Source organism: Anomalospiza imberbis, chromosome 29 (assembly GCF_031753505.1).
Source record: "Anomalospiza imberbis isolate Cuckoo-Finch-1a 21T00152 chromosome 29, ASM3175350v1, whole genome shotgun sequence".
NCBI lineage: Eukaryota > Metazoa > Chordata > Aves > Passeriformes > Viduidae > Anomalospiza > Anomalospiza imberbis.
The window spans coordinates 1-66,966 of record NC_089709.1 but is presented as its reverse complement, the minus strand read 5'-3'; the positions used below and the strand labels follow the sequence as shown (position 1 = coordinate 66,966).

At 51.9% G+C, this 66,966-nt stretch overlaps 6 protein-coding genes and 1 long non-coding RNA gene across 10 annotated transcripts; 5 read left to right on the top strand and 2 right to left on the bottom strand.

Annotated features, from left to right (window-relative positions):
• Positions 1–1,440: 1,440 nt before the first annotated feature.
• Positions 1,441–5,100, top strand: LOC137463542 (methanethiol oxidase-like). Its single transcript, XM_068174782.1, is given in 10 exon segments — positions 1,441–1,643; positions 1,815–1,935; positions 2,069–2,151; positions 2,153–2,252; positions 2,707–2,892; positions 3,124–3,198; positions 3,427–3,548; positions 3,637–3,729; positions 4,401–4,519; positions 4,918–5,100. Coding segments are annotated over 10 exon segments (1,233 nt in total). The 5' UTR covers positions 1,441–1,472; the 3' UTR covers positions 5,081–5,100.
• Positions 5,101–7,140: 2,040 nt separating this feature from the next.
• LOC137463722 (methanethiol oxidase-like) lies at positions 7,141–15,450 on the bottom strand. The gene is given in 18 exon segments (XM_068175053.1): positions 7,141–7,349; positions 9,096–9,214; positions 9,827–9,846; positions 9,849–9,918; positions 10,011–10,033; positions 10,036–10,131; positions 10,652–10,734; positions 11,064–11,115; positions 11,118–11,237; positions 11,552–11,580; positions 11,582–11,681; positions 11,684–11,719; positions 11,722–11,730; positions 12,201–12,321; positions 13,447–13,632; positions 13,791–13,903; positions 14,024–14,080; positions 15,375–15,450. Coding segments are annotated over 18 exon segments (1,401 nt in total). The 5' UTR covers positions 15,379–15,450; the 3' UTR covers positions 7,141–7,186.
• A 2,542-nt stretch (positions 15,451–17,992) lies between these two features.
• POGZ (pogo transposable element derived with ZNF domain) lies at positions 17,993–34,258 on the top strand. Its single transcript, XM_068175050.1, is given in 19 exon segments — positions 17,993–18,684; positions 20,752–20,876; positions 21,325–21,500; positions 22,174–22,282; positions 22,817–22,996; positions 23,403–23,621; positions 23,889–23,998; positions 24,512–24,585; positions 24,587–24,823; positions 25,258–25,412; positions 26,064–26,164; positions 26,398–26,544; positions 27,149–27,283; positions 27,676–27,830; positions 28,505–28,645; positions 29,989–30,048; positions 30,617–30,729; positions 31,027–31,051; positions 31,469–34,258. Coding segments are annotated over 18 exon segments (3,780 nt in total). The 5' UTR covers positions 17,993–18,684; position 20,752; the 3' UTR covers positions 32,988–34,258.
• A 1,242-nt stretch (positions 34,259–35,500) lies between these two features.
• Positions 35,501–38,350, bottom strand: PSMB4 (proteasome 20S subunit beta 4). Its single transcript, XM_068174793.1, has 7 exons — positions 38,180–38,350; positions 37,494–37,700; positions 37,026–37,172; positions 36,712–36,793; positions 36,395–36,517; positions 35,856–35,944; positions 35,501–35,619 (listed from the first exon to the last, which is right to left on the bottom strand). The coding sequence occupies exons 1-7, from the start codon at positions 38,323–38,325 to the stop codon at positions 35,607–35,609; spliced, it is 807 nt and encodes a 268-aa protein (XP_068030894.1). The 5' UTR covers positions 38,326–38,350; the 3' UTR covers positions 35,501–35,606.
• Positions 38,351–43,802: 5,452 nt separating this feature from the next.
• Positions 43,803–54,040, top strand: CGN (cingulin). Of its 2 annotated transcripts, XM_068174694.1 has the most exons (19): positions 43,804–44,776; positions 45,154–45,245; positions 45,805–45,874; positions 46,243–46,334; positions 46,929–47,043; positions 47,699–47,878; positions 48,095–48,243; positions 48,577–48,709; positions 48,892–48,954; positions 49,193–49,324; positions 49,601–49,774; positions 50,492–50,662; positions 50,760–50,921; positions 51,152–51,241; positions 51,812–51,895; positions 52,463–52,584; positions 52,956–53,064; positions 53,479–53,642; positions 53,880–54,040. In XM_068174694.1, the coding sequence occupies exons 1-19, from the start codon at positions 43,841–43,843 to the stop codon at positions 53,995–53,997; spliced, it is 3,156 nt and encodes a 1,051-aa protein (XP_068030795.1). In that variant the 5' UTR covers positions 43,804–43,840; the 3' UTR covers positions 53,998–54,040. The 2 variants fall into 2 exon arrangements, with proteins under 2 accessions (XP_068030796.1, XP_068030795.1); XM_068174695.1 differs by lacking the exons at positions 52,463–52,584; positions 53,880–54,040 and having other exon boundaries at positions 43,803–44,776; positions 53,479–53,615.
• Positions 46,361–46,788, top strand: LOC137463479 (uncharacterized). The gene is made up of 2 exons (XR_010993931.1): positions 46,361–46,439; positions 46,682–46,788. It is a non-coding gene; the product is annotated as an uncharacterized lncRNA (long non-coding RNA).
• A 2,359-nt stretch (positions 54,041–56,399) lies between the features above and the next one.
• TUFT1 (tuftelin 1) lies at positions 56,400–66,322 on the top strand. Of its 3 annotated transcripts, none has more exons than XM_068175145.1 (14): positions 56,400–56,505; positions 57,941–58,051; positions 58,368–58,436; positions 59,255–59,356; positions 60,453–60,527; positions 61,273–61,380; positions 62,062–62,121; positions 62,538–62,618; positions 62,846–62,953; positions 63,212–63,306; positions 63,858–63,963; positions 64,423–64,506; positions 65,009–65,109; positions 65,582–66,322. In XM_068175145.1, the coding sequence occupies exons 1-14, from the start codon at positions 56,464–56,466 to the stop codon at positions 65,634–65,636; spliced, it is 1,197 nt and encodes a 398-aa protein (XP_068031246.1). In that variant the 5' UTR covers positions 56,400–56,463; the 3' UTR covers positions 65,637–66,322. The 3 variants fall into 3 exon arrangements, with proteins under 3 accessions (XP_068031246.1, XP_068031245.1, XP_068031247.1); XM_068175144.1 differs by having other exon boundaries at positions 56,404–56,505; positions 57,938–58,051; XM_068175146.1 differs by having other exon boundaries at positions 56,420–56,505; positions 57,922–58,051.
• The last annotated feature ends 644 nt before the right edge of the window (positions 66,323–66,966 follow it).

Below are 66,966 nucleotides of genomic sequence, written 5' to 3'. Positions count from 1 at the left end.
CGTCTCAGGGTGACAGCTCTGTCCCCATTCCAGTTCAGGGTGACAGCTCTGACCCCATTCCAGTTCAGGGTGACAGCTCTGTCCCCATCCCGGTTCGAGTGACAGCTCTATCACCATCCCGGCTCAGGGTGACAGCTCTGTCCCCATTCCAGTTCAGGGTAACAAACTCTGTCCCCGTCCCGGCTCAGGGCGACAGCTCTGTCCCCATCCCGGCTTCAGGGTGACAGCTCTGTCCCCATCCCGGCTCGGGTGACAGCTCTGTTCCCGTCCTGTCCCGTCTCAGGGTGACAGCTCTGTCCCGATCCCGTCTCAGGGTGACAGCTCTGTCCCCATCCCGGCTCAGGGTGACAGCTCTGTCCCCATCCCGGTTCGGGTGACAGCTCTGTCCCCGTGTCGCGATGGGGAGGGGTCCCCGCGGGCTCGGGTGTCCCCAGCAAGGCTCGGCCCCGCGCTGTGCCCAGGGTCCCTCATCCGCAGCCGGGAGGTGGCAGCGCCACCCCGAGAGCTCGCCCCGGGTCGCCAGGGAGGGCCGGGGTGGCCCCGGGGGTGGCCCCGGGGGTCCCTGGGGTGGGAGGGACCCTCTGGAACGGGATCGGGGGGTGCGGGGCCCGGGCCGGGCTCACGGTGTCCCCTCTGCTCCCCAGACAGGTGCAGAGCTCCGTGCTACGAGTACCCCGCGTGTCCCGACGTGCTGAAAGGCGAGTGCTGGCCACGGGGCTGGGCTGAACGGGGGGATTTGAGGTCTTTTTGGGGGCCCCCTGAGCTCAGTGTCTGTGCCTGAGCTCCTTTCCCAGAACTGCCGGGGATTCCTCCTGGTTGTTCCCGGCTCAGGAGCGGCCACCAGGGCTGCCCGGGGGGAGCTGGAGGGAATCGCAGCACCCCGAAAATGCCGGCGGTCACTTGTGAGAGCTGCCCGGAGCTTTGCCCGTCCCGTTCGGGGCTTCCCGGGGTGGTCTGAACGCGCTTTTGTGTCCCCCAGCCCCGAGGGAGGAGGTCGCCTACGTGACCTGCACCTACAGGTCCACCTGCATCGACCAGCCCGATTTCCTGGCCACCGTGGACCTCAACCCGCGCTCCCTGCCACTACGGCCAGGTACCGGCCCCCGCTGGGCCCTGGGGGCGGGATCGGTGCCGGGGCTGCGCTCCCCCGAGCCCTCCGGGGCCGCCCAGGGAGCTCTTTTTGCCCGGGAAAAAAGCCGAGGGAAAGCTTTTCCACGTCCCCACCGCACCCGGGGCCGCTCCCAGCCCCTCTCCAGAGCCCCCCAAAGCCCGGGGCCGCTCCCAGCCCCTCTCCAGAGCCCCCCAAAGCCCGGGGCCGCTCCCAGCCCCTCTCCAGAGCCCCCCAAAGCCCGGGGCCGCTCCCAGCCCCTCTCCAGAGCCCCCCAAAGCCCGGGGCCGCTCCCCGCGGGGCAGTCCCGGCTCGGCCCGGGCTGAGCTGCCTTGGCCGTGCCCAGGTGATCCACCGGCTGCCCATGCCCAACCTCAAGGACGAGCTGCACTGCGCGGGCTGGGGCCCCGCCTGCGGCTGCTTCGACAGCGGCGCCGCGGCCAAAAAGACCAAGCTGGTCCTGCCCTGCCTCATCTCCTCCCGCATCTACGTGGTGGATGTGGGCTCCCAGTGCCGGGCGCCTCGGATCTGCAAGGTACGGCCGGGACGAGCCCGGGGCGGCAGCGAGGGAGGGAGGGAGGGAGGGGGGGACGGCGGAGGGCACCGCGAGGGAGCGAGAGAGGGAGGGAGGGAGCGAGGAAGGATTCTGTGATGCCGAGAAAGGAGCCGAGCAGGCGGAGGTTGAAATTCGCGCTGATCTTTGCAGATGATCGAGCCCGTGGATGTGTTCTGGAAGTGCAACAAGGGCTACCTGTCTGTCACCCACCCCCTGCCCAACGGCGACATCCTGATCGCAAACATGGGCGACCCCGCTGGCAACGGCAAAGGTGAATTTTCCCTGCCCGAATTCCCTTTTCCCTGCCCGAATTCCCTTTTCCCTGCCCGAATCCCCATGCCGGGAGTCCCGCTGGGAACGCGGGAGCCTGGCTTTGTCACCGCCGCGTCCCTCGTGCGTGCCAGGTGGCTTCCTGGTGGTGGACGGAGAGACCTACGAGCTGAAGGGCAACTGGGAGAACGAGTGTGAGGCTCCCCCGACCGGGCAACGACTTCTGGTACAAGGCCCAGCACAACGTCCTGGTCAGCTCGGCCGGGATGGTCCCCAAAGTGGCCGGGCGCGGCTTCAACCCCGATGACCTCAAGAAAGGTGGGGACACGCGGGTGGCACCGATGGCAGGGCTGAGCGCGGGGCTGGCAGGGCTCGGTGCCCCCGAGAGGCCGATCTGTGCCCCAGAGCCGTTGCCAGGCTCGGGCTGAGGATGGGCAGGGGTGGAACCCAGGGCGGGCTGGGCCGGGCTGCTCCCAAATCCTGCAATTCTCTGTGCTCTCCCCAGACCCTGCAATTCTCTCTGTTCTCCCCAGATCCTGCAATTCTCTCTGTTCCTCCCAGATCCTGCATTTCTCTCTGTTCTCCCCAAATCCTCCAATTCTCTCTGTTCTCCCCAGCTCCTGCATTTCCCAGTTTCTCCTCCCCAGCTGCTGCATTTCCCACTTTCTCCTCCCCAGCTGCTGCCCTTTCCGTGCCGATGCCCACCAGGAGCCCTCCGGGGAGCGCTCCCTGTCCCCGGCCGCCCCCGAGCCTTTCCCCCCGTGTCCCGCAGGGGTCTTCGGCCGCCGCCTGAACGTGTGGAACTTGTCGTGCCGCAGCCTCACGCAGTGCTTCGACCTGGGCGAGGATTCTCTGCCGCTGAACGTGCGCTTCCTGCACAGCCCCGAGGCCGCCGAGGGCTACGTGGGCTGCGCCCTGAGCGGGGCCATCTTCCGCCTCTACAAATCCTGCGAGGCGAGTGCGAGCGCCGGCAGCGGCCCCGGGGCTGCGGGGGAGCCGGCCGGGACGGGGCCGGCGAGGAGGAGGAGGAGGAGGAGGAGGAGGAGGAGCGGGGACAGGGAGGGTCCGGATCCGGGGCTTGCGGGGGAGCGGGGGGATGAGCCCGCTGTGCCCCGCTCGGCTCGGCTCGGCTCGGGCCGGGCCGGGGGCAGCGCGGGCTCAGCCGGGCTCGGTGTCCCTGTGCAGAGAGACAACTGGGCCGTGGAGGAGGTGATCCGGATCCCGGCCAAGGACGTGTCGGGCTGGATCATGCCCAAGATGCCAGGTTGGTGTGCCCTCGGGGGTGGCATTCCTGTTCCCTCGGCGAGTTCTGCAGCCGGGCACAGCCGGCTGGGTGGCCCCAGCGCCCGGCTGGGCGACCCCGAATCGTGACCGAGCCCAAAGGCTGGCCGAGCCCCAGGTGCCGATCCCTGCCCCAAAGGCCGGCGCACGCCAGGCCCGTGTGCCCTCCCCCGGTGCTGCCCGTGCCCCTGAGCCCCCGCTCTGCCCGCAGCCTTCATCGCCGACCTCGTCATCAGCCCGGACGACCGGTTCCTGTACGTGAGCAATTGGCTGCACGGGGACATCAGGCAGTACGAGCTGGCCAGGAACTGCAAGCCCCGGCTGGTGGGGCAGGTGAGGGGCAGCGCCCGGCCCGGGGGGCTGAGCGGGGCCGGCGGGGCCACGGCCGGGGAACGCTCGTGTGCCAGCGCGGCCCTTGCAGGTGTTCGTGGGGGGCAGCATCCTGCGCGGGGGCCCCGTGACCGTGTGCAGGGACGAGGAGCTCAAGTGCCAGCCCGAGCCGCTGGTGGTCAAGGTGAGCGGCCGGCAGGGCTGGCAGCAGCCGGGCGGGACTGGGGGGAGCGTGCCTGGGGGTGAGCCTGAGCGTGAGGGTGAGTGTGTGCTCACCGGAGCGTGGGTGGGTGAGTGTGTGCTCACCTGAGCGTGGGTGGGTGAGTGTGTGCCCACCGGAGCGTGAGGGTGAGTGTGTGCTCACTGGAGCGTGAGGGTGAGTGTGTGCCCACCGGAGCGTGGGTGGGTGAGTGTGTGCCCACCGGAGCGTGAGGGTGTGTGTGCCCACCGGAGCGTGGGTGGGTGAGTGTGTGCCCACCGGAGCGTGAGGGTGAGTGTGTGCTCACCTGAGCGTGGGTGGGTGTGAGCCTGCTCTCAATGCCCCTGCTGGCATCCCACCCCAATGCCCCCACTGCTCCCAGCGCCCCCAGTAAGCCCAGTCCGTGTGTCCCAGCGCCCCCAGTAAGCCCAGTCCGTGTGTCCCAGTGCCCCCAGCGCTCCCAGTATCCCCAGTCCGTGTGTCCCAGCGCCCCCAGTAAGCCCAGTCCGTGTGTCCCAGTACGCCCAGTAAGCCCAGTCCGTGTGTCCCAGTGCCCCCAGTGCTCCCAGTACCCCCAGTCCGTGTGTCCCAGCGCCCCCAGTACCCCCAGTCCGTGTGTCCCAGCGCCCCCAGTAAGCCCAGTCCGTGTGTCCCAGTGCAAGCGCGTGTACGGCGGCCCCGCCTCGCTGCAGCTGAGCCTGGACGGGAAGCGGCTCTACGTGACCAACTCCTTCTACAGCACCTGGGACCGGCAGTTCTACCCCAGCCTGATCAAGTGAGCCACTGCCGGCTGCCAAAGGCTGCCCGGGCCCGGGCGGGCGTGGGGAAGGGGCCGCGACCCGCTCGGGGCTGCCCCGGCGCCGCTCCCGGCCGAGCCCCGGCCGGGTCGGGATGGAGCAGAGCCCGGGCTGAGCTCAGCCCAAGGGGGTCCGGCCTGGCCGGGCGCGGCCTGAGCCGACCCAGGGGGAAGTGGGGAGGGGAGAGTGGCCCTGAGCCCCTCGTGCCCATGGGTTTGTCCCCGTGCTTTGGGAACCGGGGAGCCAAAGGCGGCCCCGAGCCCATCCCGCTGGCCCCGGGGCCGGGCGCTCCCCCGCGCCGTCCGCAGCAGCTCCGGCGGGCTCCGGGCGGCACCGGGGGTCGCTGTCGCCACGAGCCGCCGCTGTCCCCGCGCAGGGAGGGCTCGGTGATGCTGCAGCTCGACGTGGACACGGACAAGGGCGGCCTGGCCGTGAACAAGAACTTCCTGGTGGATTTCGGCAAGGAGCCGAACGGGCCGTGCCTGGCGCACGCGATTCGCTTCCCCGGCGGCGATTCCAAATCCGTGACCCTGCCCTGAGGGACCCCGGCAGCGCCGCTGTCCCCCCCGGCAGCGCCGCCCTGGGCAAAGGCCGCCGGCGGCGGGACTTGGGCTCCCGGGGGGATTCGGCCTTTGGGGTGCCCTGGCTGATGGGTTTGGGGGGATTCGCCCTTTGGGGGTGCCCTGGCTGATGGGTTTGGGGGGGATTCGGGCTTTGGGGTGCCCTGGCTGATGGGTTTGGGGGGGATTCGCCCTTTGGGGTGCCCTGGCTGATGGGTTTGGTGTCCCCTGGGTGGTTCCGGGCTTTAGGATCCCAGGGGGGATTCCGGCTTTGGGGTCTCCTGGGTGATTTCAGGGTTTGGGATCCCCCGGGCCACTCCCGGCCGTCCCTGTCCCTGTCCCCGGGCTGCTCTGCCCGGCTCTGCTTCTCCTGCAATCAATAAAGTTGTTCCCTGCATCAGCCGCAGCTTCCCGAGGCTCATTCCCGGAGCGATCCCGGGACAAACAAATCCCGGCGGGGGCTGAGGGCGGCAGCGGGGCCGGAAACCCCCGGGCCGGGCCGGGCCGGGCCGGGCCGTGCGGGGACTGTGGAAGTGTCGGGGGGAAATTCCCGGCGCTGGTTCTTCTCCCGGGGGTTTGCTTCCAGGTGTGGATTTTATCCCCATTTCACCCCCATTTCATCCCTATTTTTTCTCTGTTTTATGATAATTCTTCTCTGTTTCCCCTTCTATTTTAGCCATATTTTACTGTCATTTCATCCCTATTTAATATAAATTTTATTTCTATTCTGTCCCCTTTCCCCCCCATCTTATCTCCATACAACAAGAGAAGATGGAAATTGTTGGAAAATGACATGATTTTTTAAACCAAAAAGTGCCAAAAATGCCCAATAACCCTAAAAAATGAATTTCAGCTGCTGGAAGGAGAATTTTATTGAGATTTTTGATTAGAAATACCAGAGGTGATTTTTAGGAGAGGCTGATGCGGAACGGGAATTTTGTGAGCAGATGAAACCCCAGGCACCCCAAATTCCCTGGGAAAAGGGATGGAAAGAGGAAATGACAGGGAAAAATTGGGATAAGTCCTGAATTTCCTGGAATCAGAGGCAGATGTTGGAGGTGCAGTCCCTGAATTCCCAAATTCCCGAGATCACAGTCAGGTGTTGGAGGTGCAGTCCCCCATTCCCACATTCCCAAATATTCCTGAACATTCCCGGATTTCCAGGATCACAGCCAGGTGTCGGAGATGCAGTCCCCATTCCTGAACATTCCCGGATTTCCAGGATCACAGCCAGATGTCGGAGGTGCAGTCCCCATTCCCACAATCCCAAATATTCCCAAACATTCCCGGATTTCCAGGATCACAGCCAGATGTCGGAGGTGCAGTCCCCATTCCCACATTCCCAAATATTCCTGAACATTCCCGGATTTCCAGGATCACAGCCAGATGTCGGAGGTGCAGTCCCCATTCCCACATTCCCAAATATTCCCAAACATTCCCGGATTTCCAGGATCACAGCCAGGTGTCGGAGATGCAGTCCCCATTCCTGAACATTCCCGGATTTCCAGGATCACAGCCAGATGTCGGAGGTGCAGTCCCATTCCCACATTCCCAAATATTCCCAAACATTCCCGGATTTCCAGGATCACAGCCAGGTGTCGGAGGTGCAGTCCCCATTCCCAAACATTCCCGGATTTTCAGGATCACAGCCAGGTGTCGGAGGTGCAGTCCCCATTCCCAAACATTCCCGGATTTCCAGGATCACAGCCAGATGTCGGAGGTGCAGTTCCCATTCCCACAATCCCAAATATTCCCAAACATTCCCAGATTTCCAGGATCACAGCCAGGTGTCAGAGGTGCAGTCCCCATTCCCAAACATTCCCAGATTTCCAGGATCACAGCCAGGTGTCGGAGGTGCAGTCCCCATTCCCAAACATTCCCGGATTTCCAGGATCACAGCCAGATGTCGGAGGTGCAGTCCCCATTCCCACATTCCCAAATATTCCCAAACATTCCCGGATTTCCAGGATCACAGCCAGGTGTCAGAGGTGCAGTCCCCATTCCCAAACATTCCCGGATTTCCAGGATCACAGCCAGGTGTCGGAGGTGCAGGCCCCATTCCCAAACATTCCCGGATTTCCAGGATCACAGCCAGATGTCGGAGGTGCAGTCCCCCCCCGGGTAGCGCACCTCGTGCGCCAGGCAGGGCCCGCCCGGCTCCTTCCCGAAATCCAGCAGGAATTCGGGGTTCACGGCCAGCCCGCCCCGCTCCGTGTCCACGTCCAGCTGCAGCAGCACCGAGCCCTCCCTGGGAGCAGGGGGGAAAAAGGGAAAAAGGGAAAAAATGGGATTGGGAAAAAGACAAAGGGGCTGGGAAAAGGCTTGGCTGATGCGATTGAAATGGAATTAATCATCAATTAAGAACCAATTAGCACCAATTAATAAAAAATGTAATTAGCAATATTGCAATAACTAGCAATATTGCAATAGTCAGCAATCAATTAATTACCATTTAACAATCAACTAATAACCACTGAATTACTGATTAATCATGGACTAAAGACCAATTAATAATGAATAACCAATAATAACCACTAATAAGCAATGATAACCAACGGCCCATTACTGACTGCTGAGTCGATCAGCAATCAATGCCCGATCGGTAATCCGTAATCAGAGCAGTAATCAATAATCAGATTGGTGATCAGTAATCAATAACCAGATCGGCAATCAATAATCAATAACCAGCTCGGCGATCAGTACTCACTCCATCAGACTGCGGTAGAACTGCCGGTCAATAATCAATATAATCAGATCAATACCCAATACCCAGCTGGGTGATCAATTACCAATAACTGATACCCAGCTGGGTGATCAATACCCAATAACCGGTGATCAATAACCAATAATCAGATTGGTGATCAATACTCACGCAATGAGGCCGGAGTAGAAGTGCCGGTCAATAATCAATATAACCAGATCAATACCCAATACCCAGCTGGGTGATCAATTACCAATAACCAATACCCAGCTGGGCGATCAATACCCAATAACCGGTGATCAATACCCGATACCCAGCTGGGCGATCAATACTCACATGATCAGGCCGGGGTAGAAGTGCCAGTCTATAATCAATATAATCAGATCAATATTGATACCCAGCTGGGCGATCAATACCCAATAACCGGTGATCAATACTCACGTGATCAGGCTGGGGTAGAAGTGCCAGTCAATAATCAATATAATCAGATCAATAACCGATATCCAGCTGGGTGATCAATACCCAATAACCGGTGATCAATACCCAATAACCGGCGATCAATACCCAATAATCAGCTGGGCGATCAATACTCACGCAATCAGGCCGGGGTAGAACTGCCGGTCCCAGGCGCTGAACAGCGACGTGCTCACGTAGAGCCGCCGCCCGTCCAGGCTCAGCTGCGATCAATACCCAATACCCAGCTGGGTGATCAATACCCAATACCCGATAACCGGTGATCAATACTCACGCAATCAGGCCGGGGTAGAACTGCCGGTCCCAGGCGCTGAACAGCGACGTGCTCACGTAGAGCCGCCGCCCGTCCAGGCTCAGCTGCGATCAATACCCAATACCCAGCTGGGTGATCAATACCCAATACCCGATAACCGGTGATCAATACCCAATAACCAATAACCGGTGATCAATACTCACGCAATCAGGCCGGGGTAGAACTGCCGGTCCCAGGCGCTGAACAGCGACGTGCTCACGTAGAGCCGCCGCCCGTCCAGCTCAGCTGCGATCAATACCCAATACCCAGCTGGGTGATCAATACCCAATACCCGATAACCGGTGATCAATACCCAATAACCAATAACCGGTGATCAATACTCACGCAATCAGGCCGGGGTAGAACTGCGCGTCCCAGGCGCTGAACAGCGACGTGCTCACGTAGAGCCGCCGCCCGTCCAGGCTCAGCTGCGATCAATACCCAATACCCAGCTGGGTGATCAATACCCAATACCCGATAACCGGTGATCAATACCCAATAACCAATAACCGGTGATCAATACTCACGCAATCAGGCCGGGGTAGAACTGCCGGTCCCAGGCGCTGAACAGCGACGTGCTCACGTAGAGCCGCCGCCCGTCCAGCAGCTCACGCAGCATCTGCGGCCCCCCCGGGATGCGCTTCCCCTGGATCCCGGAGAAACGCGGAGTCGGGAGCGGCCCGCGCCCGGCTTTGGGCGGAAAACGCGCGTTTCTGGGAGCCCTGGAGCGCTTGGAGACGAGCCGGGGAATAAAGGATGGAGGGTTTGGGGTTCCCTGGGATTTCTTCAGAGGATTCCGGAGTCACTAAGGCTGGGAAAGCCCCGTGGGAATCATTCGATCGGTTTTCCCGATAACCGGGAATTAATAATCATGGTTTGCCCCAGTTTCTGGCAGGAATTCCCTTTTCTGGTTCTTTTTGTCCCATCCTCACCTCCCCAAAAGATTTTCCAAGAATTCCAGGGGTGAAAATTCCAGAATTTCCTTGCCCTGGGGGGGTCCAAGAGATTTTTTTAATTCCCCGTCCCAGAATTTTCCACGGAAAAAACATCAATTAATAGTTGAAGTGGGAAATCTGGAATAGTTTCCAAAATTTCTTAATTCCACTATTTTTTTTCTGAGGGAAAAACTGGGATTTCAGGGATGAAACCCATCCCTAAGGAAGGAAAATCCAGGTGGGAACAACCTCAGGAGGGATTTTGGATGTGGGAATTTCCAAAAATCTGGGAAGAATCAGGAAAAAAGTTTGGGAATCTTCACCTGGATCACACATGGCTCCGCTGATCCTGCAATTCCCGATCTTCCACCACGGGTCACAGCCCCCCTTTGGAGATGCTGCCTCCCAGAAAAACCTGGAAAGCCACGGGGAAAAAAATCCATGGAAAATCTGAAGGAATCCCTTCAAAACCGCAGGAATTGGGTTTTTTGGGAATTTTCCCCTCACCTGCCCCACCAGTTTGGGATTTTTGGATCGGAGATGTCGTACTGCCGCACGTCCCCGTGGATCCAGTTGCTGAAATACAGGAATCTGTCGTCCAGGGAAATCAGGATATCGTGATCAGCCCTTCCCAGGAATTCCAAAGGAAAATCAGGGAATGGGAGCAGAGAGAATCCCAAAAGTCCCCTAGTTCCCACGTGGAAACGCCAAAAAATGGGGTTGGGAAGGAGCTGGAGAAACAACATCAACCTCGGGAATTATTCCAGAATCCCTGAGGGAATTCCTAGAATTCCTGAGGAAATCCAGACCCAAATTCCAGGGATGTTAGAGAGAAAAAAATGGATGGAGCCAATTCAGAAGCGAATTCCAAGGATTTTCGTGGAACATCAACCTTGGGAATTGTTCCAAGGCTCTCCAGCATTCCCAGGATCATTCCTGAGCAAACCGAGGCTCAAATTCCAAGATTTTCCTGAAAAATCCCACCCAAGCATGGAGCAGATCCCACACCAGGGTTCCTTTGCCCATCCCAAAATTCTGCCTCAAAAACCCAACATTTGGAATTTTTTGCCATTTAAGGATAGAATTCCGCCAAAATCCGCTCTGGATCCGTAGAAAATTCCCAATTCTTCCCAAATTTCTCCCACTGACCTGGCATTTCGGGAGGAGCCATCCTTGGACTTTCTTGCTGGGCACCTCAATCACCTTCTCCGCTTCCCATTTTCCTTCTGAGGGACGGAAAGCATGGAATCGTTCTCCCAAAATTCCCAAAACACATGGAATATCCTCCTCCCCACCCCACAACCCCACGGCGATAAAACCCCGGAGATTCCCCTAAAACCCCAGCAATCCCACAGAAAAAGCCCCAGTTCCTGCAGGCTTTGCCCGAATTCCCGGGAATTCACTGAATTTTTGTGGCACCCGTGGATGTCCTTGCTCAGGGCAACGAAACCACGGAAAAATCCCAGAAAACGCCTGGAGCTCCGTGGGAAACCCCAGGAATTCCACGGGAAAAGGCCCAGCTCCGTGAGGCTTGCCCCCAAATCCCGGGAATTCACCGAGTTCCTGTGGAAGCGCTGGATCTGCCCGCTCAGGGCGCAGCCCACGAAGCCTGGGCGGCGCCGGGGTCGTGCAGGAAGCGGATTTCCAGCGGGATGGATCCCGAGCCCAGATCCAGCTCCTGGACCAGGCGCCGCTCGCTCCAGTCCCACACGTTGATGCGGCGCCCGTAGTGCCCTGGGAGAGGGGAGGTGTTCCAAAATCCCGAGTTTTTAAGGAATGTTCAGCGGGTCGGGGTGAAACGGGGGTCAAAGCAGGATTGGGGAAAAAAAAAAGAATTGGATTTTTTCGGGGTTTTAGAGGTTGGAAATTGAATTCTTGAGGCGTTTCTAAGGTCAAAGTTTGGATTTTTTTGTTTAGGAATTGTCACGCTAATGTGGATTTTTTTTTTTTTTTTTTTTAGGAGTTTTGGCTCTCAAAAAGTGGATTTTTAAATGAGTTTCTGCTCTCAAAAATGGAATTTTCCAGGGTTTCCCAGATTTCCCACTGACCTTTCTCCACATCCCTGGGATCGAATCCTGCGCCAGGATTTGGGAACGCCCCACTCGGTGCTGAGCAGGACATTGTGCCGGGGCTGGTACCAGAAGTCGTAGCCCAAATTCGGGATTTTTCCTCCTTTTCCCAATTTCCTTTCACTTCAAAGGTTTCTCCATCCAGAGGATGAAAGTGCCTGGAAAAAATTCCCAAAAAGAGTTTGGAGACATTTATAGAGCTTGAAATGAAGCAAATAATTTATTATTATTATTTATTTTTTTTTATATATTTACCAATAATAATAACAGTTCCTAAAATTATTTCACATTATTTTATTATTGGTAATAAAAATACTTTCCTAGGATTTTATATTTTAATTTATTACTACTACAATAATAATAATAATAATAATAATAATAATAATAATAATAATAATAATTATGCTTTAATATTATTATAATAATAATTTCTAAAATTATTTTGCCCTAAATAAAGCAAATTCTTTATTAAACAAAACATAAAAACAGCCTGGAAAATCAATAAAAAAAACCACAGGAATGTGCTGAAAAATCCAGGAAAATTCCAAATATTCAATGGGTTTTGCAGGATTTTGCAGGGAAACGAATCCCCGGGGATGTTTTTATGGAATTTGGAGGAATTCCAAACCTTTTCCGTTGCCATCAGGATCCCCCAGGCAGCTGATGAGGATTTCCCCGGAGCCCAGGCAGTGGGAAGTGTGCGGGAACGCGGCATTCCCCTTCCGGGCCAGCTCCTCAGCTTCCACCACCTGGAATGGGGAAAATGGGAAAAATGGGGAAAATCACTCAGCTTCCACCATCTGGAATGGGGAAAATGGGAAAAATTGGGAAAATCACTCAGCTTCCACTTCCTGGAACGGGGGAAAATGGGAAAAATGGGGAAAATTCCTCAGCTTCCACCACCTGGAATGGGGGAAAATGGGAAAAATGGGGAAAATCACTCAGCTTCCACACCTGGAATGGGGAAAATGGGAAAAATGGGGAAAATTCCTCAGCTTCCACCACCTGGAATGGGGGAAAATGGGAAAAATGGGGAAAATCACTCAGCTTCCAACACCTGGAATGGGGAAAATGGGAAAAATGGGGAAAATTCCTCAGCTTCCACCACCTGGAATGGGGAAAATGGGAAAAATGGGGAAAATCACTCAGCTTCCACCATCTGGAATGGGGAAAATGGGAAAAATGGGGAAAATAATTCCTCAGCTTCCACCACCTGGAATGGGCAAAAATGGGAAAAATGGGGAAAATCACTCAGCTTCCACCACCTGGAATGGGGGAAAATGGGAAAAATGGGGAAAATTCCTCAGCTTCCACCACCTGGAATGGGGGAAAATGGGAAAAATGGGGAAAATCACTCAGCTTCCAACACCTGGAATGGGGAAAATGGGAAAAATGGGGAAAATTCCTCAGCTTCCACCACCTGGAATGGGGGAAAATGGGAAAAATGGGGAAAATAATTCCTCAGCTTCCACCACCTGGAATAGGCAAAAATGGGAAAAATGGGGAAAATCACTCAGCTTCCACCACCTGGAATGGGGGAAAATGGGAAAAATGGGGAAAATTCCTCAGCTTCCAACACCTGGAATGGGGAAAATGGGAAAAATGGGGAAAATTCCTCAGCTTCCACCTCCTGGAATGGGGAAAAATGGGAAAAATTCCTGGAAATCAGGTGGGGGGGAAATGGGGATTTGCGGGCAAAGATTTGTGGGAATGTTTGAAGGGAAAAGGGGGAAAAACGTGGAAAAAGAGAAAAAATGGAAAAATCGGGGAATAAACCAGGAAATAAAGAGGGGGAAATGGAAGAAATTGGGATAAAATGATGAAAAAAAGGGGAGAATAAGTGGGAAAACAGGAAAAAGGGGGAAATCCCAAACCTTGTGGAGTTTGGGAGCCCTGGGATCGGTTCCCACGTCCACGACGTAGATGCGGGAGGAGATGAGGCTGGGCAGGATCAGGAAATTCCGGGATTTGCTGGGATCGCCGTGGCAGCTGCTGCAGGCGTTCCAGCCCGAGTGGTGCAGCTCGTCCCCCACGTTGGGCATGGGCAGGCGATGGATTACCTGGAAAAACAGGGATCCAGCTCCCAGCTCCTGGATTTTCCTGGAATGTTGGGGATTTCGGTCCCTGCCAGTGCTGGGGGAGGATTTGGGATCCCGGGTTCTCCCGGGTTTTCCAGATTCTGGATCCCAGATTCCCCCGGGCTCTCCCGGCCCCGTACCTGGCAGTACCGAGGGGATTTGGGATCCACATCCACGGTGGCCAGGAAGTCGGGAATGCCGATCCCGGTGTTCCGGTAGATGCAGGGCAGGTAGAGCAGCTGCTCCCGGGGCCCTGCGGGCACACTTCGGGATCAGCCCCCCGGAATTCCAGCTTTTCCCGCTTTTCATCCATTCCCTCTCTCCCCGATCCCAAAGCAATTCCAGCATTTGGGAATGCTGGCCCAGCACTTGCCTTTCATGGCCTCCAGAGGGCTGGGGTAGCCCGGCCCGCACGCTCCGCACTTTCCTGCTGGAAAAGGGCAGAATTCCATCATTGCCACATCCCAATCCTCCCGAACGGCGCCGAAAGTCCTGGGAATGTGGGGACTTCCACTGGTTCCTCATTGCCAATCCCTCATCCCCATTTCCCAGCCTTAAATCCATGGAATTCCCCATTCCCAATCCCTCATTCCTCATTCCCAATTTTTGTGCCTTGGATTTGTTCATTCCAGGGGGGAAAACCCATTGGAATTTATGCCAGTTTTTGGCTCCCTGAGTTGTCCCAAAGGGTCAGATCAGGAGGGATAAATTCGGGATTTTAGCAAGGGCTGGAAAAAATGGGAATACCTTTGGAATTCCAGGATTAAATATCAAAATATTCCAAGTTCTAGGGAGGCAAATCCAGATTAAATTTGGGAAAAAATCAAATTGAAATTCAAATGAAAACAACAGAGAAGCCACTGGAAAAAATCCAGGAATTTCAGGAATCTTCTCCCAAAAAAACAAATTCCCAAGGAAATTTAGAGAGTTCATTTTTCAGAGCATTCCAGGATTTATTTCCTTCCATCATTCCTGAGTTTTTGGAGCTCCCAGGTCCTGCCAGGTGTGTCAATCATTCCCAAAGTTTTTTATTGACTTCCAGGAACACGGGGCCAAAAAAAAATACACTTGGAAATGAAAAAAATACAGGAAATTCAGGATATTTTTGATTAGAATATTGATATTTTTTGGTTACACATTCCTGCAAAAAATTCCGCATTTTTGGCTGGGTTTGATCACAAAATTCCTGATATTTTCCCTCTGTTTTGAACTTCCAATAATTCCCATGGAAACTGTCTCCAAGTTTTTGGCCCCTCCCACTTTTTCCTCAGAGCCAAGTCAAAGTTCCTGGAAATCCGAGGTTTTATCCTCACACAAACAAACAAACAAACAAACAAAAAACAAGGAAAAATATCCTGGAAATGAAGGATTTATTAAAAAATTAAAAAAAGGAATATGTCAGGGAAAGGCTCAAATCTGATCTCTAAGGATTTTTCCAATGGTTTTTCCTGCTCCCAAGCAGGAAATCCAGGAGTTTCTCCCCGTTTTTAGAAGTTTAGGGATGAAAAATTCCCGATTAATTCGAGGGGAAAATGGATTTTAGTGAAGGAATTCAAGCTCTTAATTAAAACCCAAGGGATTTTTAGGGAAGATTTAAATATTTAAATCAAGGGAAAAGCTGGACTTTCACACACCCCCCCCCCCCAACCCCGGAAGCCAAAAGCAGCAAATCCCGGGATTTTGGGGTTTTTTTGGGGATTGCTGGGGATTTGGGGATCTCTTACCCATCCTGGATCTGTCTGGCAATGGGAACTCCGGGAATTTCGTGGGATTTTTATGGATAAACAGCCGGGAAAGGGTCGGAAATCCCGGGGCAAAGGGAGGGGTTTGGGAGAGGAGGAGCCAAGGGGAGGATCCAGGGCCCGGAAAAAACGGAATTCCACCTTAAAATTCCAGAAGGAAACGTCCAAACTTCCCGCACCGTGGGAATCCCGCTTTCCCCCCCCGATTTTCTCCTTTTTAATTCCAAACTTTCCTGTTGTTTTTTTTTTTTTTTTTTTCCAGACTGGAGAAGGAATTTGGGAATAGCAAAGGAGGGAGGAGTTTTGGCTGAAAAAATCGGGATTTTGGGAATGTTTTCAGGAGGAGCTTTGGTTCAAAACCTCGGGATTTTGGGAATGTTTCCAGGGAATTCTCTCCCAAGGGATTGCAGCAACTTTTAAAATATTTTGTGGCTTTTCTGTGTGGAAAAAAAATTAAAAAAAAAATCCAAATAAATAAGGTTTTTTTTCCCCTCTGGAAAATCAGGATTTCACTCCTAATTCCTGCTGGGGTTATCCCTAATGAGAATTAATTTATTAATTAACGATTATTCGTTTCTTTAATATGGAATTTTTAAGTAAACTGCCTTTTTTTCCTCCTTCCAGGGAATGTTTATTTCGGAATTTCCAAAATAGTCCCATTTTTATACATCTGTTCTTTTTCCATGAACCCCCAGGAAAAGCAGGGGGGAAAAAGGGATTTTTCTGCTACGAAGAAAGACATTTTAATGATTATTTTCGGATTGTTTCTTTATTATTGAAGATATTTAAATTCTTATTTATTTTTCCAATTTTTGCCGTTTTTCACTCCTTTTTTTGGGCTGCTTGACCTCGTTTTTGGGTCTGTTTCCGCCCTTTTTGGGCTGTTTTACCTCGTTTTGGGGCTGGCTCAGGGTGGGCAGTTTTTGGCCTCAAGTGAGAGATTCTGGCCCGGGAGCAGCTTGGGACCAACCTTGTGCTCACCTGGGGCTGTCCGGGAGGGCTGACCCCAACGCTCATCCAGGTCTTATAAACGCCAATCGCTTGGTTTTGAACATTTTAAAAAATTTAATAATAATAAAATAGCTATAAAAATAGTAATACAATTAGAGTAATGAAAATTTAGAGGTAGGACAATTACAAGACAATAAAAAGCAAAGAATTACGGACGTCCGGATGCTCTCGGGCACTTAAACCCAATAAGCATGCCTTGTGAACAAAGGAATAACCTTTAAAAGCAGTAGCCTGTTGCATATTCATACATCTCATACATGATGCATAAATTCCTTGCAAATTAAGAACTTTTCTGGTTCTTGTCAACTTCTTCCCCTTAATCCTGGTGGTTCCATAAAGACGGAGAGAAGGTGGAAGAATGTTTGTCTTTTCCGATAAGGAGGCAGTAATTCTTTATGGGCCCCCATCATTGTCATCTCTGTGTGAAGAGTTTCTTCATTATCTCATCTCTTGCTTGAGCTAGTAAAAAAAAACCCCACATACATAGGCTCTATTTTAACTACAAAACTACATATAGTATTAAAATGTTAATACAGCACTTCTAATCAATATAACATAATACATATAGTATTCAATTTCATATTTGCGAAAAGCCAATCATAAAACATGCATTTTTCACACGGGCAAAGCCAACACCCGCCCCAGGTGCGAGATTTTGCCCTCAGCTGGAGAATTCTTGCCCTCAGCTGGACAACTTTGGCCTCAGGTAGGAAACTGTGGCCAGGGAGCAGCGGGCACCCCTCAGCTGTGCGGGCTGACCGCTCCTCACAGCCCGCCCGGCCCTGAGGCGCTCCCGGGCCCGGGAGCATCCCCTCAGCCCGGGAGGCCGCTTCTCCCGCCGCTCCCCAAGGCCTCGCCGCTCGGAGCCCCCTCGGAGCCGCAGCAGCGGCGGCGGAGCCGTGAGGGCAGGAGCCGTGAGGAGCGGGCGGGGGTCGCGACCCAGCGGCGCCATTTTCCCGCCCTTCCCCTTCCCTTCCTCAGCCGCCTCAGGGTCCGGCCCCCGTGACGTCACCGCGCGAAGGCGGAAGTGACGTCAGCGGTATCCCTCCGCCGGCCAGGTCCCCTTTTTGTGTGTGTGGTGTGTGTGTTGTGTGTGGTGCGGCTGCGGGCGCCGCGCGCCTGTATCAGCCCGCCGGGCCCGACGACCTTTTTTTCCTTATCCCCCCCCTTTTCCGTGAGGGGTGAAGTAGAGGGGGGGGGGGGAACCCACACGCACGCCAAGCACGGAGCCGCCCCCCGGCAGAACGTACAGAGGGCGAGCATAGCCAGGCATAATTCCTCCTCCTTCTTCATCACCGTCTTCATCCTCCTCCTCAGCATCCCGCCAAGTGTGGGGGGGGGGGGCTCATGCCACCTGCCCCCGCGCCCTGCGGGTCGCCTCGCCCGGAGAGCGGCGGAGCCCGTAGGAGCGAGCGGCGGCAGCGCTGAGGAAGGTGAGGCGGGGGGCGCGGGGAAGGGATGAAGGCGGCGGGGCTCCCCGGGAGTGGCGGCGGCGGCGTGGGGAAGATGAAGGGGGTGGGGGTGGGGGGGGGGGGGGGATCGGTGACGGCGGAACCGGCTCGAGCCGCCCGGGAATGGGGGAGAAGGAGGGAATGAAGGAGGGGGGGCGGCAGGGCCGTAGCGCGCCGTACACAAAGCGGTGGCGGGAGGAGGAGGAGGAGGAGGAGGCGAAGAGCAGGAGGAGGAGAAGGAGGAGGGAGGGCTCGGGGTGCCGAGGAGGGGCCGGGGAGGAGCCGCGGCGGCTCCGGCGGCCGCTCCCGCCGGGCCCCGGGCGGGCGCTGAGGGACGCGGAGGGATCCGCGCGCAGCGCTCGCGGCCCGGGGGGCGCGGTGAAGCGGCCGGCCTCAGGGGAGGGGGGCGGCGGTGATGCGGTCCCGCCGCCGCCGCTCCCTCCGCGCACCCCCTCCCGCCGCACCGGCGGTCCCCTCACGGTTCCCTCACGGTCGCCCCCCGGTTGCCACCGCCGGGGCGAGGAAGGGGCGGTCGTGTCCGTCCTTTCCCCCCCTTTCCCGGTGCTGCCGCCCCCTCCTCTCTTTGGCGGCGCTGCTTCGCTGGTGGGCGGCCATGTTGGGCACGGGGATTATTTTTCGCTCTCTTTCTTAGCCGCCACAATACGCTGAGGGTGTGTGTGTGGGGGCTTTTCCCGGAGTTCTCGGGAGCAACGGCCTTTTCCCCGGTTTTTAGGGGAGGTTAAGGACAAGGGGAGGGTCTGGGCTCAGCGGTTTGCAGGGTGAGACCACCCCCCATCATCCTTGGCCTGCTGGTGCTTCACCTTCGCTGAGTGAGTGCCCCTGTCCAGCGCCGCGGGCGGGGGGAGCCCTCGGCCGCAGGGATTTGGGATTGGGGTCCCAGTCTTCTTCCTCGGGCTTTGGGATCCCAGTCTTCTTAGGGATTTGGGATTGGGATTCCACCTGCATTCCTCGGGGATTTGGGATTGGTGTTCCAGCCTTTTCCTGAGAGATCCAGGATTGCCATCCCACCGATCTTCCTCAGGGATCTCACCTATCTCTTCAGGGATTTGGGATTGGGATCCCAGCCCTTTCCTCAGGGATTTGGGATTGGGATCCCACTGCTCTTCCTCAGGGATCTCACCTATCTCTTCAGGGATTTGGGATTGGGATCCCAGCCCTTTCCTCAGGGATTTGGGATTGGGATCCCACTGCTCTTCCTCAGGGATTTGGGATTGGTATTCCAACCTTCTCCTCAGGGTTCTGGGATTTCCATCCCATCCCTTTCCTCAGGGATCTGGGGTTGGGATCCCAACCTTCTCCTCAGGGATTTGGGCTCACCATCCCACCCCTCTTCCCAGTTTTTCCTGTCCCTGTCCTGTCCTGTCCCTCCAGTGTCACCCTCAGGAGCGGCTCCATCCCCTCATCCTGCCCGGATCCAAGCAGGAAAAAATGGGAAAACTCATTTTCTCCCCTGCCCAAGCCGGGATCCCAAAACTCCTGGGAGAGGCTCAGGAGCGCAGGAATTCCCTCCCTCCAGCAGGGTTTGGGATTCCATCCCAAAAATCCCCCGAGGCTGCTGCTGCTGCTCTGATAATTCCCAGTGTTTGGGGTTCTCCTGGAATTCCCTGCGGCTGGGATGTGCCAGAGAGGTGGGGAGGGATGGGATCCTGCTTCCCAAAAACCCAATTTTATTGGGATTCACCTGATCCCAGCGTGGGCAGAAGACGGGAAGAATGCCACCGGAACAATTCCCAAATGTGCTGGAAAAAAAAATAATAATAAAAAAAAATAAAGATAGAAATAAAGCATTTTAGAGGCTTTTAATGATTAATTAGCACAAATTAAATCTGATTAATTAATGGGATGAGGTTTTCCCTGTTTTTTTTTTATGGATGGCAAGGTGAAGGGGGAAGTCCCAAAGGAAATTTGCTTTTTGTTTCCCAAATTTCTCCAAATTCCCAGAATTTTCCAAATTCCTGGGTGTTTTAGGGTTGTTGATTAAACATAATTAGTAATCATTATTAACATTTAATTTGGGTGTTGTATCGACCGCAAAGCCAAGGAAAACCATCCATGCCTGATATTTTTGGGATGATTTTTCCAGCTTCTTGAGGCCTGGATATGAGGAGTTTTTTGGGAAGAGGCAGGAGAGCATTCCAAGGTTCTGCCTGTGCGATGGGAGACAACAAAATCCCATTTTTTTCCCCCTATTCCAGGAAAATTTTCCACAATTCCCCCCATCCCTGGCTGAAGCAATGGAGAGAATTCCTGGGGTGGGAAGCTCTGGTTAATTTTTGGTTTTATCCCTGCAATTTTCTACTTTCATCACAAAATTCTTGGAATTCTCCTCCAAGCGCTTTGTGTTTTTATTTTTAGTTCTAATTTTAATTAAAAGCCTCTGTACCGAAACTCCTGCTGCTCATTCCAAGCTGGGAATATCGGGATAACCAAAAATCCTTTAGATTTTTTTTAAATCTAAAATTTTTTAGATTTAAAAATTTTAAACCCATGAAATTACCTGAAATTCCTCAGTGGGAGAGGCAAAATATTCCAATTTTGAGTCAATTCTGGGGATTTTAATCCCAAATTCCACGGATTCCCTTGGAAAGAGAGATTTTAAACCAGAGAAATAACCTGGAATTCCTTAGTGGGAGAGGAGGGAAAAACCAGTTTTGAGTCAAATCCAGGAATTTTTTCACAGATTTCCCTGGGGAAAAAAAAAAAAAAAAGAAACAAAACAGAAATAACTTGAAAATTTCCAGCTCCTTTTGTTTTTCCTTTGAATTTTGGGATCTAAAACCAACCCAAACCCAATATTCCCATTCCTCCCCTTGGAAAAAAAAAAATCCCTGCGAGTTTTTTAGTGCCAAATTCCCTTTTCCCCCCCATTTTTCCAGGATGGCAGACACGGATCTTTTCATGGAATGCGAGGAGGAGGAGCTGGAGCCATGGCAGAAAATCAGCGACGTCATCGAGGACTCCGTGGTGGAGGATTACAATTCCATGGAAAAAACCCCCACAGGTCATTTCCCCCCTTTTCCTGCCTCATTGTCCCCCTTTCCCCACTGATGTTTCCCATTTTCTCACTGGTTTTTCCATATTTCCCACCAACTTTCCTCTTTCCCCACTTACATTTCCCCTTTCCCCATGTTTTTTTTTTTCCCCATATTCCCATGGATTTTCTCCCCATATTCCCATGGATTCTCCCCCCATATTCCCATGGATTCTCCCCCCATATTCCCATGGATTCTCCCCCCATATTCCCATGGATTTCCCCCCCATATTCCCATGGATTCTCCCCCCATATTCGCCTGGATTTCTCCATGGATGATCCCCCTCTTCCCACTTAATTTTGTCCCTTTTCCCCCCACTTATTTTTCCCTGATTTTCCCCCTTTCCCCTGGGATCTTTCCCCCCCCATTCCCCTGGCTTTTCCCCCTTTCCCCACGGGTGTTCCGGCTGTTTTCCAGGCGGGAATGCCGCTGTCCAGCCGGGCGGGCAGTCCCTGCTGCTGGCGCAGAGCCCCGCGCCCGGCCTAGGGGCAGTGGTCACCCAGCCCCTGCTGCGGCCGGTGCAGCTGATGCAGAACGCCAACCACGGCACCAACCCCCCCGCGGGCACCCAGCCCATCTTCATCACCACCCAGGTGAGCTCCCCAGCCCGGAGCTCTGCGGGAAATCCCTGGGAAAACCGCGCTTTCCCGGGGAAAAAATTCCCGTTTTCCTCGCTCCCTTTTTGCTGCTTCTTTTCCCGGTGCGCCGAAATGCCCCTGGGGTTGTGGGATGGGGGTTGGACCTCATTGCTTGGTTTGATTTTTCTGGGAATTTTCCTGGAATTCCATGGAAAATCCATGGAATAATGATCTTTCCTGGGGAAAAAGTTTCCCATTTTCAGTGATTTTTTTTTTAATGCTGATTTTCCAAAATCCCCCAGGGTTGTAGGATGGGAGTTGGACCCCATTGAGTGTTTTGGTTCAATGAAACTGCAAACCTCGAGGTTTTGATTTCCTGGGAAGAGCTCCTGCCCTGGAATTCCATGGAAAATCCATGGAAAAACCTGGTTTACTGGGGAAAAAAAAAAAAAACCTTACTGATCCCAGTCCTAAACCCCAACACAATCCTAAACCCAGTCCTAAATCCCAATCCCAAACCCCAAAGCCCAACCCCAGTCCTGGGTGATTTTTGGGTTTGTTTGAGATATTTTTTTGGGTCGGAATTCCCTCAGGAATGGCCCGGGGGTGATGGACCCGTTGGAATCCAGGGATTATTTTTGGGTTGCTTTGGGGCGGTTTTGGGGCTGATGCACCCCTTGGGTTCCAGGGGTTCCCAGTGCAGAACGTCCGGCCCGTGCAGAGCCCCATGAACCAGGTGGGCATCGTGCTCAACGTCCAGCAGGGCCAGACCGTCCGGCCCATCACCCTCGTGCCAGGTAATTAATTAATTCATTAATCAAATAATAATGATTCAGCAGTAGCTGGTAATGGGAATAATGCTAATAATGATGATGGTGGTGAGGTGTGGCCAGTCCATCCCATGAGTCCATCCCCCTTGTGCCAGGTGATGTTATTATTATTGTATAATAATAATAATAATAATAATAAATAATGATGACAAGTGGCCAGTGCAGAACCCCATGGGCCGGGCGGGCCCCATCACCCTTGTGCCAGGTGATCATCATTAATAATATTAATAATCATCATCATTAATAAAAACACAAGGTGTAAATCCCAGTTAAAGCTGTAAATCCCACATTTCCTGGGAGCGGGGTCATATCACGGCTCTCTGCTTGTCTTTGAAGCCCCAGGTACCCAGTTTGTTAAACCTGCAGTTGGGACTGACTAATTCCAGATATGGTTTCATGACTCGGGATTACTTGCAGCTGGATTAAAGCTGTAAATCCCAAATTTCTCCTGGGTTTTGTTGGGACTGGGGTCGGATCACGGCTCTCTGTTTGTCTTTGAAGCCCCAGGTACCCAGTTTGTTAAACCAGCAGTTGGCGTTCCCCAGGTGTTCTCGCCGGTGGCGCAGGTGCGGCCGGGCAGCGCCGGGCCCGGCCGGCCGGCCACCAACGCCTTCGCCACAGTCATCCCGGCCACGCTGACCCTGCGCAGCACCGTGCCCCAGGCCCAGGCGCCCCAGCAGAGTGAGTCACCGGGTTCCCCCTCCTGGCCAAATTCCTGCAGGAATTCTCATGGAAAAATCAATCTGCGGGAGCCAGGGGGCAGCGCTGGGAGTTGGCCCTGAGTTCGCTTTTGGGTCAGAGTTCATTCACAGATGAGGAGAATCTGGGGCAGTTTGGGTAAAAAAGGTAGTTCGGTTTGGGAATTCCTGGCTGTAATTTCATTGGAATTTTGTCCAAACCATCCCCTGGGGATACTCAAGGTAGAAGATCCAGGACAAGTGGCAGGGGTTGAATTCCAGGCTGGAATTTCCCTAGAATTTTGTCCAAACCATTTCTGCTAAAGACTCAAGGAGGGAACTGGAGGAGGTGGCTGAATTCCCACCCCAATTCCCATTGGGAATTCCATGGAATCCTCTCCCCTCCACAGTGAGCATCGCCAGCTTCGTGACGGTGAAGCGCCCGGGCGTGCCCGGTGATGGCGGCGGCAGCGCCGGTGGCCCCGAGGTGGCCAAGCTGGTGAACACGCTGGGCACGGTGCCCTCGCTGGCCCACGGCCCCGCCGCGCTGGCCGTGGCCAACAGCAGCCCCGGCACCGCCCAGCGTGGCACCGCCAGCGAGGCCTCGGCTTCGGCCGCGCCCCGGAAAGGTAAATCCCGGGAATTCCGTGGTGCTGGGAGGCAGAACTTGGATTTAAGGGGTGTTCCGGCTTCTTGGGAGGCAAGAGTTGGTTTAAGATGGATTTTGGGATAAAGGGTAGAAAAGAGAAAAATGGGGAATTTTGGGAGGCTTTGTGGGACAAAGGCTGTGAAAAGTCTGGAATTTGGGATTTTTTTGTGGGATTAACGAGTGTCTGGGGCAGGGGAGGAGTGGGAATTGTGGGACTGGGAGCTGATCTGTGTTCGTCCCGCTGCAGGCAGCTCCTCTCCCATTCCCAGCCTGGATTTCCAGGACGGGGGCCGCAAGGTCTGTCCCAAGTGCGACTCGCAGTTCCGCGTCACCGAGGCGCTGCGGGGCCACATGTGTGTAAGTCATCATCCCCGGACTGGGGAGCTCTAGGCCTGGCTTAACGAGTGGGGATTCATTCTAGACCGAGTTTTAACAAGTGGGGATTCATTCTAGACCCACCTTAATGAGGAGATTCGTTGCAGACCCGGTTTAACGAGTCGGGATTCATTCTAGACCCAGTTCAATGGGTGGGGATTCATTCTAGAGCAAGCTTAATGAGTGGGGATTAATTCTAGATCCAGTTTAATGAGGGGAGATTAATTACAGGTCCAGTTTAATGAGGGGAGATTAATTCCAGACTGTCTTAACGAGTGGGGAGTCATTCTAGACCGAGTTTTAACAAGTGGGGATTCACTCTAGACCCAGTTTAATGAGTGGGGATTCGTTCTAGAACCAGTCCAGTGTCTCCAAATTCGTTGTCCCAGTCCCAGTTTAACGAGCAGGGGTTAATCCCAGCCCCAGCTCACTGTCTCTCATTAATTACCCCAGCCCCAATTAACGAGCAACCGTTAATTACCCCCGTTTCCGCAGTACTGCTGCCCGGAGCTGGTGGAATTCCTGAAGAAACGCAAATCCCTGGATTCTGAGCCCGCCCCACCCTCAGCCAAGGCCCCCTCCCCCGCCCAGGGCGCGGCCCCCGCCCCCGCCCCCGACCCCGCCCAAGGCTGCACCTGAGCCAGGTGAGGGTGGGGCTGACCCCGCCCAGGCCAAGCTGATCATGCTGGTGGATGAGTTCTACTACGGGCGGGACGGGGGCAAGGGGGCGGCCGTGCCACCCTGCCCCAGGGTGCCCACATCCTTCCGCTGCCCCCACTGCACCAAGCGCCTCAAGAACAACATCCGGTGAGCCATCAGCCCTTAATTATCCCTTAATTATCTGGGAATAACCCAAAAACGCGATGGGAATGGTGTGGGAGTGATGGGCAGTGGGATGGGGGCACTGCTGCCCCCACTGCACCAAGCTCTTTTAAGAACAACATCTGGTGAGCTGCTATCCATTAATTATCCATTAATTATCCGGGAATAGCCCGGGAATAACCTGGGATTGTGGGAGTTATCTGGGAATGGGCTGGGATTGTGGGAATGACGGGCAGTGGGACGTGGGCGCTGCTGCCCCCCACTGCACTGAGCGCCGGAAGAACAGCCCCCAGTGAGGAATTATCCAGGAATTACCCAGGAATAATCCATGAATAACCCAAACCCGAGTTGGGAACGATGCGCAGCATGCATTTTCCCGGGATGAGGAACGGGAATCTCTAGGAATTCCATCCCTGCAGGTTCATGAACCACATGAAGCACCACGTGGAGCTGGACCAGCAGAACGGCGAGGTGGACGTGCACACCATCTGCCAGCACTGCTACCGCCACTTCAGCACCCCCTTCCAGCTGCAGTGCCACCTGGAGAACGTGCACAGCCCCTACGAGTCCAGCAGTCAGTGCTTTTCCTGCTTTTCTTTGGGATTCACTTGGGAATTTCCTCTTGGATTCGTCGGGGTTTTGGGCAGGGAAAATTGTCGCTCCTCCCTCGCCCCTTGCTTGAGGTCACCACAAAATCCATCCACCCCAAATCCCAGCCAAGTTTCACTTCTTCAGCCCCAGTTCCACCTGGAGAACGTGCACAGCTCCTAAAAGTCCACTAGGCTGTGCTTTTCTGGGAATTTTTTATCCCTAAATTGAGATTTTCCTCCTGGATTTGATGGGAATTTATGGAAGGAAAGTTGTCACTCTTCCCTCGCCCCTTGCTCAAGGTCACCACAAAACCCATCCACCCCAAATCCCAGCCAAGTTTCACTTCTCCAGCCCCAGTTCTACCTTCTCCCTTTCCCCTCTTCTCTTCCTCTATTTTTCCCCTGTTTTTCCCCTTTCCCCCTCCCTTTTCCCCCTTTTTCCCCTTTTCCCCTCTTTTCCTGCTTTTTTCCCTTTCCCCCCTTTCCCCTTTTTCCCCTTTTCCTGCTTCTCCTGCTTTTCCCTCTTCTTTTCCCTCTTTACCCCTCTTTTTTACCCCCCTTCTCCCTTTCCCCCGCACCTCCAACTCCCACATTTTTCCCAACTTTTGCCCACTTTTCCCTGTTTTTTGGAGCAGCCAAGTGCAAGATCTGCGAGTGGGCGTTCGAGAGCGAGCCGCTCTTCCTGCAGCACATGAAGGACACCCACAAACCCGGGGAGATGCCCTACGTCTGCCAGGTATGGAAAGCTCCCAGAATTCCCACCTGGATTTCCCAGTTCCGATCCCAAAAATCCCAGAGTAATTCCCTGTGTGTGCCAGGTATGGAATTTTTCCCTGTTAATTGGGATTTTCCTGCTGCCGAAATGCCCCAAACCGTAGGATTTTTTCCCCGTTTTCCCACATCCTGTTCAAACACCCCAACTCCCTGGATTTTCCCGCCCCCAGTCCTGGGTTTTGCCGTATTTTCCAGGTGTGCCAGTACCGCTCGTCGCTGTATTCCGAGGTGGACAGCCACTTCCGGCTGATCCACGAGGACACGCGGCACCTCCTGTGCCCCTACTGCCTCAAGGTGTTCAAGAACGGCAACGCCTTCCAGCAGCACTTCATGAGGCACCAGGTGAGCCAGAATTCCTGGGAAAAACGGGAATTCCCTGGGGAAAACGGGACGCTGGGGATGCTGAACGAGTGGGAATTCATTAACTGAGTTTGGGTGGGAACTGGGAATGGGAAAAAATGGGATTTGGGAATTGCCTCGAGGTGTTCAAGAAATGGCAGCGCCTTCCAGCAGCATTCATGAGGCACCAGGTGAGCCAGAATTCCAGGGGATTCCTTGGAAGATATACCTACTTAATAACTGATACCTACTTAATAACTAATAATTAATACCTGCTTAATAATTATCGACTAATAATAATAATTTCCTGAAGAAGAGCGTGTACCACTGCAACAAGTGCCACCTGCAGTTCTAATACCCATTCAATACTCAATGAAGAATTGATAGCTACTTAATAACTGTTAAATAATTAATAAATAATTAAGAATTAATACTAATTACTGCTTTTTCCCAGGAGAAGAGCATGTACCACTGCAACCAGTGCAGTTTTCAGTTCTAATATCCATTCAATACTCAATAAACAATTGATACCTATTTAATAACTAGCAATCAATTAATACCTAATGGAACAGTTAGTAATTAATTAATGCTAATGAATTTTTTCCAGAAGAAGAGCGTGTACCACTGCAACAAGTGCCGCCTGCAGTTCCTGTTTGCCAAGGACAAGATCGAGCACAAGCTGCAGCACCACAAAACCTTCCGCAAGCCCAAGCAGCTCGAGGGGCTCAAACCCGGCACCAAGGCACGCAATTCCCGGAAAAATTCCCAGGGCTTTTGTTGGCTGGGGGTGGCGGGCAAGGGGTGGGATTAAGGGGGGGATTTTTTGGTGGGGGGTGTCTTTATGGGATTGAGTGGGTGTTTTATGGAGTTTGGTGGGATTCCTTGGGAATTTACTGGGTTTCCTTGGGAATTTAATGGGATTCAGTGAATTTTGTGGAATCAATTGGGAATTTAATGGGATTCATTGGGAATATCATGGGATATTTCTGGTAATTAATTGGATATTTCCTGGAATTAATTGGGTTTTTTTTCATAGACCTAATCGGGTGTTTCATGGCGTTGATTGGGAATTCACGCAAACCCCAGATTTCCTGTGGAAAATCCAAACTTTCCCCAATTTTTGTGCTCCTCCAGGTGACGATCCGCGCGTCCCGGGGCCAGCCCCGCTCGCTGCCGCTGGAACCTTCCCATGGGATGGGCCTGGACCCGGCTCCCCTGGGATCCTCCTCCGACCCCCAGCCCCTCTTCCTGTGCCACCGCAACGCCCCCCGCAGAGCCGGCAAAAAAACGTCAGCGCTTTTCTGGGAAAAAGCCGAATTTGGGGGGAAAATGGGAATTTTGGGAAAAGCCAGGAATTTGGTGGAAAATCTGGGGGGAAGAAACGGGTATTTTGGTGAAAACTCGGGAATTTCGGGATTCCCCAGCCACCATGGGATCCTCAAGAGAGCCAGCAAAAAAAGAGTCAGTGCTTTTCCTGGAAAAAATAGGAATTTTGGGGAAAGTCGAGGGAAAAGTAGGGAAAATACAGGAATTTAGGCAAAGAATGGGAATTTTGGGGTTCCCCGGCCACGAAAGCGTCCCCAAGAGGGCTAGCAAGAAAACATCAGTGATTTTCTGGGAAAAATTTGGGAAATTGTGGGAGAAAATTGTGTCATTCCGGGGAAAAAAACAGGAATTCTGAGCTTGGTTTGGAAAGGTGGAGCTGGAAAACAGGAAATTAAAGCTGGAATTCTGTCCTGGAATTTATTAGCAGTATTGATAATATTAGTTTAATATTAATAGATTTAATAGATTTAATATTTAATATTAGATTTAATATTAGTTCACTAATATAGATTTATTTTAAATAATAATTCATTTGGAGCAAAACCCCATCCCAAATCCGGCCATCAACCTTTCCTCCCCACCTCCCCCATCCCACAGAAGCCCCGGTTTTGAGGGATTTTGCCTTTTTTTGCCCCAGGAGCGGCCTGGGCCGGCAGACGTGCCTGGAGTGCAGCTTCGAGATCCCCGACTTCCCCAACCACTTCCCCACCTACGTGCACTGCTCCTTGTGCCGCTACAGCACCTGCTGCTCCCGCGCCTACGCCAACCACATGATCAAGTACGGGCTTCGGGGGAAAACAGCGGGATTTGGGGAAAAAACGGGGGAAAAACTGCAAAAAACGGGGGGAAAATGGGAAATTCCTGCTGCTCCCGCGCCTACGCCAACCACGTGGTCAAGTACGGGCTTCGGGGGAAAACAGCGGGATTTGGGAAAAAAGCGGGGGGAAAACTGCAAAAAACGGGGGGAAAATGGGAAATTCCTGCTGCTCCCGCGCCTACGCCAACCACGTGGTCAAGTACGGGCTTCGGGGGAAAACAGCGGGATTTGGGGAAAAAATGGGGGAAAAACTGCAAAAAACGGGGGGAAAATGGGAAATTCCTGCTGCTCCCGCACCTACGCCAACCACATGGTCAAGTACGGGCTTCGGGGGAAAACAGCGGGATTTGGGGAAAAAACGGGGGAAAAACTGCAAAAAACGGGGGGAAATGGGAAATTCCTGCTGCTCCCGCGCCTACGCCAACCACGTGGTCAAGTACGGGCTTCGGGGGAAAACAGCGGGATTTGGGAAAAAAGCGGGGGGAAAACTGCAAAAAACGGGGGGAAAATGGGAAATTCCTGCTGCTCCCGCGCCTACGCCAACCACGTGGTCAAGTACGGGCTTCGGGGGAAAACAGCGGGATTTGGGAAAAAAGCGGGGGGAAAACTGCAAAAAACGGGGGGAAAATGGGAAATTCCTGCTGCTCCCGCGCCTACGCCAACCACGTGGTCAAGTACGGGCTTCGGGGGAAAACAGCGGGATTTGGGAAAAAAACGGGGAAAACTGCAAAAAACTGGGGGAAAATGGGAGATTCCTGCTGCTCCCGCGCCTACGCCAACCACATGATCAAGGATGGAACAGTCTGGGATTTGGGAACAATTCTGGGCTCCTCAGCAGTTTTCCAGTTTTTTCCAGTTTTATAGGGATTTTTTATGGGTTTGTAGGTGATTTTTATGGTGTTTTTTTTTTTTTTTTAATATGGATTTATGGATGATTTTATATTATTTTATAGGGGATTTTATGGCGTTTCATTGGGAATATTATGGGGTTCTGGATGAGATTTTGTGTGGATATTAGAGGGGAATTTTTATGGATTATATAGGCTATTTTCAATGGATTTATAGGGTATTTTATAGGATATAGGCCTATATAATCTTCTAGGGAATTTTATATGAATTTTTTAGGGTATTTATTTGAATTTTATGGGCTATTTTATATGGATTCATTGTGTGTTTTATCTGATTTTTAGGGAATTTAATAGGGTTTTATAAGGGATTTTTTATTATTTGGGGGTTGTTTTCTTTGATTTTACAGCTCTTTATCCACATTTATCCCTGACTTTTCCATCTTTTTCCCTCTCCAGCAACCACGTTCCCCGAAAAAGCCCCAAATACTTGGCTTTGTTCAAAAACTACACGGCCAGGTATGGAAAAAATTTCCAAAATCCCAATTCCAGCCCCTGGGAATTCCTGACATTTTTCATTCTGGGGGAAAATCCAGGGATTTTGGGATTTATGGGTCCCCTTCCTATTGTGCTCCAGAGGAGGGGATTTTACATTTTAATTATTAATAATTATTATGTAATATTTAATGATGATCAATAATTTAATTATTATAAATTTCATTATTAACAATAAATAATTGATAAGAATGATTTAGTTAGCAATAATTTAGTTATTAATGAGTGGTTGGACACATTTTTATATCTGAAATTAAAGTTTATTTCTTTTTCTTCCTCCTCCCCTTTTCCTCCCTTTTTCTTTCCCCTCTTTTCCCCCTTTTTCCTTCTCTTTCCCTCTATTTTTTCCCCCTTTTCCTCTTCCTTTTTGCCCCCCTCCCACTTTTTTCCTTCTTTCCCCCTTTTTCCCATTTTTCCCTTCTATTTTTCCCCTTTGTCCCTCATTTTTCCCTCCTTTTCTCCCCCATTTCTCCCTTTTCCATCTGTTTTTGCCCTCTTTCCCATTTCCCCTCTTTTTTCCCCCATTTCCCAGTGGGGTGAGGCTCTCGTGCTCCTCCTGCCTCTTCGTCACCTCCGAGGGCGACTCCATGGCCAAGCATTTGGTGTTCAACCCCTCCCACGAGTCCAGCAACATCATTGTCCAAGGTAAAACCGGGGGAAAAAACGGGAAAACAGGAAAAAACCAAGAGCTCCTGTCAAAATCCGAGAAACATTCATATTCTGGAGCTCGGGTTGGGAACAAACTGAATTAATTTTTCCCTTTTTTTTTTTAATGGGATGGAAATTCAGAATTCATTCCTGAGGGAGCTTGGTTTGAGTCCAGCTTTTCCAGGAACTCCCACAAATCCCAAACCCCTCTGAAATAAAATTAAATAGAAGTAAAGACCTAAACCACCTCAAATGAATCAGAATAAAAACCTGAAATATTCTGTTTTATTCCAGGGCCTTCTTGGATATCACATTCCAGGTAAGCCAAAAATTCCAGGTTTTCCTCATCCCTCCCAGTCCATGGGATTGGGAATTTTTTCTCATTTCCCCACCTGCCTTTTCCCTTCTTTTTTTCTCTCCCCTTGTTTTCCTTTCCCCCCCGCCTTTCCCTCCCTATTGTCCCCTTTTATTCCCTTTTCATTCCCCATATTTTTCCTTACCCCCTTTTCCTCCTTCTTTCCCTCCTTTCTCCCCTCTTTTTTCACTCCCTTTTCCTCCCCTTCCCCCGCCTTCCCCATTTTTTTCCCTTTTTCTCTCCCCCCTCCTTTTTCCTCCCCTCATTTTCCCCTTCTTCCCCCTTTTTTCTCCTTTTCTCCCTTTTTTCCCCCCTTCCCTTTCTTCCCAATCCCCAAACACGCCAAAAATTTCACTTTTCCCAATTCCCCCTTTTTTCCAGGCACACCCAGGACACGCCACAACCCCCCTGCCAAACCCCCTCCCCTCCTCCCCCTCCAAAACCCCAAACCCCCCAAAACCCCCAAACCCCACCCCAAAACCCCCCAAAACCCCCAACCCCCCCGCCCCCCGACGCGAACCCCGCCCCAAACCCGCCGGAGCCTCCCCAGAAGGACCCCGAACCCACCAAAAAGGAGCAGCTTTCCGTCAAGAAGCTGCGCGTGGTTCTGTTCGCGCTGTGCTCCAGCACGGAGCAGGCGGCCCAGCATTTCCGGAACCCTCCGCGCCGCATCCGCCGCTGGCTCCGGCGCTTCCAGGCCTTCCACGACGACCGCCCCGAGCTGCCCGAGGGCAAATACCTCAGCCTGGAGGCCGAGGAGAAACTGGCCGAGTGGGTCCTGACCCAGCGCGAGCAGCAGCTGCCGGTCAACGAGGAGACGCTTTTCCAGAAGGCCACGAAGATCGGGCGGTCTCTGGAAGGAGGGTTCCAGATCTCCTACGAGTGGGCTGTGCGGTTCATGCTGCGGCACCACCTCAGCACCCACACGCGCCGCGGCGTCGCCCACCCTCTTCCCAAGGAGATCCAGGGAAACGCCGGAGCCTTCATCGAGTTCGTGCAGCGCCAGATCCACACGCAGGAGCTGCCCCTAGCCATGATCGCCGCTGTGGATGAAATCTCCCTTTTCCTGGACGTGGAAGTGCTGGGCAGCGATGACCGGAAGGAGAGCGCGCTGCAGACGGTGGGCAACGGGGAGCCCTGGTGCGAGCTGGTGCTGACCGTGCTGGCCGACGGCAGCGTCCTTCCCGCTCTGGTCATCTCCAGAGGCCACCTCCCCTGCCCGGCCATCATTCCCAAATCCATCCTGCTGGAATCCAAGGAGAACGGCTGCGGCGACGACGAGATCATGGAATTGTGGGCGGCCAGAGTGTGGAGGAAACACACGGAATGCCGAGGCGGCGCTTCCAAAGGCATGTTGGTCCTGGATTGCCACCGGACGCACCTGTCCGAGGAGGTGCTGGCCGTGCTCAGCGCGGCCGGAGCGCTGCCGGCCGTCATCCCTGCCGGATGCAGCTCCCGGATCCAACCCCTGGACGTGTGCGTCAAGAGATCCCTGAAAAGTTTCCTCCATAAGAAATGGAAAGAACAGGCGAAAGATCTGGTGGATTCCGACTCCTCCGCGCTGCTCCAGCTGCTGCTGGGGTGGCTGGGAGAAGCTTTGGAAATCCTCGGGAATTGCCCGGAATTGATCCGGAAATCTTTCCTGCTGGCCAGCGTCCTGCCGGGGCCGGCCGGAGACTCGGGATCGCCACGGCGCAACGGCGACGAGCAGGAGGAGCTGATTGCCGCCATGGAGGAGAGGCTGAAAATCGCCAAAACCAGGGAATCGTCCCCAGAATTCCCAGAAAATGACGACCCCGAGGCTGATCCCGAAATCCTGCACCGGCTCTTCGAGGGGGAGAGCGAGGCCGAGTCGTTCTACGGTTTCGAGGAGGCGGATTTGGAGCTGATGGAAATTTGAGAATTCCCAGAAAAAAGGAAAAAAAAAATTGGACGGATTCATCCCGGAAATTCCTGGGTTTGGAGAGGCCAAGGAGCACGGGGAATGGAAGGGCTGTTCCCTGGTTTTGGGCCCGAAAATTGAAGGAAATTCCAAATTTTTGGCCACAGAAATGGAAGGATATTCCCAATTACTGGCCCCCAAAACTTAAAGGATATTCCCTGTTTTTCAGAGAGCCAAACACGTCCCAGAAATTGAAGGGTATTCCCAATTTTCTGCCACAAAGATTGAAGGATATCCCCTATTTTTGGCCGCCCAAATTAAAGGAAATTCCCTGGGTTCGGCCCCAAAAATTGAAGGATGTTCCCTGGTTTTGGAGAGCCAATTATTAAAAATAATAGAAATTATCCCAGAAATTAAAGGATATTCCCATTTTTTAGCCCCAAAGACCCGAGGATATTCCCAATTTTTGGCCCCAAAATCAAAGAATGTTCCCAAATGCTTTGCCCCAAGACAAAGGACATTCCCAGTTTTCGGAACAAACAGATGAGATCTCAGTTCCCAGCGGATTTCTGGGATTTTTCCGGATTTGCCGTTTTCGCCGATTTTTTGGGAGGATTTTCGTGGCTTTTTTTTTCTGTTTTTTTAAATCTTAAAAAAAACTGAAAAAAAAAAAAAACTTGGATTCACTGTGTTGGTATTTCCTTGGAATTCTCTCTTGTGGGTGGACATTTTTTGGGAATTTTCTTTACCTCACTTGTACCATAATTCCTGGTTTTTAGCAGTGGGAATTTGACGTTGTTTGTGCCCCGTATTTTTTCAAAGAAGACAAAAAAATCCCCGGATTTAACTCCCCAGAAAATTTGGGGAATTTTTCGTTCTTTTTTCCTTGATTTTTGTTTTTGGAATTCAACCTGGAAAATTCCTTTGGATTGGCTGCGAAGATTGTGTTATTTTGGGGTTTTTTAAAATGGAAATCAGGAATTTTTATGGAATTTTGGTGGAATTTTAGGGAGTTTTGAGGGAATTTGGCTTGGGAATTGTGAAGCCACCATTCCACGCCAGCAATTTTTGGGATTGGCGCTGCTTTTCCTGACCCCGACCTCGATTTTCCCAATTTCTCACCCAAAAAATTCCCATTGGAGGGGCAGAAAACCCCAACTTTTCCTTGGATTTCCCCCTTTTGGATCATTAATGATCAACTTTATTGAAAAAAGAACCATCCTGGAAAACCCCGCCTTCCATAGGATCGGAAAATCCGGGATTTGGGACTAAAACTGTGACGAAAAACCCAAACATACCAATTGAAAAATAAAGATTTTTGGGTTGATTTTTCACTGCCAGCTCCAATTTTTTACTGGAATTTGCATGTTTTTTGGGAAGATTTTTTTTTTTAATTTTAAAAATTCTTGGAATTCCCAAATTCCAGAGGCACCTGGCACCTGTTTTTCCATAAGATTTGTGGAGGTTTTTTTTTTGTTTTGTTTTTGTTTTTTTTTTCCCGAAGGAAAACAGGGAAAAAAATTTAAAAAAAAATCACAATAAATAAAATTTAAAAATAAAAAAATTATGGATCAGCTTGGAATTGTACAGGAGTGGAAAACGTGGAATAAAAGCAGGGAAATGGATTTATAAATAAACGGTGTTTTTATTGTGGAAAAAATGCTTTCATTCCCGTGGGATTTGGATGGAAAAATCCTGGATTTAATTAATTCTTCAGGGTCAGAATTGGTTTTTTCTGTGGAAAATTCCTGGGTTTTTTAAAGGAAAAGTTGGGGAAATGCTGCTGGAGGAATTTTGGCAATGGGCAGGGGAATAATTCCATTTTAATTGGATTTTTGTTGCCTTGGTTAATTATTATGCCAAGGTTTAAGTGAAATATTCCAACATTTTATTGAATTCCCTTATTTTTATTGAAATATTCCAATATTTTATGGACATTTTCAAAACTTTATAGAAAGATTCCAATATTTTATTGAGATTTTACTTAACTTTATGGAAATATTCCAGGGTTTTACAGCAACATTCCAATATTTCATTGACATTTCCTTCATTTACTGAAATATTCCATACCCCAGAACTCCCAGAAAAACCCCTGTGGGTCCGTTTGAAGCAGCAAAAATTCCCAAAAAATTGGGATTCTAACCCAGTTTTTCCCCAATTTTTCTTCTCTGTTTCCAAAGGGGGTTTGGGACCATCTCAGAATTCCCTGGAAAAGGATGTGGGGCAAATTTGAGCCATTTTGAGTCCAACCAACTAATCCCGACCCATCCTGGAATTCCCAGGCTTGGGAATTGCCTTGAAATTCCCCCCGGGTTTGGGTTTTGGGGAGAAATCCCATGGAGTGCCCCAAAATCGTGGACAGGGTTTAGGGATTCCCAGGCTCCATCCCACCTCAAAAATTCCACAATTTCAGTAAAAATTGGGATTTGGAGCCACAGCATCCATCCAGAATTCCAGAACTCCCTGAGATCTGCCTTTTCTGGGAGAATTCCCACGATTTTTTGAGGATTCCCAAAGAACAAACACACGGATTGGTCTTAAATGATGTATTTTATTCCCAAAAACACCAGGTTTGCCATTCCAGGGGAAAGAAGGGATGGGATAAAAACAGGCTGAGGCCGGAGCAGCTCCTGAAGATCACTCGAAACCTCTGGAAAAATGGGAAAAAAGGGAAAAACAGGGGTTAGAGGGGCAGGAAAACCAGCTGGATGTCCCTGGGAACACCTGGATGTTCCTCAGGGAGCAGGAATTGTCACCCTGGAACACCTGGATCTCACTCAGAACACCTGGATGTCCCTCTGGAATTACCAATCCCGCTGTATCCAGGTGGGAATTTCCTGGATGTCCCCAGAATTCCCAAATCCCGATATTCCAGGTGGGAATTACCTGACCAGGTGGGCGATGTCCCAGTTGGCTTCCAGGGTCAGGGGTCCCTCCAGCTCCACGCCCTTCTCCGTCACCGTGGCGACCTCGTACTGTGGGAAAACCCCGGAATTCCTCAATCCCCACCGGAATTCCACAGGAAAAACCCCGGAATGCCTCAATCCCAGCCCTACAATTCCATGGGAAAAACCCTGCGATTGGGATGGGTTTGGGCTGGCTCCCATGGATTTGGTGATGGATTTTGGGACAAATTCCCAGGATTTGGGATACAAACCCTATTAAATGACCGAGCATCCCTGCAGTAGAGCACCCTCAGGCAGCGCTCCAGCAGCTCCCAGGATTGGGATGGGTTTGGAGTGGATCCCATGGATTTTGGGATGGATTTGGGGATGGATTTGGGATACAAACCCTATTAAATGACCGAGCATCCCTGTAGTAGAGCACCCTCAGGCAGCGCTCCAGCAGCTCCCAGGATTGGGATGGGTTTGGAGTGGATCCCATGGATTTTGGGATGGATTTGGGGATGGATTTGGGATACAAACCCTATTAAATGACCGAGCATCCCTGTAGTAGAGCACCCTCAGGCAGCGCTCCAGCAGCTCCCGCGCCTCCTCCCGCGTCGGGAGCCGATCCCGGTCCCGCTCCAGCTCCGCCCGCAGCAGTGGCTGCACAGGGATTAGGAATAAAGGAACAGATTAATTAAAATCAGATCAAAAATCAGAATATCGATTAACAAACTATGAACTAGAAAATAACGAGCTAAAAGAGGATACAATCTATTTTAAAAATGATGAACTAAAAAAAGAAAAGGATCAATTAATAATCTGACGAGCAACTAAAGACGCGAGCCCGGGCTCACCTGGGCCAGGTAAGCCCCGAATCCCGTGGCCAGCGACGGCGCCTCGTAGGCCACGCCCAGCATGTCCACGTATCCCAGGAAACTGCAGGAACGGGAGAGCGGGAATCACCCGGGGAACCGGGAATTCCCTGGAAAAGAGCAGGGACCACCCCAGGAAAAAGCAGGAATTCCTTGGGAAGAAGGGAGGAGAAACCAGCCCAGGGAAAAGCCCAATTTCCCCGCGAAGCAGCAGGAACCACGGCGGGAGAAGGGTACAGGAATTTCCCTGGGAAGAAGGAGAAGTCCCTGGAAGTCCCAGCCCCGGGATTTCTCACCTCTCGCCGCCGTAGACGCCAGCGATGAGCACGGTGTTCCAGAGGGGATTGATCTTGGAGCGCCGGTTGTACAGCACCCGTGTCAGCCACGAGTGCAGCGCCCGCGGGCTGTAGCTGTGCCCGTCCCCCAGCAGCTCCTCATCGATCCTGAAATTCCATGGAATTCCGGCCTTGGAGACCAGGGATTCGGGGACTGGAGGTCGGGGATTCAGGGATTGGAGCAGAGCAAAAAAACACCGCGGAATTTGGGGGTGGAATGCCAAGGAATTCAGGGATTCGTGCTCAAGGAATTCAGGGATCTGTGCTCAAGGAATTCTGGGATCAGAGCAGAGGAATTCTGGGGATTGGCGCACCAAAAATATTGGGGATGGGAAATTCCCAAATCCCCAGGAATCAACTGGAGATTGTGGGATGGGGAATCTTGGAATTCCCGAGGGAATTTGGCCTGGGAATTCCCGGGAATCTTACACCATCTGCTCCAGGAGCTGCCGCAGGTGCTGGAAATCCGCCAGGTCCCCCGAGGCTCCGAGCACAGTGGAGTCGTTGACCTTGAGGAGCCGGGAGATCCCCCGGAATCGTGCCAGGGATCCGTAGGATCCCACCATGTCCGCGGCCAGCATCACACCCCCGGAGAACTTCAGCCCCAGCACGGACGCGCCGGTCACCATCGGGCTCCTGGCACACCGAGAGCCCAGTCACACCACTTCGGATCCCGGTCACACCAGTATAGATCCCGGTCACACCAGTATGGATCCCGGTCACACCGGTATGGATCCCGGTCACACCACTTCGGATCCCGGTCACACCAGTATGGATCCCGGTCACAGCAGTATGGATCCCGGTCACACCGGTATGGATCCCAGTCACACCAGTATGGATCCCGGTCACACCGGTATGGATCCCGGTCACACCGGTATGGATCCCGGTCACACCGGTATGGATCCCGGTCACACCGGTATGGATCCCGGTCACACCAGTATGGATCCCAGTCACACCAGTTCAAAGGCCCTCCCCAGATCCCCCCGTTTCCCCTCCCCGAATCCCCCCAGTCTCCCCATTTCCCTGCCCCCTCAGGGACCCCCCAGTCTCCCCAGTTCCCCCCCAGTTCCCTCCCCCATCCCCCCCAGCCCTTCCCGCGCTCCCGCTGCCCTCACAGGGTGCGGCCGGCGGGCAGCGCGGCGGACCCGGTGCCGGTGGCCCGGGGGGCGATGCCGGTGTGTCCCAGGGCCCGGGGGATGTACGTTTGTCCCGGGGCCGGACCCCCGGCCCAGAACGGCGGCGGCGCTGCCCCGACCTCCATCTTAGTCACGCCGCGATTGCGCCTGCGCCGAGGAAGCGCGGCCGCGTCCCGCCGCCGTACGGAGTGGGCGTGGTTTCGCCGCCACCTTGAGCGTGGCGGAAATACCGGCAAGAGCACGGTTCCCTTCTCAATATGGCGGCGCCCCACGTGACGCAGCACCGGTGCGGTGGTGGGCGGGGTTTGTTGTATGGAGCCGCGCCCATTGGGCGGGGTTTGAGGTGGCGCTGGCCAATCAGTGGCGAGGGGCGGGGCTTGGGCGAAGGTAACAGGTTGCGGTGGCTGCGGCGGGAGCGGGCGGTGAGTGCGGGGGGGACACCGGGAAACGGGGCCTGGGGACACCGGGCAGGGGCTGGGGACACCGGGAAACGGGAACTGGGGACACCGGGCAGGGGCTGGGGACACCGGGCAGGGCTGTGGGCACATCGCACAGGGATCTCGGGACATCGCACCGGGCTGTGGGGACACCGGACAGGGGCCGGCGGCACCGGACAGGGTCTGGGGACACCGGGCAGGGTGCTGGTGGCACGAGAGGGGGGGCTGGTGGCACGGGACGGGGCGCTAGTGACACCGCAGAGGGCGCTGGTGACACCGGACAGGGTCTTGTCCCACGGGGCAGGGCCCGGAGACACCGGGCAGGGCGCTGGTGACACCGGAGGAGGTGATGGTGACACCGGAGACAGTCGTGGTGGCACGGGAGAGGGCACCGGTGACACTGGGAGGGGATCTGGGGACACGCAGAGGACGCTGGTGACACGGGACAGGGTCCAGAGGACACGCAGAGGGGCCTGGGGACAGCGGAGGGGGTCCTGAGGACACGGAACAGGGCCCTGCTGTCCCTTCATGGGGTCCCGGTGTCCCTTCATGGGGTCCCAGTGTCCCATTATGGGGTCCCAGTGTCCCATTATGGGGTTCTGCTGTCCCTTCATGGGGTCCTGCCCCATGGGACAGGGCCCTGCTGTCCCTTTATGGGGTCCCAGTGTCCCATTATGGGGTCCCAGTGTCCCTTTATGGGGTCCCGGTGTCCCTTCATGGGGTCCTGTCCCCAAGGAAGGGGGTCCCGGTGTCCTTTGATAGAGTCCTGCCCTATGGAATGGGGTCCCAGTGTCCCTTTATGGAGTCCTGCTGTCCCTTTATGGGGTCCTGGTGTCCCTTCATGGGGTCCCAGTGTCCCTTTGTGGGGTCCCGGTGTCCCTTTATGGGGTCCCAGTGTCCCTTTGTGGGGTCCCAGTGTCCCTTCGTGGGGTCCCGGTGTCCCTTCATGGGGTCCCGGTGTCCCTTTGTGGGGTCCCGGTGTCCCTTTGTGGGGTCCCGGTGTCCCTTCATGGAGTCCCGGTGTCTGTTTATAGGGTCCCGGTGTCCCTTTATGGGGTCCCGGTGTCCCTTTGTGGGGTCCCAGTGTCCCTTTATGGGGTCCCGGTGTCCCTTTATGGGGTCCCAGTGTCCCTTTGTGGGGTCCCAGTGTCCCTTTGTGGGGTCCCAGTGTCCCTTCATGGGGTCCCGGAGTCCCTTTATGGGGTCCCGGTGTCTGTTTATAGGGTCCCGGTGTCCCTTTGTGGGGTCCCGGTGTCCCTTTATGGGGTCCCGGTGTCCCTTCATGGGGTCCTGTCCTGGGGGATCCCCTCAGAAAACCCTTCCCGACCTTTCAGGGCGGCACAACTTCTGCCTTTTGTCCCTTCAATAATTTGGGGAAAATCCGGGTGGATTTTTGGAGCCTCTTCCCAAATCCAAGGGATCCCAAATCCAAGGGACCCCAAATCCAGGGGGTTTTGTCCCTTTTTGTTCCGGGTTCTTGGGATCGCTCCGGGCGTTCCCAGACCGGTCGTGCCGGTTTGGGATCCGAATTCCCTTTCCCTGGGCAGGACTTGGGGTTTCGCCTTTACCCTGCGGCTTTTTGGGGTCAGGGAGGGAATTCCCGGGGCAATGTATGGGATTGACCCCGGGGCGAATTCCTCAGGGTGGGGAATTCTGGGGTGAATTCCGGGATGGAATCCAGGGCAAACCAAATCCCACAGGGATTTTAGTGTCCAGGGAATGGCATCATGCCCGGTTACCCCGAGGAATGGGATCATTGCCGGTTATCCCGAGGAATGGGATCATTCCCCATTGCCGGTTATCCCGAGGAATGGGATCATTCCCCATTCTCGGTTATCCCGAGGAATGGGATCATTCCCCATTCCCGGTTATCCCGAGGAATGGAATCATTCCCCATTCCCGGTTATCCCGAGGCTTTTCCACACTCGGGAATTGTATCCCGAGGGCTCCGGTTCCAAGGGCTCGATTTCCCTGGAAACCGTCACCGGATCCCGGCGGGGACGCGCTGGGAACGGGATTGGGATTCCCCCGGGAGCGGCTGGAACGGGATTTCCCAGGATTTGGGGTCGATTTCCCAGGATCTGGGGTCGGTGGTTAACGCGGGAACTCTGCCCAGGGCTGGGCTGGAATTCCTGGAATTCGGCTCCGGAGGGAGCCCTGGGAGCCGCTCCTGAGGGATGATCCCAATCCCAAATATTCCTGATCCCAAATGTTCCTGTCCGAATCCCAGTTGGAGATCCCTCTCCCGACCCTTTTCCCAGGTGAAAGATCCCATTTTCCCAGGTGACAAATCCCACTCCCGACCCTTTTTCCGGGTGAAAATTCCCATTTTTCTAGGTTCAGTTCCCTCTCCGCCCCTCCCCGGTTTCGGGTTCCCAGGAAAAGCGGGAAAAACTGGAATATCCGGAAAAGCCGCTCCTGGTTTTTGGGCGCGGCTCCAAATTCCCGGACTTTGGCCCCAAACAACGCCCGGGGGAGGAGCCGAGGGCGGAAGTTTGGGAAAGATCCCAAAAAAAAAATCCTCCTGGAGGCAAAAAAAACCCGGGATGGTTTGGGATAATTAATTAGGGATAATTTGGAATAATTAATTAGGGATAATTTGGCATAATTTGGGATCATTTGAGATAATTTATTTGGGATCATTCAGGATCATTTGCGATAATTCATTTGGGATGATTCAGGAATTCTTTGGGATCATTTGGAGCTTGATTTGGGCCCCAGGGACTCAGGAACGAAGCAGAATTTTGGGGAAACCTCAGTGGGACCATCCTAAATATTGGGAAGATCCCAACCCAGCAATTTTGGGAATATTTTGGGAAAATTTGGGATTTTTTCCTTCCTTTCCCACCCTTGACCAGTTGGATTTTTCCCTCCCTTTCTCCATTCTCAAAATCCCAAATTCCCTTTCCTCCTGCAAGAAGAGGAAAAACAAAAAAAAAAAGGAAAAAAATCCTGGAAAAGCAACTCCAGTTTTTTTTTATTTCCCCCAGATTTTCAGGAATTACAAAACAACTTTTTCTGGGTCGGAGCCACAAAGGCTCTTTGTGCTTCCATGGATCCCGGCCAGCCGGAAAATTCCCAAAATTCTGCCCTTCCAGAGGGGCCAGGATGGCCTCTCCTGATTTTTTCTGACCCCAAAATTCCCATTTTTGGTTTTTTTTTTTAGGCCTTAAATTCCCTTTTCCTGCTTTTTCCCTTCTGGTTTTCCAGGGAAATCCCTGAAATTCTGATTTTTCTCAGCCACAAAATTTGCATTTTCCTGCTTTTTTCCCATTTTTTTTAGCCCCAAAATTCCCTTTTCCCGTTTTTTCCTTTCAGTTTTCCAGTGAAATCCCAGAAATATTGGATAAGCAAAAGAGCAATTCCTGTCCCGGATTTTCTCATTTTGGGAATATCCAATCCTCTCCTGGATTTCTGGAAAATCCAAATCCTCTCCCATTTTTTCAGGAATATCTGATCCTCTCCCGGTTTTCCAGCCCTCCCCCATTCCCGGTTTTTCTGGAGCCATCTGGGAACATTCCCAACCCCCTTCCCCCCCATGGATTCTCCATCTGCTCCGGGATGGAGCTGGGATGGATCCTGGGATTTGGGATGGATCCAAGGGTTTGGGATGGATGCCGGGATCTGGGATGGATCCCAGCCCTTCCCACTGATCCCGACCCCTCCTGGCCCTTCCAAAGGTCTTCCCTCGATCCTGGAATTCCCATCGGGATCGCTCCCGGCCCCGCTGCCCTTTGGCCACCTGGAAAAGTTCCCAATTTTCCGCTGGCACCTCTCCCTGCTCAGGTCGGTTCCTGGATTTCCTGGAGACCCTGATCCCGGGGATTTGGGGATTTGGGAATTCCACTCCCGGGATCCTTCCCTTGCAGTTCCAGGGATTCTGAGATTTCTGGGATTTGTGGTGATTCCAAAGGGACGAGAGAATGTAGGGATTTGGGAATTTAGGGATTCAGGGATTTGGGGATTCAGGAATTTATGGATTTGGGGATTTGGGTCTTTAGGGATTTGGGAATTCTGCTCCCAGGATCCTTCCCTGCCATTCCAGGGATTTGTGTAGATTCCGGAGGGGCAGCAGGATTTGGCCTGGGATCCTTTTCCTCACCCCCATCCCGTGCTCTGCTCCTTCCTTTTGGGAATGTTTTGGGATTTTTTGGGATTTTCCCGGCACTTCAGACCCATCCCGGCATCCCAACAAACATCCCAAAATCCCAACAAGCATCCCCAAATCTCAACAAACATCCCAAAATCCCCCTTCCCCCGCTCATTCCGCAGCTCATCGCGTCAGTCCCGGTTTATTCCCGCGAAAAAAAAAACCGGGATCTGGGGCGGAATCGCGGCTTTTCCAATCCCAATTACCGATTTTCCCCCGGGGCTGCTCCCGGGAAAAAACAAAACAAAACAAAACCGGGATTTGGGGCCAATTTAGGGCGGGCTCGCGGTGTTTCCCTCCCAAAATTCCCGATTTTTTTTTTCCCCGGGGCTTCCAGGGGATTTCTGGGATCGAGGGCGGGGGGGAGGTTCCGTCCTCGCGCTGCTCCCAAAATGTCACCGCTCGTCCGAAAAACCGGGAAAAACTGGGGAAAAAACCCGTGAAAATCAGGGGAAACGGGAGAAAACGGGGAAAAAAGCGGGGGGGGGGGAAGGGGGAAGACAAGTGAAAAAAGGGGGGGAAATGGGGAACACCGGGAAAAAATAGAGAAATCGGAAAAAAAAAAAAAAACGGGGAGAAAAGGGGGGGAAACGGTGAAGAAATGGGGAAAAACGGGGGAAAACTGGGAAACTGGGAAAAAAATTGGGGAAAAAGGGGGGAAACCTGGAATAAAATGTGGAAAACTGGGAAAACCGGGATGAAAAAGTGGGGAAAAAAGGGGAACACTGGGGGGAAAACGGGCATAAATGGGGGAAAAACTGGGAAAAACAGGGAAATGTCGGGGGGGAAAAGGGGAAAGACCGCGAAAAAATGGGGGAAAACCCCCGAAAAACGCGGCGGGGGGGGGGGGCCGGGAAGAGGAAAACCCGGAGGGAAAACGCAGGAAAAAAAGAGGAGAAGCGGGGAAAAATCCGCGCAAAACGGGGGGGGGGGGGGGGGGGGGGGTGGGTGGGTGAATGATAAAGGGGGAAACCGAGGGAAAAATGTGGGAAAAGGCGGGGGAAAACGGAGGGAAAGGCATTTCTCCCCCCCGCGCAGCCCCGGCCCCAGGCCATGGCGGAGCAGCCGCTGGACCACGGCGTCCAGATCCGCTTCATCAGCGACCTCCGCGAGCCGCGGCGCCCCCCGCGCCCCCCGCGCGCCCGCGGCGGCTCCTACGGCGTGGCCGTGCGGGTCCAGGGCATCGCCGGGCAGCCCTTCGTGGTCCTCAACAGCGGCGACAACGGCGGCGACAGCTTCGGCGTGCAGATCAAAGGGGCACAGCCCGGAACGCCCCCGAACCCCCCCAAAACCCGGCCCCCGGGCGGCTCCGAGGAGGAGGCGGGGGTCAAGGGGGAATTTGGGGATGGGGGAATGCGGGGGGCGCCCAAGTTTTCAGATCGGGAAAGTTCAGGGGAGTCTCGGGGGGTTCACAGATTTTCAGATGAGGAAGGTTCAGGGGGGCCCCGGGGCGTCCCAAAATCCTGGGATGAGGAGCTAAGGAAGGTCCCCAAATCCTCAGAGCAGGAAATTCCAGGGGGATCCCGGGGGCTCCTAAAATCCTGGGATGAGGAAACTTCGGGGCGATCTCGAGGGATCGCAAAATTCTCGAATCAGGACCCGGGAAGATCCCGAGATGCCCTGAAGTCCTCGGATCAGCACCCGAAAATCCCCAAATCCTCGGAGGAGCTGCGCCGATCCCAATCCCACGGGGACCTCAGCGCGCCGTCTCCCAAAAGCGGGGAAAAATTGGGGAAAAAGGATGCGGAAATGCCCAGAATTCCTGGGGATGTGGACACGGAGCCGCTGCGCTCCGTGGATTCCTTGATCACCAAATTCGACGGGAACTTGCCCCGCGGGCGAGCGGCGCGGAGGTTCCGGGGCCCCGGGGCGGCTCCGAGGAAGCGCTCGCAGAGTTTGGATGCGCGGAATTCCCGGGAATCCGTCGCGATCCCGCCCCAAATTCCCAGCGGTTTTGGGGGTGTGGAGGAGCAGAGCGTGGATATGCAGGTATCTGGGGGGAAATTCCTAAAAAAAATGGGGTTTCTTTTTCCTAAAATATGGGGGTTTCGTATGAAAATTTGGGTTTTTACAAAAAAAAAAAAAAAAAAAAAAAAAAAAAAAAAAAAAAAAAAATTGGGGTTTTTATTATAAAATTTAAGGGTTTTTCCCATTAAATCTGGGGGGTTTTCCAATGAAATTGTTTTTTTCCCCTATAAAATTGGGAGTTTTTTCCCATAAAATTGTGGTATTTTTTTCCTGGAAAACTGTGGTTTTCCCCCATACAATCATGGTTTTTTCCTATAAAATTCGGGTTTTTTTTCCCCTCTAGAATGAGGGATTTGGGGTTTTTGTTGGAATTGAGGGTTTTTGTTCCCTCCCGGAAGCTGAAATCCACCCCAGACCTGCTGCGGGATCAGCGGGAACTGGGGGGCAGTGAAAACCCCACTGAGCTCATCTACAGCATCTTAAAGGAGGGGTGAGCCCCCCAAACCCCAAAATACCCCAAAACCAGCCCCAAAAATCCTCCCAAAACCCCGCAAATCCCCTCAAATCCCCCAAAATAGCCCCAAATCCCCCTAAATAGCCCCAACATTAGCCAAAACCCCAAAATACCACCCCTAAACCCCCCCAAAACCCCACAAATCCCCTGAAATATCCCTAAAATCCCTTAAAATCCCATAAAATCTCCCTAAATCCCCCCAAAATTCCCACAACCCCAGCTAAAATCCCTGGAAACATCCCCAAGACCCCACAAGTCCCCCTCAAATCTCTCTAAAATCTCCCCCAACCTCCCCAAACCTCCTTAATCTCCCTAAAATCCTCCAAAATCCCCTAAGTCCCCCAAAACCTCCCCAGAATCCTCCCAAGTCCCCCAAATTTCCCCAAAATACCCCCCAAAGCTCCCTAAAATTCCCCAAAACCACCCTAAAATTCCCACTCCATGACCCCTATTCCCAAATATTTTCCCCAAATCCATGACCCCATTCCCAATTCCCCCTCCTTCCCCCCCCCCCAAATCTGACACCAAATTCCAGGAGCTCCGAGAGTGAAATTTCCCTGAAAAGGAAAACCTCGAGGCTGCTGGGAAAATTCCAGGAGCTGGCGGTGAGCGGGAAATTCCTGGAGTTTGGGATGGCTTTGGGATTTGGGATGGCTTTGGGAAATGGGGATGAGTTTGGGGTTTAGGATTTGGGGATGGGTTTGGGATTTGGGATTTGGGGATGGATTTGGGATTTGGGGATGGGTTTGGGATTTGGGATTTAGGATTTGGGATGGCTTTGAGATTGGGTATGGGTTGGGGATTTAGGATTTAGGATTTGGGATTTGGGATTTGGTATTTCGGATGGCTTTGAGATTGGGGATAGGTTTGGGGTTTGGGATGGATTTGGTGTTTGGCATTTAGGGATGGGTTTGGGATTTGGGATTTTAGGATGGGATGTCCCCAACATCCCAAATGTCTCTGAATGTCCCAGAGTTCCGCGGGGGCTCTGGACTCGCCCCAGTCCCAAATCCTGCGGGAGGCCCTGGACAGGAAATCCCAGGAGCTGCAGCGGAGCCAGGCCCAGTAATGGGGTCGCCGATGGGGGGGATGGGTTTGGGGTCACCCCCAGGGGTTTGGGGTCCCCTAAAGGGTTGGGGGCAGTTTTGGGGTGGCCCTTTGGGGTTTGAGGTCACCCCCATTGTCCATTTGGGGTTTGGGGTCCCCTAAAGGGATGGGGGACAGTTTTGGGGTGGCCCTTTGGGGTTTGGGGTCACCCCCATTGTCCATTTGGGGCTTGGGGTCCCCTAAAGGGTTGGGGGCAGTTTTGGGGTGGCCCTTTGGGGTTTGAGGTCACCCCTGGTGTCCATTTGGGGTTAGGGGTCCCCTAAAGGGATGGGGGGCAGTTTTGGGGTGGCCCTTTGGGGTTTGAGGTCACTGTGGGTCCCCCTTTGTCCCTTTTGGGGTTTGGGGCCCAAAGACCCTTTAAAGACCCTCTAGACCTCCCTTAATCCCCCCCAAAGACCCCCAAACCTCCCCATATTCCACCTCACCCCCCCCCAAATTCCCTCTGGACCCCCAAAAACCCCATGAACCCATTATTTCCCCCCAAAAAAACCCAATAAACCTTTATTTCCCCCATCAACCCCTGACTTCCCCTGTTAACCCTTCACTGCCCAGGCTCAGCGAGCTGAGAGCCGCCAAGGAGGCGCTGGAGGCACGGCTGGGCCACCTCGAGGGGCAGCTGCTGGCCACAGACCCCAAAAGTGACCCCGAAACACAGGGCCTCTACCAGGTACCCCTAAAAACCTCCAAAACGCGGAAAAAAAAAAAACAGCCACAAAAAAAAGCCCTAAAAACCTCAAGATGAGAAAAATCCCAATAAAAAACACACACAAAAAAACCCCCTAAAACCCCAAATCCCAAATTTGCCGTTCCCAGGAACTCCTGGAATCCTGGGGAGACTTGAGGAGGCTTTGGGATTTTTTGCCACCCCAAATCCCAATTTTCCCATTCCCAAGATCTCCGGGAATGCCGGGAGCAACTGGAAGAGGTTTTGGGGTCACAGCCAGATTCCAAATCCCGATTTTCCCATTTCCCCAACTTTTCCCATTCCCAGGAGCTGCAGGAGTGTCGGGAGCAGCTCCAGGAGCTTTTGATGGTTTTTCCTCAGCCCGAATCCCAAATTTCCCATTTTGAGGGTTTTTCTACATCCCAAATCCTGAATTCCAAATTTCTTGTTCCCAGGAGCTTTTGAGGGTTTTCCACATCCTGAATTCCAAATTTGTCATTCCCAGGCGCTTTTCAGGGTTTCCCCCCACCCCGAATCCCAAATTTCCCGTTCCCAGGAGCTTTTCAGGGTTTTCCCACATCCTGAATTCCAAATTTCTTGTTCCCAGGAGCTTTTCAGGGTTCCCCCCCACCACAAATCCCAAATTTCCCGTTGCCAGGAGCTGCAGGAGTGCCGGGAGCAGCTGCAGGAGGCTTTGGGGTCGCGGCGGCGCCAGGAGCGGGAGCTGCAGGCGCTCAAGGGGGCCCTGAAGGCCGAGGTGGCCGCACACGATTCCGACCTGGAGCGGCTCCGGGGGGAGATGGAGGCGATCCGGGGGGAAACGGAGCGGGTGTTGGAGGTGGGAATTCGGGATGCCCTTGGGAATTCCAGGCTTTTTCCCATATTCTAAACCTCTGGAATGGGAGGAAAGCCGGGGGAAAAAACCTCGGTGGAACATGGGAAAGATTGGGGAAAATCCCTCTGGGATTTCCATGGACTCAGCGCTGATTCTGCGGATATTTTGGCTTGAATTCCCAGTGAGTTTTTTTTTGGGAATCTTGAAAATTCCTTGCAGGAGAAATCCAGCCTGGAGCAGGAACGGGAAAATTTGGGAATGCAGCTCCGGAATCTGAGGCGGGAGCTGGAGGAGAGCGCAGAGGAGACGGAGCAGTGGCGGGAAATGTTCCAGAAAAACAAGGAAGAGCTCCGGAATTCCAAGCAGGAGTGAGTCTTTGAGCTTGGGGAGATCTGAAATTTGAGATTTTCTGAGGTTTTCCAAGTCATATCCCCCAAAAATTGGGAATTTTCTGGGGTTTTCCACTCTGAATCCCAAAAAAAACAGGCCTGGGGAGCGCTGCAGGATTTGGGAAGCTCCAAATTTGTGAATTCTCTGGGATTTTCCTCCCCAAATCCCAAAAAAGGGGGATGGAGGCAGATCTGGAGCTCCCAGTTCTGGGATTTTCCAGGATTTTCCGCTCCAAATCCCAACAAAACAGGGTTGGGGATTTTGGGATGGAGGAGATTTCGGGAATTTTGGGAATTGTTGGGATTTTCCAGGCTGCTGCAGGTGCGGCTGGAGCGGGAGGAGTTGGAGGAGGAGCTCCGGGAGCTCCGGGAGCGATTCCAGGCAGCGCGGGAGGATCGAGATCGAGCCCGGAGTGACCCCCAGGAGCTGGAAAAGCTCCGGAAGGTGTGAGAAATCCAGGAAGTTTTATCCCGAAATTCAGGATTTTTTTTTCCAAAATCCAGAAATTTTTCCCCCAGATTTGTGAAATTTTTTTAGTCAAAATTTGGGATTTTTTTTCCCCCAAGATTCGGGATTTTCCCCCAAAAATCCATTATTCTTTCCCCAAAATTTGGGATTTTTCCCAGGAGCTGGAGCAGGGCCGGAAGGATCTGGAAAAGCTCCGGGGGGAGCGGGATGAGGCTGCCCAGGTAAGAGGAGGAAATCCCAGGAATTGGGAATTTTTTGGAAAGTTTTGGGAATTTTTCAGAATTCGGGGTCCCAGATTTGCTCATTGTGGGCTCAGCCAAAATTGTCCCCAAAAATTAAAAAGAATTCCCACAAAATCCCCCCAAAAAGCCTCCAAAATCCCCAAAAATTCCTCAAAAATCCCCCAAAATTCCCCTAAATGCCCAAAAATTCCCCAAAATCCCCTCTGGATCCCCCAAGGCCCAGATTTCCCTGGAATCGGCACTGGAGGTGTCAGAGAAGGCGCGGAAAGTTCTGGAATCGCGGCTGGACGAATCCCAGGAACAGTGGGGAAACTGGGAACGGCTCCGGGAGAAAGTGGCCGAACTGGAGGTACTGGGAATTCCCAGAAATCCAAACTGGAGGGACTGGGAATTCCCAAAAACCCCGAAGAAAAATCCCAAAAAATCCCCAAAACACAAAAACCCCAAAACAAACAACAACAACAAAACCAAACCCAAAAAATCCCAAAAAAAATCTCCCGTAACCCCAGCAGAAATAAAAATGAAAAATCTCCCCGAAACACCAAAAACTCCCCCAGAAATCCCCAGAAAATCCCCAAATAACGGGGAGAAGCCCAGGGAGCCGCAGCGCTGGCGCTCTCGGCAGGCGGAGCGCGCGGCCCTGGCGGATTCCCTGGGCTCCGGCGCGGAGCGGGAGCGGGAGCTGCGGCTCGCCCGCGATTCCCTGGAGTCGCGCCTGGAGCGGGCCCAGCGGGAGCTGCGGGATTTGGGATCGGCGCTGAGCCAGGAGCGGCTGCGGCGGGAGCAGCTCAGCCAGGAGGTGCGGGAAAAGATTCCAGGGCGTTTAACGGGATTTTGGGGGTTTTCTCATGGAATTTCAGGGTTGTTTTTTTTTTTTTTTTTGTTTTTGTTTTGTTTTTGGTTTTTTTTGCGGAATTTGGGGAGAATTTGTTTTTTTTTTTTCGTGGAATTACGGGCTTTTTCCCAGAATTTCGAGGTTATTTCCTGGAATTTTTGGAGTTTTTAAATGGAAATTTTTTTTTTTTGTTTAATAGAATGTTGGGGTCTTTTTGTGTGGAATATGAGGATTTTTTTTGGTGGAATTTCGGGGGGGGGTGTTAATGGAATTTCAGGGCTTTTGAATGGAATTTTAGAGGCTTTTTGTGGAATTTTGTTTTTGGTTTTTTTTTACATGGAAATGTGGTTTTTCCTCATCCCAAAATCTTCATCTTGTGGGATTGCGACCTCTAAGAGGTTTGGGAAGAGATCCCAGGTTTTTTTCCAGAATATCCCTGGATTTTTCAGGGAGTTTTGGGTTTTTTTCATGGAATTCTTGTTTTTTTTTCATGGAATTCTTTGGTTTCTCATGGAATTCTGATGTTTTTTAAATTGAATTCTGGGTTTTTTCCATGGAATTTTCAGCTTTTTCTCATGGAATTCTGGGATTTCCACCCCCCAAAATTTCCACCCCAACCCCCAGATCCCATTTTTGGCACCAGCCCACAAAATTCCCGATCCCGAAATTCCCGTTTTTCAGCTGGAGCAGATGACAGCGGAATCCCAGAGCTCCCTGGCCTCGCTGCAATCCCAACTGGAAGAATTCCAGGAAAAATCCCGGCGGGAACTCACGGATTCCCAAAAAATTGCCCAAGACCGCGAGGCCGAGGCAGAAAAATTCCAGCAGAACCTTAGGAAGCTCCAGGACGAGGTTTGTTGGGAATCACAGCTGAGTTTTCCAGGAATTCTGTGCATTTTGGGGAAAAATCTGGCTGGGAATTTGGGGAATTTTGGGGCTTTTCCGGCAGGTTTCCCGGCTGAAGGAGACGATCCAGGAAAACCAGGAAGAGCGGGATCGGATCCTGCTCGACAAGGAGCTGCTGCTCCAGAGGCACCAGGAGCTGGAGCAGGAGATGGAAAATCGGAAGCGATCCCAGGAGGAGCGAGCCCGGCATTCCAAGGCGCTGGAGGTGGGGATTCCTGAAAAAAAATCCCGGAAAATTCTGAAAGAAATAGAAGAAAAATTCCCATATCACTCCCAGAAAATTCCCCCCAAAAATAATGGACAATTCCTAAAGAATCCCCAGAAGATTCCCAGAAATTTCCCCAAAAATTCCCCAAAAGTTTTTCCAAAATTCCCCCCAAGTTTTCCAAAATTCCCAGAAAATTCCCCAAAATTTCCATCCCGAATTCCCATCAGGAAAAATCCAAACGTTTGGAATTGGAGCTGGAGGAGGAGCGGAGCTCGGCGGAGCTGCTGAGCGAGAGGGTGACCCGGAGCCGGGATCAGGTAAAATCCTGGGAATTTTGGGAATTCTTATCTCGGCAAAAATGGAATTCTCCTGAAATTCCAAGCCCCCCCCCGCCCCCACTCCAGGGATTCATCTGAAAATTCGAGCTGGGAATTGTCAGTTGGGGCAGGAGTGGGGATTGGAAGAGGCTGGGGAAAGGGATAAAGAATTCCCAAAGGAATTCCTTATTTTTGATGTTTGGGCAGGAATTTGGGGATTAAATCCCAATGGATTCTGAGCTTTTCCCAAATTTTATTCCCCCCTTTTCCCCAAAAAATTCCAAGGCATAAATGGGCATAAAATGGGAATTTTTCCCAATTTTTCCAACTGGGAATAATCCCAGAGATCCTTTTCCCACAATTCCCAGAGAATCCCAGCGCATCCGCCAATCCCATTCTGGAAATCCATGGAAAAATCCATGGAGAATCTGTGGAAAATTAGTGGAAATGAATGGAAATCCATGGAAAATCCATGAAAATACATGGAAAATCGTAGAAAAATCCATGGAAATCCATGGAAAGTCCTGGAAATCCCTGGAAATTCCCAGATTTTTCCGTTTTTATTCCCAGATCGAGCAGCTGCGGGCGGAGCTGCTCCAGGAACGTTCGAGCCGCCAGGACCTGGAATGTGACAAATCCTCCTTGGAGCGCCAGGTGTGGGAAATCCCTGGAAAATTCTCAGAAAAATTCCTGGAAAAATCCTGGAAAAATCCAGGAAAAACTCAGGAAAAATGCCGAGAAAATCCCTGGATCCGGCCTCTAATCCTGGCAGGAATGGCCCAGGGGGAACCCAGATTTCATGAGGAATTCTGGGAAAAGAATCATTGGGAATGGGGTCATAATTCCAAGGAGTTTTCCCAGTTTTTTCCTCCTTTTTCCCCCGCTTTTTCTGGGTTTTTTTCTTTTTTTTTTTTTTTTTTCCCTCAGCTTTTCCTGCTTTTCCTTTTATTCCCAGTCCCAAATTCTGGGGTCCTCTGCCCTCTCCCAGGGTGTTTTTCCTGCAGAATTCCCACTTTCCCTGCAGAATTCCAACAGAATTCACACTTTTCCTGTGCAGAATTCCCACTTTTCCCGGCAGACAAGTCCCAGAATTCCCACTTTACCCCACCTTCCCGACTCCTGGAATGCTCCAATGAATTCCTGGAATTCCTCCCCATTGGGAAACTTGGAAAATCCAGGAAGAGCCCTGGGCTTATGGGGATTTTTGGGAATTTTCCCCAGAACAGGGAGCTGAAGAACCGGCTGGCCGCTTCTGAGGGGCAGCAGCGACCTGGGAACAGCCGGAATTCCCAGCTGGAATCGCAGCTGGAAGAGCTCCGGGAGCAGCTCCAGGCTGAGGAGAGGTGCCCCATCCCAATTCCCAAATTTCAAATCCCAGATCCCAAATATCAATTCCCAAATAATCCCAAATTCCCAAATCGCCAATTTTTCCAATCCCAGTCCCCAAATTTTTCCAGTCCCAAATCCCAGTTCCCAATTCCCAACTTCCAATTCCCAAATCTCAATTCCCTAATTTTTCAAAATCCCAAATCCCTTAAAAATCCCTAAAAAAAACTTGAAAATTCCTTAACAATTCCTGAAAATTCCTTAAAAAATCCTTAAAAATCCCTTAACATTCTTGAAATTCCTTAAAATTCCATAAAAATCCATACAAATCCCACTCCCGGGCCGCTCCAAAGGGCGGGGAATCCATGGAATTCCCATTTTTCCATAGGGAAAAGAGTGTCCTGCTCTCGTCCAACCGGAAGCTGGAGCGGAAAATCAAGGAATTGTCGCTGCAGCTGGATGAGGAGCGGCAGAGCAGCAGCAGCCACAGGGACCAGGTGGGGCTGGAATTCCATGGAAAAACCTGGGATTGGATCCAGGATTTATCCCAAAAACCCCATCCGAGCCACAACAGGGAATCCTGAAATGGTTTGGGCTGGGAAAGATCCCAAAAAGCCTTAAAAATTCCTTAAAAGTCCGAGGCTGGGGACATTCCCACCATCTCAGGGATGGGGAATCCGTGGAAAAACCAGAGCTTGTATCCTGAAGATCCCTAAAATCCCATCCAAGAAATTCCTGGAATGATTTGGGATGGGAAAAGAACCCCTAACAATCCTTAAAAATTCCTTTAAAATCCCTGAAAAGTCCTTTAAAATCCTTAAAATTCCAAGGCCAGGGCCATTCCCTGCACCCCAGGATTCTCCCAAAATTCCCAAATCCCAAATCCAACCCCGAATCCCGGGAATTCCCAGCTGAGCCTGCGGGTGAAGGCCCTGAAGCGCCAGGTGGACGAATCTGAGGAGGAAATTGAGCGCTTGGAAAACGCCCGGAAAAAATCCCAGCGGGAGCTGGAGGAGCAGCAGGAGCTCAACGAGCAGCTCCAGCGGCGCCTGAAATCCATGGAAAAGGAGGCCTGGTAAGAAATTCCCGGCTGGAAAATTCCAGAATTCATGGGAAAGGTTCCTAAACCCATGGAAAGGTCCCAAGTCCATGGGAAACCCCCAAATGCCAAGGAAAAAGTCCTAAATTCATGGGAAAGGATCTAAATGCATGGAAAAGGAGGCCTGGTAAGGGAATTCTGGCTCGCAAAAGGCCGGGAATTGCATGGAAAAGGACGGGAATTCCATGGAAGCGCTGGAATTTTTCCCTGCAGGCGCCGTGCCGTGGACTCGGCGCTGCAGGACGAGCGGCTGAGCTCGGATGAGGAATTCGGGTCCGCGGCCATCGCTTCCCTCCTGAGCGAGGCCAACCTGCAGGCCAGCTCCTGCTGAGCCGGGAATCCGGGAATGCCGGGAATCCGGGAACCCAGGAATCCGGGAATGCCATAGTCGTCATCGAGGCTGGGATCGGTTCCAGGATTGGTCGTCCGGGGATCAGCCCCGGATCGTTCCGGGCTCGTCCCTGAGATCAGCCCCCTCCTGCTGATTCCTGGGAATTCCAGAGCTGGGACTGAGTCCAGGATCAGCCCCGGAATTCCAGCCGGGATCAGCCCCGGGATCAGCCCTGGGATCAGCCCTGGAATTCCAGCCGGGATCAGCCCCGGGATCAGCCCCGGAATTCCAGCCGGGATCAGCCCTGGAATTCCAGCCGGGATCAGCCCCTGGATCAGCCCTGGGATCAACCCCAGGATCAACCCTGGAATCAGCCCCGGAATTTCAGCCGGGATCAGCCCCGGGATCAGCCCTGGGATCAGCCCTGGAATTCCTGCTGGGATCAGCCCCGGGCTGTGGACATGAAGGAAATCAAGGGCTGGGACACCATGGGAATCCTGGGATTTCCAGGGATTTCCAGGGATTTCCCAGCTCCTGAGGATACTTTGGGGGAATCCTGGGATTTCCCGATTCCAGGAATTTTTATTCTTACCTGCTCCTGAAGATGCTTGGAATAAAATCGAGTGGTTTAAGGGCAGCAGAGTCTGGATTTTTTGGGAATCCTGGGTTGGAATTCTTGGTGGGAATGTTCAGGAATTTTCAGGAATTCTGGGCAGGAAATTATTGGGAATTTTGGGGCATTCTGGGTGGGACTTGGGAATTCTCAGGCAGGAATTCTCAGGAATTCTGGGTGGGAATTCTCAGGAATTGGGGGGGATTGTTGGGAATTCTTGGGGGGAATGGTTGGGAATTGTCAGGAATTTGTAGGGGGAATTTTTGGGAATTCTGAGTGGGAGTTCTCAGTGATTCTCGGTCGGGAATTCTGGGTGGGAATTCTCAGGAATTCTCGGGTGCCACCCCTGTCCCCTGATGTGCCTGCGCCACCACCCTGCGCCGGGGCAGGTGACACCGGGGTGTCCCCAGCAGGTGGCACCGGGGCCGCCCCCGTCCCCTGCGGCCACCTCGGGCCGTGTTCCCTGCGGTCACTTCGTGGTCACCGCCCCGGAAGGGCCGTGCCCGGTGCCCCCGCCGGTGCCACCGCCGCCACCTCTGTCCCCTGCTGTCCCCACCCCGGAAGGGCCGTGCCCGCTGCCCTCGGAGGTGCCCCCGGACCGGCCCGACCGGTCTCGCGCTGTCCCCACCCCTCCGTGCCTCAGTTTCCCCCGAGCCTTGGGGACATCCCAGGGCCAGCGCGGCCCAATCCCTGAAATTCCCGTGAATTCCCAATCTCTGCAGCTCGCTGGAATTCCCTGAAATTCCTCGAAAATCCCCCAAATTCCCTGAAATCCCCCGGGATCGCCAGGGATTCCTCTGTGCCACTGTGCCCGGGGATGTCCCCAAGGTGTCCCCAGGTGGGGACACGCCGGGCAGTGCCAGTCCCGGGCGGGCTGGGGGGGGATGCGGACAGCGACTGGCGCGGCTTTGGCACGGCTTTGGCACGGCTCTGGCACGGCCTGGCACGGCTCTGCTGTGGCCTGGCACGGCTTTGGCACGGCTCTGGCACGGCCTGGCACGGCTTTGGCACGGCTTTGGCACGACCTGGCACGGCTCTGCTGTGGCCTGGCACGGCTTTGGCACGGCTTTGGCACGACCTGGCACGGCTCTGCTGTGGCCTGGCACGGCTTTGGCACAGCTTTGGCACGGCTCTGCTGTGGCCTGGCGCGGCTTTGGCACGGCTCTGGCACGGCCTGGCACGGCTTTGGCACGGCCTGGCACGGCTCTGCTGTGGCCTGGCGCGGCTCTGGGGACTCGCCCGGGCTGGGCTCGGCAGGGCCGGGCACGGCCAGGGCGGGGCTTTGGCACGGCTGGGGACACGCGGGTGTGACATTGGCACAGCTTGGGCGCACCCGGGTGTGGCACTGGCACAGCCTAGCACGGCTCAGGTCACCTTGGGCACGGCTGGGCACAGCTTTGCTCCAGTTCTCCCCCAGTTTTATCCCAATTTTCCCCATTTTTTGCCCACTTTTATCCCAATTTTATCTCAAATTTCCCCCATTTTTTGCCCTCTTTTATCCCAATTTCCCCCCATTTTTTGCCCACTTTTATCCCAATTTTATCTCAAATTTTCCCCATTTTTTGCCCACTTTCATCCCAATTTCCCCCCAATTCTAGCTCAACTTTCCCAACAGCTTTCCCCCCCTTTTTCCCCAATTTCCCCCCTTTTTTCCCAAATACACAAACTCCCCCCCCACCGTCCCCCTTTGTGGGCGTGTCCACATGCCTCATAACCAAATTAGGCATGCCCAAACATGGGCACAGCCCGGGGGGCGTGCCCAAAGCCCCGCGAACAACAGCCAAACGCCGACGGGGCGTGGCCGCCGTGGGCGTGGCCACCTGGCTAAGGTGAGCGGAAGCGGCGGCGGGGCCATGAACGGGCTCCCGGGCTGGGCCGCGCTCCCCGAATCCCCGGTAAGGACCCCCGGGACCCTTCCCCGAACTCCCAAACCCTTCCCAGAAATTTCCCCGGAAATTCCGGCAGCGTTCCCAAAAAGTTCCTGGGTTTTCCGCACAAATCCCCGGGCGTTTCCTTTGGATCTTCCCGGAACTCCCGGTATTTTTTTCCCCCCTTTTTGGGATCCCTTTGGAATTCCCGGGATCCCGCCCCAAATTCCCCGATCCTTCCCAAAATTCCTGGATCTCTTCCCTAAAAGTTTCAGGAGCCTTTTCCGAAATTCCTGGATTCCCTCCCCAAAATTGCCGGGCCTCTCCTTTCCCCACTCCCGGAACTTTGGGGCTCTTCCCGCCCTCCTGGGAGGAGTTTGGGGGATCCCAAATCCCTTCGGAATTCCCGGGACCTCTTCCCAGAATTCCCACATCCTTCCCAAAATTCCCGAATCCCTTCTCTAAAATCCCCGGGACCCCTCCCTAAAATTCCCGGGTCCCTCCTTTTCCTCATTCCGGGAATTCCCGGAATTCCCGGGATTCTCCCCCCTCCTGGAACGACTTTTGAGGGATCCCAAATCCCTTTGGAATTTCCGGGACCCCTCCCAAAATTCCCAGATCCTTCCCAAAATTCCCGTTTCCCTCCTTTTCCTGATTCCCGGGATGATCTTTGGGTGATCCCAAATCCCTTTTTCCCACGTTCCAACCCCAAACCCATGCCGGGATTTTCGGGATCTTCACGGCTCCATTTTCCCATGGAATTCCCGGGAATCTCTTCCCAAAATCCCGATTCCTTTTGAAATTCCGAACTCCAGGGGGCGGGACCAGCCAGCTGGGATTTGAGGAGTTTTCCCAATTTTTTTCCCGGTTTTTTTTTCCCGCTTTTCCCAGCCAGGTCTTGGGGCGGGGCTCCTACATTCCCAAAAATCCAACCCCGCCCCAAATCCCGGGAAATTTGGGAATTTTGTGTCTCAAATCCCAACGATCACAGCGGTTTTTATGGATTTGGCAAACTCCGGGATTTTTGCCGGGATTCCAGGCTGCTTTTCCTGGTTTTCCAGAGGCAAATTGCTCATTCCCAGCCTTTTAAGGAGCGGTTTGGGATTGCCGGGAATTCCCAAAATTCCCGGGTTTTTTTTGGGAATCCTCACTCATGAAGTTTTTGGGATTCCCCATTCCAGGATTTTTGGGATTCCGTCCCCATCGTCCCAAGCTTTTCCCAAAAAAATCCTTTGGAAATGGAAATGATGGAAAAAACCTTGGAAAACTTGGAAAACTCGCCTTTGGAATTCTGGGATGGAATTGGGATTCCCCATCCCAGGATTTTTGCGATTCCCAAAATTCCCATTCTTGGTGAATTCCCCAAAAAAAATCCCCCTGGGGCTGGGCTGGAAAATTCCTTGGGAATGAAAACTTGGGAATTCGGGGAATTTTCCGGTTCAGGGCAGATTTTTCCCAGCAGGAGCTGAGCATGAGGCGCCCCACAGAATTCCCAGAATTTCCCAGCCCTGAAAACTACCCCAGATCCCTGGAAGATTCTGGAGGAGGCTCCAGATCCGCCTGGAATCCAGACGTGAGTCCTGGAATTTTTGGAAAATTCCCCCCCCAAAAAAATCCTGATCCGGTGTCGCTTTTCCTTCTCTTTGTCCTTCCTGATAGCAGCGGAGAAATCTGGGAAGGGTGGGATTAATCCCGGATTTTTCCTGGATTGATCCCGGATTTTTCCTGGATTTCTCCTGGATTTCTTCCCAGTTTATCCCAGATTCTTTCTGGATTTATCCCAAATTTTTACCGGATTTTTACTGGATTTCTTCCCAATTTTTCGTGAGCTCGGCTTTGCCCAAAATGCCGATTTTTAGTCTCGATTTCAAGCTGGGTTTAACCCTTAGGAGGCCGGGCCGGTGCTGAGGCTGCGCCTGCCCCGAGACCCCCCCAGGGAGCCCCGGCCCAAACAGAAGGTGTGGAAAAAGCGGGACCGAGGGGAAATTCGGGAATTTCAGGGAAAAATGAGAATTTTGGGGGGGAAATTTGAGAGCTTGGGGGAAAATCTGGGAATCTGGGGTGGAAAAATGGGAATTGTTGGGGGGAAAATGGGAGATTTTTTTTTTGGGGAAATGTGGGTTTTGTGATCATGCTGGGAAGATTGTGGGGAATTGTGGTAAAAATTCTGGATTTGGGGGGGAAATGGGAAATCTGGGATTGTTCTGGGAATTTGGAAGGGAAATTCTGGGAATTTTGTGGAAAATTGGGGGTTTCGGTAGGAAGATGGGAATTTTTGGGGAAAAGGGGAATTTTGGGATGATTCCGGGAATCTTGTGGGGAAATCTGGGTGAAAATCAGGACTTTGGGGGGGAAAAGTGAAATTTGGGATTTTTCTGGGAATTTGGGGGGAAATTCTGGGAATTTTGGGAGAAAATTTGGCATCTTGGGGGGGAAATTTGGGAGTTTGGGGGGTAAAACCAGGAATTTTGGGGAGGAAAATGGGAATTTTGGGAGAATTCTGTGATTCTGGGGGGAAATCTGGGATTTTGTGGGAAAATCCAAGCTTTTTGGGATCATTTTGGGACAGGGAATGGGCTCATGGTTTTCCCAGATTTATCCATAGCAGGAAACGGCTGAAAATCCTGGATTTTTCCATGAAAATCCTGGAATTTTCTCTCCAAATCCGGGATTTTCGGGACAATTCCCAGCTGGCCACCACCCTTAGGGTGGCAAATCCCAGTTCTGGGTTTTTCCCGGGAACTTTTTCCCGAAATTGCCGCGTTTTTCCCCAAAGCCGGTGGGCAGAGCCTTTGCCATGGTGGCCAAGAGATCCGACGGGAATTCCTTGGCCTCAGAGTGCGTCAAATCCAAGGATGGCGACGAGGAGATCATCAAGGTGTCCCGAATCCTGGGATTTCTGGGACTTTTGGGATTGTTCCTAGTGGGGAAAGGGGGTGGTAAAATTCCCATCAAAATTCCAATAAAATTCCAGCAAAAATGGCTCCAAGTTCCTGCAAAATTCCCCTAAAATTCCCCAGTATTCTCCCAAAATTCCCACAAAGTTCCCCTAAAATTCCCCTGAAGTTCCCAAAAAATTCCCACACAAAGACCGAGGAATTCCCTAATTTTGGCCTCATAATGCCCCAAATCCAGGAATGGGGATGAGGAGATCATCAAGGTGCCCCAAATCCCAGGGTTTTAAGGGTTTTAGGATTGGTGCCGGGGGGAAAAGGCTCCTGGGGTGGTTTGGGAATTTCATCCCGAATTCCAATCAAAATTCCTGCAAAATTCCAGCAAATTTTTCCTCAAATTGTCCCTAAATTTCCCCAAAATTCCTGCAAGATTCCCCACAAATTGTCCCCAAGTTCCCTGCAATTCCAAAAAAGTTCCCCAAAATGACCACAAAATTCCCCAATATTTTCCAAAAATTTCTCCCAAATCTCCCCCAAATTCTCCTAAAATTGCCCCAAAAAATATCCCAAAAAGTGACCAGAAAATTCCCTTCAAATTCCTCACAATATTCCCTTCAAATTCCCACAAAATTTTCCCTGGATTTGGGGATGGATTTGAAGGATTTTGGGGAATTCCAGATGGATTTTCTGGGATTCTGTTTGGATTTCGGGAAATTCTGTGTGGAATTTTGGGAATTCCATGGGAATTTTAGAGCATTCCAGGGGAATTTGGAGGAATTGCATGTGGAATTTTAGGGATAAAATGTGGATTTTTTGGGATTTAGTGTAGATTTGAGGGACCCCAGGTGGAATTTTGGGAATTCCTTGTGGATTTCAGGGAATTCCACTCCTTGGGAGCAACACAGGTGGGGAAACCCCTCCCAGAAAAACCCCGGAAAATTCAAATGCAATGGGTAAATTCAGGGACAAAAATTTCCGTGAAATTTTGGGAAGCCTTGCCCCGAACCCTCCGGGTCCGCTGGAATGCCTGGAGAGATTTGGGACATTCCCAATCCCATTTTACTCCCATTCCCATTCCAGGTTTATCTCAAGGCTCGCGCCGACCACGAGGAGCCAGTGATGCAACTCAAGAGCGAAGTCCGGCACATCCAGGAGGTGAAATTCCCAAAATTCCACAAAATGCCCTGAAAATTCTGCAAAATTCCTACAAATTTCCAAAAATCCTCCCAAATTCCCATGAAATTTCAGCAGAAAATTCCCCTGAATTAAAAAAAAAAATCTCACAAAATTTCTCCAAAATCCCCCTCAAAATTCCCCCAAATTTTTCCCAAATTCCTGCAAAATTCCCCCCAAAATTTGCCCAAATTCCCAAACAGTTACTGCAAAATTCTTCTTCAAATTCCCTGATTTTCCCCACAAAATTCCCTGAGTTTACAGAAAATTCAGAAAAAATTCTGGAAATTCCCAAAAAATCCTCCCATATTTCTCCAAATCTTGGCCCAAATTCCCCCCAAAACTCCCAAAAAGTTCCCCTCAAAATTCCCCCAAATTTCCCCCAGAATTTCCACAGATTCCCCCCGAAATTCCACAAAAATTTCTCTGAATTCCCCTGAAATTCCCACAAAATTCCCTCAACTTTTACCTGAATCATCCCAAAATTCCCAAAAAATTCCTGTAAAATTCCTGTAGAATTCCCCCAAAATTTTTTCCAGAATTTCCCCGTAATTCCCAAAAAGTTCCCCAGATTTCCAAATGTTATTTTCATTTATTTTAATTTCACTGAATTTTTCCCCATTTTTATTTGGATTTTTTTCCCTTTTCCCCCCCTCCCAATTCCCTGGAAGTTCTCAAATCTCAAAAGAACCCCCAACTTTTCCCTTTTTCCCCCCATTTTTCCCAGGCTGGGAGCGCCCTCAAAAAACTCCGGGAAGATTTGAGCACCAAACTCCAGACCCAGACAGAATTTCAGGAATTCCGGGAATTTTGCGAATTCCAGGAGAGCTCTGAGGTAAAAAATTAGGGAATTAAAAAAAAAAAAAAAAAAAAAAAAAAAAAAAAAAAAAAAAAAGTGGAATTTTTCCCTGGAAAAACCATTTCATTTGGTTGGAAAAAGGGGAAAAATCCCAATTTTTCTGGTGGGATAAGGGGAAATACCCATTTTTTTGAGGGGAAAAAGGGAGGAATTCCCATTTTTGAGGTGGTAAAAGGGAAAAAAATCCAGTTTTTGGGAGGGAAAACAGGAAAATTCCCATTTTTGGGTGAAAAATGTGAAATTTGGGATTTTCTGGAGGGATTTCAGGATTCTCAGGGATGATCCTGGAATTTTGGAGTTGCTATGTTGCCAAAATTCCCAAATTTTGCCCCAAATTGGGAAACGGGAGCAGGTCCAGGAAATAAAAAAATGGGGAAAAATGGGAATAAATCAATTGAAGTTTAGGAAGAAATGGATTTAAATTGGGAATAAATCCATTGAAACTTTGGAAATGGGACAAAATTCTTGGATTTAAAAAATGTGGAAAAAAATTGGGAATAAATCTATTAAAATTGGGGAAAGGGCTTCGAAAAAATAGGGAAAAAATGGGAATACATCCATTGAAATTTGGGAAAAGGAAATTGGGGAATTAGAAATCTTGGGAATTAAGAAATTGGGGTAAATCCCAATTTTCCCCCTTTTTCCTCCGGATTCCAGGTGATGCTGGAGAAGCGGAAACAGAGCTGCTCCTGCTGGGGAAATTCCCAGGAAAACCTGGTAGGGAACGGAAAAAACTCTGGAATTTTCTGAGATGGGATTTGGGATTGGGGTAAAAACATTTAAGAAACCCCTTTTCCACCCAAAAATGGGGAATATTTGGGATTAATTTGGAAATTTTTGGTGTTTTCCACCAAATTTCAAGTCCTGAAAGTCCAAGTTTTAATCGGGATTTGGGAGGTTCTGTTTTTAGCTAAAAGTCCCAAATTCTGGGAATTTTTGAGCTCTTGGAAAATTCAAAATTTGGGATTCTTGACCTCTGGGAAAACTCAAACGTGGGAATTTTTGACATCTTGAAAATGCCAAATTTGGGGAATTTTTGAGCTCTTGGAGAGCACAAATTTTGGGAATTTTGGCCTCTTGGATATTTTGGGGACACTGGGGCCATTTGGGGCCTTTTGGGGCCGTTCCCACAGGAGGAGCCCGAGGCCCTGCAGCTCCTGCGGAGGCTCCAGGAGGCGGAAAAACGGCACCAGCTGGAGCGGAATGGCCTCGAGGTGAGCCTGGAATTCCCAAAAATCCGTAATTTCACCCAAATTCAGGAATCTCGTGGGAGAATTCTGCCCAAATTCTGGAATTTTAGGGGCGATTTTGTCCAAACCAAGGAGATGCTTGGTTTTTTGAGGAAATATTCCCCTTGGGGCTTTTTGAGGGATCTCCAGGAAAGTTCTGGAATGCGTCCTGAGAGCCAGAATTCCTGGAATTCCCGGATCTCCCATTGCAGAGGGCGCTGTTGCGGTGCCAGGAGGACGTGGAGCAGGCGAATTCTGCCCGCAGCCGAGCGGAGACGGAGGTGGAGCAGCTCCAGAGGCTCCTGGCAGGCATGGAAAAGGTGATTTGGGAACGGGATCAGGGAGTTTGGGATCAGGAACCAGGATTGGGATGAGTGGATTTGGGATTGGGATGAGCTGGGGGCCATTCCCGATATTCCATCCCATTCCTGATATCCTGACCCATTCCTGGTTTCCCATTATCCCATCCCTGTATCCCATTCCTGGATCCCATTATCCCATTATCCCATTCCCGGATCCCGTTCCCGGATCCCATTATCCCATTATCCCATTCCTGGATCCCGTTCCCCAATCCGCAGGATCACCGGGATCTGCTGGCGCGGATGGAATCGGGACAGGCGGAGCTGGAGCGGCTCCGGAAGGAGGAAGGGGAGAGAGCAGCACAGCAGGAGCGGTGGGAATCCGGGAACGGGAATTCTGGGAATGTGGGAATCTAGGAATGGGAATTCTGGGAACGGGGGAATCCTGGGAAGGAGAAAATCCCAGGAATGCCCAATTCCTGATATCCCGACTTGTTCCCGATATCCAAGGGTTTTTTGGGATGGGCATTCGCAGTTTTTTGGAGGCCTGGGCATTCCCACATTTTTTTGGGTTGGGCATTCCCAGGGTTTTTCTGGGGTAAGCATTCCTGGTTTTTTTTGTGATGGACGTTCCCAGGCAATTTTGGCAGGTGGCCATTCCCATTTTTTTTTTAAAGTGGGAATTCCAGAGTTTTTTTTGCTGTGAACATTCCCAGTTTATTTTAGGTGAACATTCCCAGTTTTTTTTTTCGGGAGGAGCATTCCCAGTTTTTTTAGCTGAACACGCCCAATTATTTTTTGTATGTGACCATTCCCAGGCTTTTTTTGGAGTAGGAATTCCTTTTTTTTTTTTTTTTTTTTTGATGTGGGCATTCCCAGTTTTTTTGGAGGCCATTCCCAGAGATTTTTCCTGGTATTTTCTCAGCTCATCCCAGCTGGAGAAGGAGGTGGCAGGACTCCGGGAGAAAATCCATCATCTGGACGACATGCTCAAGAGCCAGCAGCGCAAAGTCCGCCAGATGATTGAGCAGGTGATGGGAAAACTGGGAAAAAGCCCGGAGAAATCCAGGAAAAAAACAGGAAAAAATGGGGAAAATTCTGGGGAAAAAAAGAGGAAATGTGGGGAAAAAACAGGGGAAAACCAGGAAACACCAGGAAAAAGTGGGGGAAAATCCCAGAAAAATCCGGGGAAAAAATGGGGGAAAAACAAGGAAAAAATTTTGGGGAAAACTGGAGGAAAACCCAGGAAAATTCTAGGAAAACCTAGGAAAAAACCTGGGAAAAACTGGGAAAACATCTGGGAAAAATCCAGGCAAAATCCATGAAAAAAATCTGTGAAAAACTGGGAAAAAATCTGAGAAAAATCCAGGAAAAACCAGGAAAACTTCCAGGAAAAAATGGGGGAAAAAAGGGAAAAACCAGGAAAAACCTGGGAAAAACCCCGGAAAAATCCGGGAATTGCCAATCCCTTGGGAATGTCCGGGTTGCAGCTGCAGAACTCCAAGAGCGTGATCCAGGCCAAGGACGCTGCGATCCAGGAGCTGAAGGAAAGAGTTTCCTACCTGGAAGCAGAGGTGGGGCCCGGAATTCTGGGGGCTGGATCCGAGCTTGGATCTTTTTGGAATGTCGGGATTGGGGTTGGGCTCCTCGTGGAGGTGGTTGGGGAACTGGGAATGGGGGAAAAGCAGGAAAAAGGTGGGAAAAGGGAAGAAAAAGGTGGGAAAAAGGAGGGAATCAAGACCTAGAAAATCTCAAAAGACCAAAAAAAAAAAAAGCCAGAAAAAACCCAAATTCCCAACCTGAGCCAGACCATTTCCACCAGGATTTGGGAAATTCCTGGAAAATTCCCAAGCCAAAAGTGAGACTGAGGATTTTGAGAGGGAAAATTCCCCCGATCCTCATTTTTCCTGGGACAAACCTTCCCAAATAACTCAGAAACTCCCCAGCCCCGTTCCCACGCTCCAAATTCCCCCAGATCCCAAAAATTCCTGTTCCGGGCACAGAAGGACCATCCCAAAGCAGCTCCCCAGGGTTGGAAAATCCTTTCCCGATCCTAAATCCCGTTTCGTTTCCCAGAATCTGGAGATGCATGACCGGATCGAGCACCTGATTGAGAAACAAGTGAGCCGGGGCGGGAGCAGTGCCCGCGCACGCTCCAAGTCAGAATACGTCAGCAGGTGCAGCGGGAATTCCGGGATCTGGGTCGGGAATGGCGGGATTCGGGTCGGGAATTCCGGGATCTCTTCCGGATTTGGGGATTCTCCTCGGATTGGGCAATGAACTTTTGGATTTGGGGCTGCAATTTTGGAAGTGCCATCTGGATTTTAGGAATTCTCTTCTGGATTTGGGGATTTTCTTCTGGATTTTGGGGATTCTCTTTGGGATTTTGGGATGAACGGTTCGATTTTGGGATTCTCTTCTGGAATTAGGGACCAACTTTCGGAATTTTGGGATGCTCTTCCACATTCGGGGATAATTGAAATCTCCCCTAATTTTTCCACATCTCCAGCAGATCCCAAATCCCTCCCGCCGGAATTTTTGGGAATCCAGATCACCCCAAAACCCTTTTCCCTATTTTTTTTTTTTCCTATGGAAAACTCAATCTTTTTTTTTTTTTTTTTTTTTTTTTTTCTCTTCCCCTTTCCCCAGCAAACGCCTTCCAGGCCCGAAGCCGCTGCCCCTGATCCGAGTGGTGGAAACCTGAATTCCGGGACCCGGGCCCAGCCGGATCCTTCCCCTTCGGAATGATCGGAATTCCCAGCTGGACTCAGAGCCCTTCCTGAGGGAAGAGGTTTGGGATTGCCTAGGGCACGATTCCAGGTTGGAATCGGGAATTTTCCCCCTTTTTCCCAGCGATTTTCTGGCTCTCACCATTCCTGTGTGGATTCCAGAGGTTTTTCCCAACCGGATCCGGGATTTCACCTTTTTTTTTTGGGAGTTTCGAAATCAAAATCTTGGATTCTGCTTTTTTCCTGAAGAAAAATTCCAAAAATCTGGGAGCCACCACCTCCGACCGCCAGCACCACCTTTGGACTAGGAAAATGCTCTCCCAACCCTAAAAATCCCATATTTTTCCTGCAGATTCCTGTGTTTTTCTCACAGAATTCCATGCTTTTCCTGCAGAATTCCATACTTTCCCCCCCAAATGATTATTGTTGGAATTTCCGTGATTTTGGGATTTTATTCCCTGTATTTATTTCCCTAAATTATCGGAGTCTCCCGGTGAGGTGGGGGATGGGCACAGGCCAGAATTCCTGGGAATTTTGGCCCAGGACTGCCCCAATCCCACGTTTGACCCCGGAGGCTCCAACCGGGATCCCTTGGGATTCCCTTGGAATTTTTTAATTCCCGGTTTTCGTATTAAAAATAAAAAATTCTGTCTGCTTTAAATCCCAGAAGTTTTGGTTGATTGGAAAAGACTGGGAATTTTGGGGGGGAAGTTGGGGGGTTTTTTCCTGGGTTTTTTGGCTTTTTGGTTTTTCCAGGTCCTGATTCCATGGGAATGGAGAAACTTTGGGATGGGGATTTTCCCAGTTCCCAAAATGTGGGCGACTGAGGATGGTATTTGAGGGGTCTCAGATTCACCTCTGGATCCCCAGAATTCCTCTCCAAAGGGTCTGGACCCCGGGATCCGTGGATTTCCTGGGAGTGAGGCCTGGGGACACCCAAGACCCTCGGGAATGACCAAGAGGGGACCCCAAGGACAACTGGGAATGGTCAAGGGATTACTGGGAATGACCGAGATAGAAAAAGTTGAAAAAAGGAGGGAGAAATGAAAATAAAAAGACAGAAAAATACAGGAAAATAGAGAAGAAAAAAAAGAGAAAAAGAGGGAATAAATGAAAAAGAGAGAGAAAAAAAGAGAGAAAAAGAGAAAAATAAAGGGGAAAAAGAGAGAAAAAATGAGAAAGAAAGGAAAAAAGAGGAAAACACACAAAAAAGAAGAGCAAAAGAGAAAAGTGGAGGAAGAAACCCCCCCCCCCAAAAAAAAAAAAATCCCAGAAGAAAAAGAAAAAAATAAAAAGGGGGAAATT

Excerpts from the sequence above, each read along its gene's own strand:
- PSMB4 (XM_068174793.1), bottom strand. The coding sequence starts at position 38,325 with ATGGAGGTCGGGGCAGCGCCGCCGCCGTTCTGGGCCGGGGGTCCGGCC. Across the intron at positions 36,518-36,711 it reads TCGGGGCTTACCTGGCCCAG|CCACTGCTGCGGGCGGAGCT; the intron begins GTGAGCCCGGGC and ends ATCCCTGTGCAG. Across the intron at positions 35,945-36,394 it reads ATGCTCGGTCATTTAATAGG|TACGAGGTCGCCACGGTGAC; the intron begins GTTTGTATCCCA and ends GTTTTCCCACAG.
- TUFT1 (XM_068175144.1), top strand. The coding sequence starts at position 56,464 with ATGAACGGGCTCCCGGGCTGGGCCGCGCTCCCCGAATCCCCG. Across the intron at positions 62,122-62,537 it reads GAAATTCCCAGGAAAACCTG|GAGGAGCCCGAGGCCCTGCA; the intron begins GTAGGGAACGGA and ends CCGTTCCCACAG. Across the intron at positions 64,507-65,008 it reads TTTCCTACCTGGAAGCAGAG|AATCTGGAGATGCATGACCG; the intron begins GTGGGGCCCGGA and ends TTCGTTTCCCAG.
- CGN (XM_068174694.1), top strand. The coding sequence starts at position 43,841 with ATGGCGGAGCAGCCGCTGGACCACGGCGTCCAGATCCGCTTCATCAGC. Across the intron at positions 50,663-50,759 it reads TTAGGAAGCTCCAGGACGAG|GTTTCCCGGCTGAAGGAGAC; the intron begins GTTTGTTGGGAA and ends CTTTTCCGGCAG. Across the intron at positions 50,922-51,151 it reads GGCATTCCAAGGCGCTGGAG|GAAAAATCCAAACGTTTGGA; the intron begins GTGGGGATTCCT and ends AATTCCCATCAG.